Raw genomic sequence first — 72,089 nt, 5'->3', positions numbered from 1 at the left:
TTAAAAAATTACATAAAGGGCTTGAGAGGGGTGCAATTGGGATCCACTTTGCTAACCCAGCACTGACTGGTCTATAACGTCCTCCTGGGAGTACAAACTCACAGCAGGTTTTATTCTTCTGCTCCCATTTTAATACCAGACATAGGTGTAAAAGCTGTAGGACAAATGGTATGAGATCTGTCCTTAATCATGGTGGAAATAGCTAATAATACTACTCAGGCCATACAAGATCAACAAAACCCAATAAACTCACTAGTCAAGGTGGTAATGGACAATTGAATAGGCCTCATTGTCTGCTAGCAGAACAGTTGGCATTTGTGCTTTTATCAACACCCTTTGCTATGTAAACATCAATCGTTTAGAGAAGGTAGAAACTGAGCTGGAGGAGATCCATGCTCAGACTGGAGATCATCAGCTGTACACTCCTCCTACCTGTGAAGCTCATTTTGTGATCTATTTAATTGCTTTAATTCAGGCACTTGGGGTTCCTGGTTAAGAATTATCTGCCAGGGAGGTCTCATCATCCTCCTGGGTCTGGTTCTCCTAGTGACCCTGATGTCTCAAAATGACAGAGGGTCTGTGAGCAAACTACCTCTATAAAGTGTTGTTCAGGGGTTCCACTGGACACAACTCTCCTTACGAATTTGGGGATGAGAGGTGGCCCTACCAAATTTTGTGTACTTTATCTGCTATTTCAGTAGCCAATCCAGGGCCAAAAGTATTTCTTGGGGATTGACAGTCACACATTGCCTGACAACCCTTACAATGTTGCATAGAAGTGAACCTTACATGGAGATTACATTACATTTACATCTTACATTTACATCTTACGTTTCCTTACATGGAGATAAAGAGGACTCACAGGCTATACTGAATGTATCATCTTTTGGGAGCATGCCTTTCCATGATCTGGGCTTGATGTACACTTTTTTGTTCTGGTAAAACGTGTGCATGATACGGCACCTGGTCCATCCCACTGCTATACCTGTTTCTTATGAGGAGAGAAATAGATATTTTACCTGCAGCACATGAGGTTTGTGGACAATAGGCACTAGCCATGGGAGGCCACGACTTACTGTGAAAGCTAAACCTGCATTGTCCCTTGCTATATGAGTAAAACATTCCATCCAGTGCCTGGGTAATTTGTGTCTCTCTTCACAACTCTGACACCTGCAAACAACGTAGTGAGTTTACATGCTGGGAAGCACTGGCCCTGGTGGTAGACATTGTTGTGTTCTTTACTTTTTAGCTATCTTTCACACAATAACATTCCTCCCCTGCAGATGACAACAGGTGCCACTAGCTCAGCAGAAATGATTGAGGGGAAATGGTGGATGATGGTTTCTAAGATGTAAGAGAAGGTAGATCCTTTAGTGTTTCGTTAACCATGTAGGTATGATATATGATTCTGAGTTTGATGGAAAGTAAAGGGAAATTTTGATCACCGTGTAGGATGATCTTCAGATTTAACATTTAAAATTATTCTAATAGCTATTTGGAAAATAGAATGCAGTAGATCAGATGCAAACTTAGAGACAAGTTGATATGCTGTTGCAAAAGATGTAAGAGATAATATGGCTAGGAACTGAGGAGGTGAAAATAAACTTTTGAATAACACACATAAATTGGAGATAGTGGCAATAAGATTGAAGATGGGATAGTGTGAAAAAGATGGATGATAGATTTGCAAATAAATGAGACAGAAAAGTCAGAATGGGAGCAAGCATGGGAGAATAAACCAAAGTTTGGTTTGGAACATGTGTAGTTCGAAATGCCAGTTAAGTATCTTGGTGGAAACATTGTGTTTTCAGTAGATTATATTGAACTGGAATTCATGAAAAAGTCGATAGGGACTGGTGATACATATTTTGGAGTCATCAGTATATAGATGTTTTTTAAGCCATAAGGGAATTGAATGACATCTCTTAGGAGATTATCTGTAGAAGAGAAGAGAAGTTTAATATTAGCCTGAAGTGGGGAATTAGGGGTTACTTAAGCAAGATTATTAAAGTTTTGGAGATTGAGTGAAGTTTAATGGATCTGATATATTTCCAAGAGCTTTTGAGGGGTCATAGTGAGGAAACACTGAGTTCAATCATAGGTTTGTAGAACTTAAGGTTGGTACAAGGTTTAATAATTGAAGTGTTAATTTCACTGGTGTTACTTCCTACATCAATTTTCAAGATGACCATAGAGGTAAAAGATATCAGGGACATGGAATAGAGGGACTATTATGTTTCACTTACATTAAAATTTTCTCCACATTATTTTTTTCTAAAACTTCATAGCAAAACTTAATTTAAAAGTTTTCCCCATTTTAAAATTTTGTTATCTAACATATTATTTCTAGAAACAATAGTAGTCATAAAATTACATACGCAACACTTTTTAACAAGCCTTTGATTTTATGTTTCATATCTGAATTTCACTCCCAACTAATTAAGCACAACTTTGGATAAAGACATTTCAAGGAATCATGTTCTTCAGATGTTTTCCCAAAAGTAAATGAATACAGTTTATTAATATGGATTTTATTTAATCTACATATTACATGGCAGTCTTATTATTAAGCTAATCAAGACAGCAATGAATGAGAATCTAAGTGACTAAAATATTTTTAAATGAATATGTTATTAAGGTTACCAATAGTCTTATTTCTGAGATATAACAGAGTTTATATCATAAAACATAAAGTAGTATAAAAATACATATGTATTACATAAAAGTGTGATATATATAAGTATATATGTGTACATGTATACATGGTATACATGTATGTATCTACAAATAAATACATGAAAGTATAATACATACATACTTATAGGTAGTTGAATACCCAGCTGATTTCTCAGACTTGAACTAAATTGTGAAACATTGAAGACCTACCCTGGGGTACTCAGCGGCTAGTGCTGTGCTTAATTGTGCATAAAATCAAGTGCAGTTCTTCTATGACCATCAGGCTTCTTGGTACGACAGTGCTCCTGCAGTGTTCATTATGTTTTCTAATCTGATTCAGTGACTAGTCATTCTATGCCTCAGACTATGAAATAAAGACCAATGGGGAAGAACTGGGCAAAATAATTTCAGTATCATAATGAGGCTGGAACCTCTGCTTGGAGTCAAACAATTCTGAGTGTTATTCAGCTAATTATCTTAATATTTCAAATTTTAGAAATTGGGGGCATTACACTGATACAGACCTAGCTTCCTACTCTGTCACCATATGCATAGGCACCATTGCAAAATGAATACTTGTCTTTACTTTCCCTTATGTCATTAGTGTTTTCTTTCCTAATAGTTAGTGTTAATTACATCATTAAAAACCATAGATGTTTATTAAGAATTCACTATTGCTTTGTACAGATAAACAAGAAGATTTGTTGAAAATATATAGTTTTCATTGTAAATTCTGATTACTGAAATTGCATTGGTTTTATGCAAAGTATTGTTTTCAAAACTGGAAAATATATAATTGGATCAAAAAATAGACATGTATATCATCTACCTTTAGAACAATACTTTGAGATTAAAAGAAATTGTTCTTTGTGTGGATATTTATGCATATGTGTATGAGGTATATGAATATATATCTATTTATAAAAATATATGTGTTTTTAAAGGAGAAGATATCAGAAAGCAGTTGTATCAAAAAAAAGATACTTTGAGTTGAAACAAATTTACATAGTCTCTATAGAGGCTAAAGTGGTATTTAAAGTATAAAATTTATTTCCTAAAAGTAGAAATTTAGTTGTAGGCAATCTTGTAATGGTTGTTCACAGTAATTTTTAGATGAGCTTGTATCAATGATAAATTAGACCTCATTTTCTATACCCACAGTGAACTTGCATTCTACAATTAAATGTGAATCTATAATTATATTTAATACCTTCACATACAGAGTATCACTCCTCAAATCTGAAGCCACTTTTGATTACACATTATTATCATGACATATACCTGAATGGATGAGGGCTGAAAATGATAAATGGAAATAAAAGCTCAAGATTTTATTTGCGTCAACATTTTTATTCAATTTTACTGAGTTAAAATTTAGATACAGGAATATTCATGTATTTTAAATGTACTGGTCATTGACTTTTTAATAAGTTTGTTAACGTATTAATGGCAAATAAACTACATATACTCAAAGTACACAATTTGATAGGCTTTAGCATATGCATATATATATCAAACCATAACCATAACTATCATTAATATGTGCATTATGTTCTCAAGTTTCCTTGTGCACCTTTTGTAACCTGAAATTTTGTAGTTATTATGATCAAAAATAAATGCTAATATTTCATATATTTAGACATATTTAAATCATCATCCTTGAAAGAATGCTCATATGGAAAAAATGTGTTAATACATCATTAATTATTTACTTTTATTTATATTTTCTCATTTAGAAAAGGCTGTTATAAAATATTTACTTGTGGCATGACAGCTTGTTCAAAAAAAGCTATCTCCCTAAATTTGACAAAATTAAATCATAAAATTTAAAAATTTTATAAATAATGTTTCAAAAATGTAATGATAAAATACTATCTTAAATAAACATATGGAGAGCCAATCGTTAACTATTTTTTAGACAAAAATTAGGTGAATACGCACAGACACAGTGATAAAGAAGCTAGAAATTTAAGAAATGTGCTTAAAACTTGGGTGGCACATGAATGCATTTTAGTGATATTATAAGAAGTCTTTAAAGATGAGGAGAATTGTTACTATATATAGAGAAAATGCATTTAAAAGTTAAAGTTGACAAAAGATATATCTGATAAAGGACTGTTATTCCAAATATATGAAGAACTATTAAAACTCAACAATAAGAAAAAAACTGATTAAAAAGTGGGCTACGAACTTAGACACATCACTAAAGAAGATATACAGATGACAAATAAGCATATGAAAATATGCTCAACATCATAAATAATCAGAGAAATGCAAATGAAAGCAGCAATGCGTTACCACTCCACCCCTTCTAGAATGGCCAAGATGCAAAACTTTAACATCACAAAATGCTGACAAGAATGCGGAATACAGAAACTCAATAATTGCTAGTGGGAATGAAAAATGGTACAACCCCCTTTGGAAAATAGTTTGTCAGTTTCCTACAAAACTAAACATATTTTTACCATATGATCCTGCAACTGCACCCCTTGATCTTTACCCAAAGGAGTCTAAAACTTCTGTCCACAGAAAAACTCACACAATGATGTTTATATAAAAGCAGCTTTATTCATAATTGCCCAAACCAGGAAGTAGTGAAGATGTCCTTCATTAGATTAATGAATAAACTGTGGTACATATACATAATGGAATACTATTCAGCACTAAAGGAAATGAGCTATCAAGCCATAAAAATACATGGAGGAAGCATAAATACATGTTGGTAACTGAAAGAAGCCAATCTGAAAGAGCTGCATCATGTATCAGCTTTTTCAGATTGGCTTCTTTCACTTCCTAATGATTGTCTGATTGTCCCCATAGTGTTACCTTTTCCAAGATATCGTATTGTTGGCATATAACGTCTTGGAAAAGGTAACACTATGGAGACGATAAAATGTTCAGTGGTGGCCATGGGCTAGGAGTGGGGAAGAGATGAATAGGATACAGGATTTTTAGGACAGTGGAAATCCTCTGTGTGTTACCGTAATGGTAGGTACATGTAATTATACGTTTATCCAAATCTATATAATGCACCTAATGTAAAGTATGGACTTGGGGTGGTGATGATGTGTCAAGGTAGGTTCATCCATGTAATAAATGTACAACTCTGGTAGTGGGAACTGAAAATGGAAAGGTTATGCATGTCAGGGAAAGGTAGGGGGCTTAGAAGAACTCTATACCTTCTGCTCAATTTTGTCATGAACCTAAAACTAGTTTTAAAAATAAAGTCTAGGGCTGGGTGCAGTGACTCACACCTGTAATTCCAGCACTTTGGGAGGCCGAGGCGGGTGGATCACCTGAGGTCAGGAGTTTGAGACCAGCCTGGCCAACATGGTGAAACCCCATCTCTACCAAAAATACAAAAAATTAGCCGGGTATGGTGGCAGGCACCTGTAATCCCAGCTACTCAGGAGGCTGAGGCAGGAGAATTGCTTGAACCCCGATAGCAGAGGTTGCAGTGAGCTGAAATCATGCCACTGTACTCCTCCAGCCTGGGCAACAAGAGTGAAACTCTGTCTCAAAACAATAACAAAAAAGTAAAGTCTAGAGTTTTATTTAAAGTTAGTCACCTATTACGTCTACTAAAGTACTACATTTTATGATCATTTTTCTGGCTATTTATTACTGTGTGAAAACAATATTGTGGAAAAAATACACTCCATAGTTAACAATACACTTTTATTGAGATTATTCTCATGCTTAATTAAGTAATCTGGAACTGGTAAAAGGAAATTATAGTCTTTGATGCCATGGAAGTAAATGTAGGTTTGAAAGACATATACCTGATGATACTGGTGTGTGGCTGACTCTGAGGTTCCATTTGAATTCTTCATTAAGTTATCTATCACCCAGAAGAGACAATCTTTCTTTAAAACAATAGATATATCAGTTTGGTTTGTTAAATTTGTATTGTACTGTATCAAATTTTACTTCCTTGATCAATCAAAATGTTTAAACTTCCACTAAAACTATTAAAAAGTTTGCCAAAAAATAATTTCTGCACTAGATAATATTTTAATATGTGTTTCCTTAAGAAAGAATGGCCCAGATAAAAATAAATGAATGAATGAATGAATGAGTAAATAGCACTGTGCAATACTGAAGGAACATATTAGCCACATCTCATTTTAGAAGTAGTGTTTCTTACCATATACTATCAAAAGAACTGAACTAATCCTTGACATAATTTCCCTGACTGTATTTCAATATTTTAAATTTATATTATTATTAATAACATCAATAAAATGTGCATAGTGACATTTCCTGCTTTGAGATTTAAATTACTTTGCATACAGTTTCATCATCTCAAATACTTTTCTCAATCTATTATCAATGAAGTAAAAACAATTGAGCTAGTTCATTACTAAAAAAACTTTTAAGTGACCTCAGCATTTATCCTTGCTATAATTTCTATTGTATATATATTCGGGTGTATTCATTTTTATGTCTAAAATCAAATGTCCTCTCATTTGCAATTTGGTTTTGGACACCAGTTTATATATTCTTACAGGTTTCTGCTTTTTTTTTCCTGTAATTTTACAATATCCTAAATCATGCAAACATATGCCTTAAATTTAAAAGTAGATAAATTTTGGTACATTTAATCTAATTTCTTGACTCTGTCAATTTACTTTTGCTTACAAGTAAACTTATATTATTGTTATAATTCTAGTTTGAAATTAATTTTAGTAAGTTTTTCATGAAGGATAATTATTTTAAAATATATTTCATTGATGTCTTCATTCAGTTATAGCATATTATTAAGAAGCTACTTGATAGCAGGGTTATTCCATTTCACCTTGCAATTCAATAATTGCTTAAAGTGGCCACTTGTCAGCATAGCTCCATATTACCGCAGGACAGAGTTTAGTATCTAACTACGTAAAAAAAAAAAAAAAAAAAAAAAAATCAGAGGTATCTAAAAAAATAAGAATATTCTGGCAATATAGGAATTCTTTATGATAGAAAAAAACAATGACAGAGGTTTTATTAAATTGCAAACTTTTTCGATTACCAAGCTACTTTAGAGCCTTGTGTATGAGATGGAGGAATCTTTGGTGTAACTTGTATTTGAAGTGGGTTAAGTGCTGAGACAGAATTTTTGTTGATAAAATTCTTATCATATGCAAACTCTAAAGTAAAATAAATCCTTGGTTTTCAAACAATTTTCACTCTTAAATGTTAGTGATCAAAGAAGAAAAAAGAGGTTTTTATGAAATAATGTTTAAACCTTCAATGTCCCATGTCATTTAAAAATTCTATAGGAATTTCCATTACAAACACACTTTGAAGGCTTTAGATCTTTGTAGCTGAAATTTGCAACAGAGATCCTCAGTCTCCAACAGTTGTTATTTCCTTAAACAAGAAAGCAAGAAGACTATATTATTTTTCAGTGGCAACAACTACAAAAAATGTAAATATAAATGAGATTCCAAATGGAAGTAGAAAAGTCTAAAAAACATGATTCGGTTTGAATGCTGGGAAACATGAAATGACATGAATTTCAGTTTCTTATGACATTCAAGTATAATATAGAATTCTCAATATCATTGTTTATCTCCCATTTTTGTTCATATCTTACTTTATCTGTGAATATTTGCCTATTTATTAAAATCCTGAAATGCACTGTAGATGCCAGAATATGCCACAGGTATATTTGTAATGATATATTTAAGTCACATTAAAATCTGAGAGTATTATCTGAGATTTGAAATCTTACAGGGCCTGAATAATTTATTACAAAACCTATTTCTATATCTATTTGTGTAGTTTCATGATTTGGAGTGAATAGATGAATAGTGATGGCTGAATAGTATTTATGAGTTTGTTGAAATTAGATGACAATCTGTAAAGCTCTAAGAAATAAACTATTAAGCTGAAAATATTTGTTCCTTAACTCCTCTTTGGAAATGAATTTCCTATGCATAGGGACTTCCAATCTTCCCCAGGTACCCTAAATTCAGACAAACTCCAGCTTTGCCTGTGGCTTTTAATAATGGAAAATGAACCATTTTTTTTTAAGAGGACAGACAAACATTGAGCTATTTATGAAAGACTAATCACTTGGTTGGAGTGCTTGACAGCAGATCAATGGTTCAGGACATTCTCATAAAAGGATTTTACTTTTTAAGGCTAGTGTTAGTGAATCTACTTTTTTTTTTCCCCAATAAAAATAATTTGGCCGGATTTGGCCTAAGATTTCTCTCCACTATATATTTGTTATAATTAAACATTTGTTTTTGTGCTCATTTAAAAATAATGTAACTAAGAAAGAAATTTATTGTTAGTCCAGAAATTTTATTTATTCATTAACTCATTTGAAAACAATTTTTGAGAATCTATTGCTAAATCCTATTTCAGATCCTGAACATTAAGAGATGTAAAGTGTAGGGATTTGCTTTCATTACCTTATAAAGAATGAAGCAACACAAAATAATTTGTGTTATATTAGTTCATTTAATATAAACTATAACACAAGACAATTTGTGCTATATTAGTTCATTTAATCATTTTATTAATGCAATAGGTATCTATGGAATGGTTTCTATGTCTGGTACTGGGCCTAGTGTCAGACATACAAAAGCATAAATCATGTATAGCTTACAGTCTAGTAAAGAAGACATCTATGTAGACAACTAATAATTACAACACAAGGTGTTCAATGCCTTCATGGAGCTCTCAAGTCTGCAGCATGTTGCAGACCCAAGAATGTGCGAGGTACCTCAAGTGAAGTAAGTTGATGACTACCTTGGTTCTTACTGAATGAATAGAATCTTGAGAAGCAGATGACAAGGGGAAAGGAAGAATTCTAGCTGGGAAATATATATGAAATTGTATTGAACATTACAAGGATTTTTGATTAATCTGGTACAGTTGTAACATAGAGTGTTATGAGCTGACCAGATGTGAGGCAGGAGATGTAGGTCCACTTTATGAAAGACCTTGATGGGGTTCAGGGCATGTAATCCCAAAATATGGCATCTTGGCATATGAAGTATTTTAAGCTAAAAGAAATTGAGAAAACCACAGAAACAAAAGGATAACTCACTTTCCCCATGCCTTTCTTCCCTGAAGCATGCTATGAAGAATTCTCTGACCTGACCTTCCTCTAAAGAAAATCATGAGACCCTCATTCATGAGTATCCTTCTCCATACCTACAGGCGATCAATGAAGACACAGGAATGCCAAGAAGAAACTGAAGAAACAGGCTGTGCTAAGTCTCTCCCTCTGGAGTTTATTACCATCAGATAGTTAGTGGTGGCAAACAACAGAGTTATGGTTGTGAATCCCTACGGGTCTGCAGCGACCTCAATTCTTGTCTCCTTAGAAAGAATTTGACTGAGGGGCATGAGGCAGAAAAAGACACAGAGGCAAGTTTCAGAGCAGTAGTAGAAGTTTATTAAAAAACTCTGGAGCAGGAAACAAAGAAAAGTGCACTTGAAAGCAGGCACTTTGGAGGTCAAGTGAGGCATTTGACTTGGGGTTTTATATGTTGGCATACTTCCAGGACCCTGCATCCCTTTCCCTATGATTCTTCCCTTAGAGTGGGCCGCCCACATGCAAGGTGGCCTGCTAACACTTGAGAGGTGAACATGCACAGCGTTTGCTGGAGTTGTGTGCATGATCGCCTGAGGCATTTTTCCCTTTTCTGGTGGAATGCTTCTGGAAGGTTATACTCTGCCATTTTGTCTCCTAATGCACACGCTGGAGTTCACTCACCCAGTTCCTGAGATTTTATTGGAAGCTGCTGATTACCAATTTCAAATGTTTTTATCTCATGGGAAATTCTCTCTCCCTGGTGCCTGAGACCAATTATCATTTTAGTGTGACAAAGGCTGGATCATCAGGAAATTGCCTCTCCCTGGCACCAGCCCAACCAATGATCACTTTTAGGCAGGCAGTGTAATAACTGCCAGACCATCACCTGATTGTCACCTGACATTTCCTTGTGGGTGGGGGATCCCTCTCCTGCCCTGTGCATCCCTAACTACCTACTGTAACAAGAGTGTACTCTCTTTGTCCAATTACACTTATGCACAACTGTCTGCTCTCCATCAAATTTAAGCATGAAAATACACAGTTTATCTTGTTTCTTTTAGGTCTTTGTTTCTGAAGGCTACCACGTCACATAAAACTTGTAAGAAATAGATGTATGTGTTTTTTTCTTGTTAATCTGTCTTTTGTTATAGGGTCTCAGTCATAAACTTTTTAATTGGTAAGAAAAAGATATTATTTTCCCCCCTGCAGCCTTGTAATTCCATATTTTATCTTACAGGTGGTAAAAAATTATTTTAAGAAAGTCATAATGAATACATATATATATGTATACACACACACGTGTGTGTGTGAGTGTATGTGTAGAGAGAGAGAGAGAATAAAATGCTTAGAAGAATAACTAGAACAAGCATAGGTAGAAGGCAGAAAATATCTCAATGTCATTGACATTATTTGACCAAATTCCAATTATTCTTTCTTCTAAACACACAGTAAAATTCTACCTTTTGATTCTTTGTGATTTATTGGAGCTTTTAACTAATTCTCATCAGTCAGTCATAAGTGAAAGTCACATGCCATTTGTAGCTGATTGCATTTAATTCCTGATGAGAAACTATTCATATTATCTTTTCTCTTTCCCACAATAGTACTCTTTCCTTCTTTCCAGGTCTCGGAGAGAGGAGAACAAGACGAAACCAAGTGGCCAAGCAGCCCATGTGGATATATACAATGAGCAAGAAATAAACCTTTGTTGTTTGATGTCGGTGAGATTTTTTTTTTTCTTGTGTTTGTGGTGATTGGCATTGTTACTGCAGTATAACCTATGCTATCCCAGTTCACACAGGTATCACTATGTCCACAAACTGAAGCAAATGTGTCCCATAACTAAAGCAAAACAAACTTCTAGGTGTCAGTAGATTTTATCAAATAATTCTTAAATATTTGCTAAGTATGAAACACCATCATATTGCTTCTGAGTTGTCAAAGCAAATTTGTGACGTGTCTTGATGACAAAGAAGCATTTTGATTGGCAGGGTATTATCAAAGTTCAGGATGGCTCTGAGGAGTCTTATCTGGAGTTAGAGACAAACTTTCCCCATCTCTTGGACTTTGCTTGTTAGAGGTACTCTTGGGAGGTTAGGACATACCCACCTCAATTCTGCTTCTTTAGCACTCTTCTGATAACGGCATTTGTTTGCCTATAAGTTTGCCAAAACTGGATCATGTCAGTGAGATAATCTAACTACAATTCCACGTTCCTTCACTCCATCTCTGGCAAAAGGATGTGCCTATTTTCTTGGTGATAACTCTTGCATTTATTACTAGTTCCAAAGACAATTCATGCCTTGACTCACCATGGTTAACAAAATACCACTGGATCTATTACAGTCTTGTTTGACATTCACCACTCTCTTTTCTTTTTTGAAATTCTATAGTGTTTTTCAACATCAACAACCAGTTCTCTGGTTCTCTGGATACTAACCAAGTGTTCAACAATTTTATTCAATTCTGACACTAACTACCCTGAGTTAATGCAGAGCTTACAGGTTATGGACTCGATCCCATGAGATTGCCAGATACCATTTCAGGTGCCAGTCATAAGTCCTGGGTCTCTTATACCTGGCTATAAATTAGGGGCTCCAAGACAATCTCCTCAGGTTCAATAATTTGCTAGAATAACTCACAGAACTCAGAAATACTCAGAAATAGTTTATTTTAAAGGATACAAATGAACAGGCAGATGAAGAGGCACATAGGTTCCCAAGCACGGTAGTTTCAATCTCTGTGGGAAGATAGTAGTATTCACCATCTGGAAGTTCTCTGAACTCCATTATTTAGGGATTTTCATGAAGATTTCATCACATTGAAATAATCAATTAATTTAATCTCCAGCTCCTTTTCTCTCCCCAGTGGTTGGAGGGGAAAGTTTCAGGCTTCTAATCAAGGCTTGAGGTTTCCGGCGTCCAACCCCCAATCCTGAAGCTATCTAGAGGCTGGCAAGAGCCATCAGATTAGAATAAAATCTCCTCCTATCACCCCAATAACACAGGAAACTACAAAGGTTTTAGCTCTGTGACAGGAATCAGTGACAAGAGCAAATATATATTTCCTCCTGAAAAAAAATGTACTTATAAAAATGTTTAAAGATAGCTTCCAACTGTTGCAGAACTTTCTCCAGGGTTGAGCTAAAACTGGGTTTTTGTCACAGACCAGGAAAGATTAGGTTTGTGGACATAGAAAGGTGAGGAGTGGAATTAATTGGCAAAAAGGAGAGGAAAAATAACTCTCGGCAAAGCCAGAGAAAGTCCTGCTAGCAGGTCTCCTGCCTCGCAAATTGAATCCTAGGCCACCACACAGGAACTGAAGAGGCCAGGCTCCTCCCCCATGCAAACTGCGTGAACTACCAGAGGCTCCCCTTCGTCCTTCCAGTGTGTAGGTGGGCATTGTTCTGAGAGGATCAGTCCGGAAAGGTGGGCTTCTTCCGGGACCAGCAGTCCAGGTTTTCAGACTTCAGGCCAATTTAGGCTTGAAGGCAGGGTTTCCCTGGGGACCCTTGGCTGTCTCCCGTCTCTATCATAACTAGCCAATATTAGACATCCTCTGGTGAGCTCATGAAATTCTATGTACAAATAGTTCTTTGTGTTAAATACATCTAGCCTCCACTTATATATTCTCCCCGAACTATAAAGCTCACATCAGAATAGTGTTATTTCCCTTAATTTGTAGACTTATTCCAAGGTTCATCATGGCTCACGTCCAGTTGACTTTAGTCACTGCATGGATGAATTGTTACAGCAAATAATACACCTTTGTTTCTTTCTATTGTGATGACATTTTCCAAGTGCACTTTAGGTCCAATATCCTGAGAAGTAGGCTCAAAATTGAGACTCAGAAATAGACTTTTTATATTTGATTTTCCCTCTGAGAGGCATTTCTTTCTAACTTACTGTTTCTCGAAATATGTGATTTCCCAAAGTGGATAATTTTGCAGCCTCATTCCCCATACTGGAGACGCAATTTCCTTGCCACTGACAGGAGTGGTTATCAATAACCTGTAGGTAATTCATCACATTTATCCTCAGTCCTTCTAGTTTTGAATAAACTGAATTGCAGACAAAGGAATCAAACAGAAATAAAGTTAAGAACTGTGCATGCCTTCAAATTAGGTGGGAAAAGCTGTATATCACTGAGTTAAGCAACAACATAGTGTGAGAACTAAAAAACGTTAATTACTCTCACTGCATGACTTTGACTTTTCCCTGTGTAGATCTTCCTGACTTCCTTACTAGTTTAGGCCTAGGAATGTTGACAATTTGCAGAGCAGACGTACTTTCTCTGAATTTCTCTAATTTGTACCATACTAAGCTACTGCCCATGATAGCAGGGTAGAGAAAGAGCATACAGGATAAAAGTTTTTACTTATTTATTTATCTATTTTTTTTAATTACTTAATTTATTTATTTGATTGAGAGGTAGTCTTGCTCTGTCTCACAGGCTGGAGTGCAGTGGCACGATCTTGGCTCACTGCAACCTCGGCCTCCTGGGTTCAAGTAATCTCCTGCCTCAGCCTCCTGAGTAGCTGGGATTACAGGCATGCATCACCACACCTGGCTAATTTTTATATTTTTAGTAGAGACGGGTTTTTGCCATGTTGGCCAGGCTGGTCTCGAACTCCTAACCTCAGGTAATCCACCTGCCTCGGCCGCCCAAGAGTGCTAGGATTATAGGCATTAGCCACTGCACCTGGCCAGGAGAAAAGTTTTTAACACATTAACTCCATCCACGTGTAAATGAGTACCAATGGATGACAATTTATTAATATTTACCAATTGCATAAGTTATTTTTTCTCACACTAGAAGGAATTTATAAAGCCACAAATTACTGTATTCCAATGGAAGAAACTTCTTGAAAACATAATATGTCAAAAAGTATTATCCTCTCCAATTATTTGCAGCCATCCCATTTAGTGTAAGCATTGTGTGCATTTTCATCTATCATCCTGTGATTTGCATTCCCTTCTCTCCCACTGTGGGAGAAGTACACATCCTCCCCCATTCCATGTGGAGTTGGGGGCAAACATCCTGTGGTTTGAATTCTTATTCCTGAACTTACTCTTCGTGTGAATGTTGGCAGGTTCTCAACCTCAGTTTCTAACATATAAAATAAAGAAAGTAACAGTAACTTTTCATAAGGTTCAAATGCTAAGGTAAATATACAGCTTTTGTAATCTTTTTTACATCTATTTTTTAAATTAAGCATTTGATTTTACAAATTTTATAAAACATAATATGAGTTGTCTTGGATAAGTGGCCCACTATTGTATCATCTCATAGAGTAATTAAAATAGAATAAGTTGTTAATTTAAGTGCTTTAGCCAGGCGTGATATAATGTTTGCTATTGTTAAATCAAGCGTAGCCTAGAGCTGCCTCCTTACATATTTTAAGTCTCTGTGCATCGTGAACTATAACCTAAAGGGAGTTGTAAATAGGCTGTAGCCTACTCTTATGCCAATCACTGAGTTTTGGCCAATCAGAGGTGGCCAACTGTTCAAATCATGTTCAAAAATAAGGCAAACACAGAGCTTAACCAATCTGGTTCTTTCTGTACCTCACTTCCATTTCTTGTACATCACTTTCCATTTTCTTAAATCTTTTTCCTTAAATCCCCTCCCACCATGTGGCTGCACTGGAGTCTTTGAACTTCCTCTGACTCCAGAGGCTGCGCAATTTGTAAAGTGTTCTTTGCTCAATTAAACTCAGAGAAATTTATTTTGGCTAAGGTTTTTCTTTTAACACATTGATGTTAAGGATAATGATGAAAAAAAGACATTTATTTCTTAACCCACATGGGTTATATTTATATTTATTGCACAATCCTTTTCATTACCTCATAACCACAAATAATAAGGCCCTAACCCACCTTTTAGTTTCCATCTTTATCAGAAGAATTAGAGGTAGGGGTGTAAGTTCAGATGAGTTGGGAAGCTCTAGTAGCATTTTACACAGGTTAAGCCATCTTAGCCATTTATCTTGTATGAAGCTTCTTTTTTTTCTGAAAATAATAGAGAATGTTTCATACGAAACCTAGAAGTTCATCTAGTGTCAAAGTGAAAAAGCAGTGATGACACTGAAAGGCAGGAAGATCCTAGGATTTGTATGTAGAGGTGTCACTTTTCGCTGGATCTGACTCTCCTTGCTAGGAAAAAATACTAGTTTAGTTTTCATTAGATTTCAGTATCTTAGTACAAGCAATAAGCATACTAATATAAATACAAAATAATATATTTCAGTCTGGGGAGATATGAATCATATCTGCATAGTCAGATTGCAGAATGATTTATCTGCATAGTCACATTGAGCTTAACACACTTGATTTTTTAAAAGGTTAACATTATCTGCCAAATGAGTTTTCTCTTCCCCTTGAAAAAGCCTTGTAATAAAAGAACTGTTTGCATTCGTAGAGAACAGGAAGAACAGGATCCTATGGGAAACAAAGAGCTCACTGAACTCCTTTACATTATAGTAATTTGAAGAGAAACACAAGTCAATATTTTTAAGGCATAATATATGGGCTGGAAACTGCTATTTCCCTTTGGATAAAACATTCACTACTACTAAAATCTAGGCTCAACTGCAACTTGATGCAAACAACCAAAACTATTCTAAAAATTACTCCGAGGGATTTATTTATAAATCAGAATGGACAATAGATTTACTTGTCACTTTTACTGAAGACAGAACTGTAAAATGTAGCTTCTAGAATCGTGAGATTTGGTAATAATTTTTACCTGCAAGCTTGTTGATATATCCTTTGGCAGTTGCCAGTCTCCTTCTAGAAATTGGATGACAAAGAATAATTTATTTTTTCTATCATTAACTTTGAATAAGTTTGTCAAGGTAAAAGTGAGGTACACATTTAAGAAGCTTGTATCTAGATTTAACGAACACAAGAGTCACTTTGAATGAGGCAAATACCTTTTCAGAAATCTTTAATGGAAACTTTCGTCTCTGAATTCTGTTTATGCTTAGCTCCAACATGCCACAACTTTTGATTAGCACACAACGTTCTCTATATACATGTGATCTTTTAAATTAAACTCTGCTTGGGTCATATTTTTTTCTAGAAATAAAATGTATTTTATATCTCCCAGAAATAAGGTAAGAATAAATTTGAATAAACCAAGTGGATGCAAAATATGAAGTTTGAAAGTGGGGTAATAAGTATGCTTCTTGTTAAATTTAAACTGTCTTAATTTCATCACCGTCAGCACCTATTATTTTTGCATATTTGAATATTTTCTAAGCTACTACGCACTTTCCCAATCTCTAGCTGCATCTTTTGAACATTTTGCCTCCATGTTTTTTTCCAAAAATTTGACTAAGCTTCTGACTGATCAACTTACTCTAGCATCAATTATACTATAGTGCTGAATATTCATTTGTTTGACACTTTTTTGATACACAGATTTCGAATGTGTTTATTCTTCTAAATTATGTGTTAGTTATCGAAAATCAAAACTTGCCCTTACTTGACTTTCTACTAAGTAATGTGATATTGGCTTTGTGCATATAATAATCAATAATTACTTATAATTAATTTAGTACTAATTTTGATAGCAATACTCTGGCAGTCAAATTACAACAGAAGAATAACACGACAATTTTGGTTATATTTCCTTCCTTTCAGAAAAGCATTTCCCTTTCTCTGTTGGCAGTAAAACATTTTAAATTGACTGCAAATTTGTGCAAAATCATTGGGAATTGTTATGCTTCTATGCATTTTTAAAGAGTGTATTTTTGTTGTGATTCTTTGGATCAGTAATTTTATATGTTTATTTCCCACTTGTTATTTTCAGGCTAATTTAGAGCATCATTCCTAACATCGGTAATGGCGTTTGACATCCCTGGAGTTGTTTTGTAAATAGAAACTTAATTTGGAGACAGTTTTATATTTAGAGAACACTTTCTAATTTATAGACTATAAAATGGAAGACAAACTTAATTCTTTTCTGTTTACACATTCTTAACAAGGATCACAGTTATTATTGTGGACAATCTGAATAGGTATAAATGTAAGTCCTATTAAGAATTTCTCAGAAAAAAAGATTAACCTGAAGAGTAGCTTAATTATTTTGCTGTTTTTATTCAAAGTTCTACCCCTTGGGTATTTTAATGTGAAGGAGGTGTGCATACATTTATAGATAAAAACTTTTGAAAAGGTACTTTAAAATTAGGCTCACTTACTAGAAGGTATTTTCCTTTAGATTAAAATTTCCATTGGTGAAATAAGTATGAATTTGGAGACAACAATTTTGCCTTGCCGGATAGACTATGTATGTAATATCATTCAATGAAATGGCTTCAAGTTACTAATTTAAAACATTATGTTGTGCAAAAGAGCATAGGCGACAGTTAGAAAGTAAGTGAAAAATGTATTACGCTACTTTCAAATCAATTCCAGCAATATGCACCTAAATAAATTATATGATGCATTTAGAAAACTAAAGTGTATGGTAATAGCCGTTACTCAATACACCTCATAGGTGATCTTCCTAGACAGATGGTCATAATCAACTTCAGATATGATTTATTTGGATTTAAGTATTATCATTAAGGAATATAGTATATGTAATAAATGTATATTATCAGGAGTAAAGCGAGATGGTGCTTTAAAGTCAAATATTTAATAAAGATAATGCATTAGAAAAGAATGCAATCACTTGCCCTCATTTTGGAAAATATTCACTAATATTACTGGAAAATTATATGGTTCTATTAAAATAAAATACTCTTTCTATAAATATACACACAATTCTAAGTAGCTATTACTTTGTCACTGAAGCAATGGATACAAATCTCTGGAAATAGTTTCTGACACGGTAAATAATTTCCTAAAATAAAACTTACACTCAATAATTTAAGATGGAGTATGTTATTCTGTTACTTACATTGAAGGTGCTGTGCTATGGTTTGAATGTCCCCTCTAAAACGCATGTTGAAATTTAATTGCTATTGTGATGTTGTTAAAAGTCGGGACTATTGGCCGGGCACGGTAAATCACGCCTGTACTCCCAGCACTTTGGGAGGCCGAAGCGGGCGGATCACGAGGTCAGGAGATCAAGACCATCCTGGCCAACGTGGTGAAACCCTGTCTTTACTAAAAACACAAAAATTAGCTGGGCGAAGTGACGTGTGCCTGTAGTCCCAGCTACTTAGGAGGCTGAGGCAGGAGAATTGCTTGAACCCAGGAGGCAGAGGTTGCAGCGAATCGAGATGGCGCCACTGCACTACAGCCCTACAGCCTGGGCGACGGAGCCAGACTCTGTCTCAAAAAAAAAAAAAGGGGGGGGGACTATTAAGAGGTGATTAGGCTATGAGGGCTCTGCCCTCACGAATGGATTAATGTCGTTGTCACAGAAGGGGCCTGACCCTCATCATGAGAGCGGGTGGTTACACAAGTGAGTTAGGCCCTCTCTTGCTCTCTCCTGCCTTCTTACCCTCTGCCTTTCCTCATGGGATGACACAGCAGGAAAGCCCTTAGCACATGTGGGCCCCTGGATCTTGGACCTTCCGATGGTATTCTGTTATATACAAAACAATGTCAAATAGACGGAAATAATGCAAACGCCAGTCACATTTATTTGATGATTTTAAACATAGAAAAAGACCTATTTGGTTTAATTATCAGTTCTTATTAATATTCTGTTTATAATTCCTGCCTATAATGTTCATTAACTTTGAAAGTTCTACTTTTTAAAGTCAGAACAAATTTCAAACAAATCAGTAGGGAATAATAGGCTATTATGCCCTCATAAACTTACTAATTATAAAAGAACTAAAAAGTGTGCAGCTACCATGAAAATCTTTGACATGAATTCTAAAAGATGTCTAAGGGTGACGGGAAAGTCAGTATCATTCAAGGAGAAATATAAGAATGACTAACCAATATTGATAAGTTGTTTAAAGAAATATATATTTAAATGCACATAAAATATCCTAAATATAATACATGTCTGTCATCAATTATGTTGGACATAATACAGTGACCAGGTTTTTCAAATTAATCACAATTAAGGACAGACATAGATTAAAGATACGTTGTAGAATGTTATACTTACTGCTACCAGTGTGTGGCAGATGTGGTGCTTGTAAAACTGCTAGTGGGAAGGCCTTCTTCATCATTTAAGAATAAGAAATGTGGCCTGTCAAAATTATGGTGAAAACTATTTGCATTCTATTGAATTATATACTTAGAAAGCCTCATGTATTAGTCCATTTTCATATTGCTTTAAAGAACTGCCTGAGACTGGGTAATTTATAAAAGGATTAGGTTTAATTGGCACACAGTTCAGCATGGCCTCAGGAAACTTAATATCATGATGGAAGGCAAAGGGGAAGCAAGGCACCTTCTTCACAAGGAGGCAAGAAGTGCTGAGCAAAGGGGGAAAAGCCCCTTACAAAACCATCTGATCTTGTGAGAAGTCACTCATTATCACCAGAACAGCATGGGGAAGACTGATTCCATGATTCAGTTACCTATACCGGGTCTCTCCCTTGACAAGTGGGGTTAGGGGGGTTATGGGGATTACAATTCAAGATGAGATCTAGGTGGGGACACAAAGCCTAACCATATCACCACATAAGAAGAGTATAGTGAGAGGCCCATAAATGTGTTATTTGCATTTGGTTCGAAGAGTAATATTCTGTTGTTTATCCCTTCAAAGTTGGACATTTTATCCAATTAAAGAGAAAATAGAAATTATCTTCCTGATCACCATTGACATCATTATAAATATCGTCATGTTCAATACCATCACCCACAGTATCATCACTATAATGATCATCTTCATTATTAACTTCATCACTATTATCAACATGAATTGAGTTTTTGCCAGGTAAAATGCACTTTGCTAAATTCTTCAAGTGCACTTTTTTTCTTTTAATCTCTATGATAATTCTGTGGTATATGCTCTATTGTTCCTGTTAAAAGATGAGGGAAATGAAGCTCAGGAAAGTAATTTTTACATGACCAGCTAAAGAATTCGACTCTCTAATGTCGTCTGTGTTCCTAAACACTACAGCAGGTCATAGCTCACATATTGAATTGACTGCTGAACATTATAAAAGTAATTGCATTTATCATAATGATTTCCAAACATCTCTTTTCAACCATCAGCTGGTAAACGTAGTAATAAAGCCCAGTATACAACTCTCTGATTTACTTCTTATCAGAACACAGAAATCCTTGTATCTTTCTGTTTCACAGAGCCACCAAAGGGAACTTGCAGCCTACTTCCACCAATTATTCTGGGTTAAGATCTGTTAAAGGGTTGACTAATTGCAAACTTTACCCCATAGGTGGGAATTTTGTGATTTTGTTTGTTTGTTTGTTTCTTCAATACTTCATGTTTATTCCTACTGTCATTAACTTGGTTTTAGAAAACATTTTATCTTACATATGCTATTTTAAAGTATCAAAATTATTTTCCAATCTTAACTCATGTTTCCAAATAGGCTTAGTTTTCAGCCTATTATGTCTAAACTACTCGTCATGACTGTTCTACTCCAAAATTTCTAAGGCTTTTTTGTCTCTAATAAGCTAAGTCCAAATTACTTACCATTGCATTTGAGGATTTCCGTGATTTATTCTCAGCTTCATATATTGAACCACAGCTAATGTGGTTCATTCAACACTTTGACATGTATGACATGATTTTCTAAATCTGCACTTCCTGGGTTTTTTGCTTTTGCTTTCTCTGACATCCTCCAATTTCTGTTTGTAAGAATAAAGTTACATTAGCTTTCCCTCAAAGACTCCCAGTGAATTTTTTACAATTTTAGAAAAATTTAAGGAAAATGAAATTCTATGGAGCTACACAGAACTAGGAAAGATTAGTGCTTGCATTTCATAAGTTGTAAAGAGTGTATATTAGGCATAATGCACACAGGACAAGTTTGCAGGAAGGTTCTCCGAACTTAATTATAACTTTCTCCTAAAAGAAAGTAATATGTCCACAAGGAATGCCAAATAAACATCATTATTATCACCTAATTGGAGGTAGCAAAGGCAGGAAATAGAGATGACACATGGAGTACGTTGGGAGCACGTATTTTTACTGCTGTAGTTAGTAGCCATTTAAAATAGTGAAACAAAAAGCTGCAAGGTCCTTGGTATCTACACAAGATAGAATAATGTAAGGTTGTCTCTAACTTGACAGTATGTTTGTGGGGAATAAGCAAACTGGGCTTTCCTACAGCTGGATATGCCAAATAAGTCAATCAGGATATCGACTGAGTGACAGTGACTTCACACACACACACACACACACACACACACACATATACCCCATAGCTCAAAGATAAATTATAGATTGTCCACAGGTCCATTTCTCTATCTAAGCCTTTCAGGTGGTAGTATTGCTGACCTGTTAAATTAATTCACCATATTCATTTATACCCTTAAAATCAAGGGCAAATATTATAATAGTATTCAGAAAAAATATCAAGAGAAAGTACCTACTCTAAGAATAGACCCTAAGACAAGGATGCTAGCTCAGGTATTTTATTTGAGAGGTACAGCAAAGGCTGATAGAGGAGTGAGGAAATGTAAGGGGTAAGTGTGTTGTCAAGTTAATTACAGTGGCAAGTGACTAAAGCCTAATTCTGCCTAGGAAACTGTTTAAAACACCTAGCTCAATGTTATATGACCATGCTAGCCAAGAAATTGAAGAAATCACACATCAACTCTTGTCATTCTTGGTTTAGGGATGGGGGTGTTAAATGTTAATTTCTTGGCCTCTCTCTTTTGAGGCTCAAACACTAATGTTTGGGAAAAGCCCTGAGACTGAGACGAAGAGAAGCAGTTCTGGCAGTTTGAATTCTACACACACTGAGGTATAAGCCTGGAAACCTGTAGATGGGAGTATCCACTGTCTCTCCTATGGACAGGGGACTTGTAGAAATATTCTGCAACGTAAAGGAAAACGGGTTACTCATGAAATTAAAAAAAAAAAATGCATTTGAAATATTAGCTAAAGGAAAGCAAAACAAAATTTGTGCCTAATTTAATTTTTTTCAATAAATTATCAAAAAGCAGGATTTTTTTTTATCAAAAACTTAAAAGGAATCACACTGAAAGTCTTTCACCAAAAAATGGAAATATTGAAAAGAGAGAATGGATCAATAGTTTCCTACTTTACTTTCTTGCATCAGAAATTTCTCTCTCCACTGTTTCCTGTCCTTCAACTTTTAAATGTACCAAGAATCTCTTTTTTTATATAAAAACAAATAAATAAGTAAGAAATGCTCTGACTCCCTGGCTTTCTCCAGGCAACATGGCTTCTCTATTCTCCCTGTGCTTGGAGGCTTCAGGGAGGGCCTCAAACCAGTCACCGTATTCATTTCCTCAATCGAGTTCACTTTTAAAATTACCTCAAGGTAAATTCTACTTTGATCTCACTGAAAAACTGCTGGTTACAAAGAGCCAACATTAAATAAACCCAGAGGACACTTTTCAGTCCTTAACTTGTTTGACCTCTGCATAGCATATGACGTTGTTCAACACTCCTTTCTTCTAGAAACAATCCTTCTAAGCTTCTTTAGTGTAACACCATTTTTTTTTTTTTTTGGTTTTTTTTCAATTGTTTTTCTCCTATTCCTCCCATCATTGTCAATTCCTTTGGTTAAAGCTACTAAATCTACTGCCAGGTGGTCAAGGAGGATCTGACTTATTATTTGGGATAGTGACAGAGATCTAGAAATCTGATTGTTTTTCTTACAGACTTTCCATGGAACTTTTGCTTTTCAGCTTCATCTATTATTAATATGTTTTCATGCTTCTTAAAAAGTTGATTATTTTCTCACTGATTCTTTTTGCATATGTAGGTATAGACTTTCATTTTTATTCCTTACCACCATTTTTATAGTATATCAGAAAAACATAGAAGTGGAGGTGTATCAGTCAACATTCCTTGAGTAACAATCACACAATGGAAACTGTATATATATAATATTATATTATGTAATAATATATAATTGTTATAATAATAATAGAATAGAATAGAATAGAATATATATATTTCTCGTGCACACAACTGCAGGTCAGTTGATGGGCTCATCTATAGTCTGAGAGCTGTTTCTACTCTGTGAAACTCAAAGCATCCCTTGTAATGAAGAAGTAATGACAGATACACATGAAAACAAGTCAAAACTCTGTTCTTGCCAAGTATATTAATATCCCATTGTGACAGCAAGTTGCACGACTATGAGCCGTCTGTAAGGGGTGCTGTTCACTAATACAGGGAAATGAAAAATCTTTTTTTTTTTTTTTTTTTGAGATGGAGTCTCGCTCTGTCGCCCAGGCTGGAGTGCAGTGGCCGGATCTCAGCTCACTGCAAGCTCCGCCTCCCGGGTTTACGCCATTCTCCTGCCTCAGCCTCCTGAGTAGCTGGGACTACAGGCGCCCGCCACCTCGCCCGACTAGTTTTTTGTATTTTTTTAGTAGAGACGGGATTTCACCGGATTCGCCAGGATGGTCTCGATCTGCTGACCTAGTGATCCGCCCGTCTCGGCCTCCCAAAGTGCTGGGATTACAGGCTTGAGCCACCGCGCCCGGCCGGGAAATGAAAATTCTAAACCAACAATCCTAGCTGCTATAAGAATTACCTACTTGTGGCCGGGCGCGGTGGCTCAAGCCTGTAATCCCAGCACTTTGGGAGGCCGAGACGGGCGGATCACGAGGTCAGAAGATCGAGACCATCCTGGCTAACCCGGTGAAACCCTGTCTCTACTAAAAAAATACAAAAAACTAGCCGGGCGAGGTGGCGGGCGCCTGTAGTCCCAGCTACTCGGGAGGCTGAGGCAGGAGAATGGCGTAAACCCGGGAGGCAGAGCTTGCAGTGAGCTGAGATCCGGCCACTGCACTCCAGCCTGGGCGACAGAGCGAGACTCCGTCTCAAAAAAAAAAAAAAGAATTACCTACTTGTGTTCAATATGCCATGTCTAGCTAAACATCCAAATAATATTATATATGCATGTATTTATTTTGTTTTTAGCACTAAATAAATCACTTGAATGCTCAATTGTAAACACTCTATATACTTCACTCTCTTAAGTATAAGACCTACTTCTCAGTAACCCCAAAAAGGCATTATTCAAGGCTTCTGACAACTTTTCCAGTTCATTCTCCTTTTCTTTATTTCTTTCAACACATATATCATGCACTCAGCACCGTTCTTAACTCAGCCATTCTTAACTATCAGAATTCCTAGAATATAATATGATCTACATCAACTTATGGAATTTAAAGGGAATTCCCTTTCATAGATTCTGAGAAAACCATTTTTAAGTCAATTTTGCTTAATCAGCCAAAAGTATTAATAGAAAAAGGACTTAAAGCTTCAATGGCTCAAAAGAATTTTCAACAAGCAGTATTATTGAGCCTTTGAAAGCTTCCTGACTAAGCAATCTCTTTCTGCCCTTGCTGATATATGTTTATCTGAGCATCTTTTACTTAACCCAAAATAGGCTAATGTAATTTACATTGAAAATCCATTGATAAAGCTAATGACCTTTCCCTTGTTTCCACTTCCTCCACATGATGATACGCCTCAGAGTTTCAGAAAACACCTCACCAACCGATATATCTTCATTTTATCAGAGTCACATCAGTATGTCACAAATGCAAGTTTCCCTGAGACTATGGCATTCTTCTAGTCTTTTTTAAATCAACAGCAACACTATCACTTCAGTTTTTAAAGAAATCTGGCAGGTAATAGATATAACATTACTAATTTTTTTCTGACAGCTGAAAAAACAATCAAGTACTATTCTGAGTACTGACAATCTAGAAGCAGCTAATGTTAAAAATAAGTAATGCAAAAAATATTATCCGTTACAAAAATAGATGAGCAAACAGATAAATGATAAGCCATTTGAAACCAAAATGCCACCACCTTCCCAAGCAAAAATAGCAAAACAAATCAAAATAAAACCTATTTACAAAGAGTTTATATTACAAGGAATAAAGTGCCCCTTGGAGTGTATCATCACTTTCAGATACTGGCAAAAAGTCTGTTAACTGTGTTATTTATTTGCTGTAGTCTCATAATCAAGTTATGTCAATGTAGAGAAGGGAAAACAGTTATAGAGTAGGCAGTTCACATTATCTAAATATGAATCTAAAACACCCAACAAATTTGAGAGAATTATGTGATCATATGTTTTGGTGTCTATGTTATCAGGTGTAATGGATATATGCTGTTTCTGTCTGCTTGGCGTATCTTTGGGGTTGACAATACTTTAATTATTTTTCTATTTCTGAACCACATTTAATCATTCTAAGTTAAAGAATCCAGCTCCATTGATGAGGATGAGACACAAGTTATTCAGGAAAAGTCCACCTGTTGCCTATGCAAAGAGTTTTACTTGGATGACAGAAAGGGAGGAGAATTTTTATTTCCTGAATAACTGAGAAGTAAGATTTCCTAGGCCACTTTCCATTCTTTGGTAGTAAATATTTCTGGTTTTTCCTGCTACCTTGAATTTAACTGTGTCCTTGGCAAGCTTAGACTTATCTTGGCCAGTAAAATATAAGTTAAATTGATGTAAGAAGATTGTGAATGCAAGTGCCGTAGTCACCGTGCTCTTTGGCCCTGCCATAGGGACTGGTGATGTGCTTTATGTTGGTGGCCCATTGGCCTGTGACCTCAGGTAAAGAACGCTGTTGACTACTGAGGGACATTAAGTATGAATACATTGTTCTATACCACTGAGATTTTGAGATTATCTCACAGCACTGTCTAGCCCATAATGACTGATACAAATGCTAACTTCTGACAGTTTTCACTTCTACTGACAAAACTTATGTGGTAACCGTTACCAGGATGTGGGACGTAACATATGAAATCTGTAAATTGTGGTAATGGATGAGCTGAAATATGTTAGGGTCAGGGATGACATTCAGTTTAAATGCAATGAATGCATAGAATGTGAAATATTACATATCAGTGCTAGTTAATAACTATCTCTTGATCAAAACTTCCTCTATACTATCCTGATCTGGCTTCCTTGGTTCCTTCCTCTGGGATCCCTGAGCCTCCTCCATAAGCCACCTTATTAATCCAATAATGCCTAGAGTTACAGGCATCCTCTGGAACTCTGTTTCAATGTTGTGGTCAGTATCTGTACTCAGGTTTTGAATATCAACCCTATGGAAGTATGGTTTGACACCTCTATCCAAAGCTGGCAGGTTGTAAAATATAGTGAATTATTGCTATGGTAAAATGTAAAAATTAATCAACCAATATAACTAAATAAGACTAAATGTTACACTGTCTAAATTATGCCCATGAATGTTTGAACTCTAGGATGTGAGGAAGAATTTTGCTAGAATGATAGTTTTCGTTACATAACCCTTAAATTCTGGAATAAATTCCTACAAGGAAATGACAAGCTTAATTTGGAAGACTCGCTTCATAAAACAAAATACCTGTGAAGTTACTAAGATTTATGGTGCTCACAGGATGGGAGACTTTAACTTTGGTGATGCTTTTCAGTATTTTTCACATCTATAGAACAGCTCACAGTGGTTCATCTATAGCAAAGTCTCTTTTTATAGAAGCAGCACTGTGCAGAGGCTGAGTGACTTGCTGAATGGTCTGCATGCCTAAAGCCTACAGCAAAGGCAAGAAGCCCTCAATAAAGCAACATGAATGATTGGACTTTAACAAAGTATCAAAGCCAGCATAAACTGAAATGAAACACTGACCAAGTAGATCTCAGCAGGTAAGTAAAAATGCTACCTACATGACCATGTCAGCCAAGCAAACATATAGAGTTGACGGAGCCTCAAGCAATCATAGACTCTGAAGATTGCTAGCTTATTCAATTGGCCCAAAGGTGTCAGTTGTGTGATTCAACCTTAAATTATACTTGTTCGGATTCTCAGAAATAAAGGGTATCAAGAGAGACTGGAACAACAGAGATATTAATAGGCAGATTTAGTTGAGGAAATGATTTAATTGGGGATAAGAGAGTGCACTTATATTATACCTTAAAACTTTAAAAGGCTGACAGATAATGTTAGCTGCCTACTCTGTAACTGTTTTCCCTTCTCTTCATTGACATAACTTGATTATTACCTTAAAAGCTGGTGCACGCATCCTGGCTAACATGGTGAAACCCCTTCTCTACTAAAAATACAAAAAAAAAAAATTAGCCGAGCACTGTGATGGGCACCTGTAGTTCCAGATACTCAGGAGGCTGAGGCAGGAGAATGATGTGAACCAGGAGGTGGAGCTTGCAATGAGTTGAGGTCGCGCCACTGCACTCCAGCCTGGGCGATGGAGTGAGACTCCATCTCAAAAAAAAAAAAAAAAAAAAGGAAAAAAGCTGGTGCACGGTGGCTCATGCCTGTAATCCCAGCACTTTGGTAGGCCAAAGAGGGTGGATCATGAGTCAGGAGTTCAAGACCGGCCTGGCCAACATGGTGAAACCCGTCTCTACTAAAAATACAAAAATTAGCTGGGCATGGGGTAGGTGCCTGTAATCCGAGCTACCTGGGAGGCTGAGGCAGGAGAAATGCTTAAACTGGGACATGGGAGGCAGAGTTTCCAGTGAGCTGAGATTGTGCCACTTCACTTTAGCCTGGGGTACAGAGCGAGACTCCGTTTCAACAAACAAAAAAACAAACAAACAAAAACAAAAACATAAACAAAAAAAAGGAAAGCTGGTGCATAGAATAAAATACAAAATGGTTCAGCTTGATTAGTCAGCATGGAAATTAAAGTAAAACATTTAGTATGATAACATCACACCACCAGAAACATGAACTTAAAAAAAAAAAATCAAATGTTGTAGAGGAAAGGGAACTCTCACACATTACTGACGGGAAAGTAACCCTGTACATAAAAGTGAGAAAGTATTTGGCAATATCAATTAAATGTGGGCCAATATATAACTTTGACCACTCACAGTTATATACCCTACAGAAATGAATATACATGTTCACTGAGAGAAAAGTGTCAGAATAGACACAAAAAGAAAACAATAACACTTGTTTAACATTAAAATGGGTAAGTTGTGTTAAATTCATGTGTGGAATGTAATAAAAATGAGCAAACTACGATTACATGCAAAAACATTGATGAATATTATAAATAAAACACTTTGTGAAAGAAGACAAACACAAAATATTCCATTAATAACCTTACCAAACAAAAATAATCTATAATAACCTAAGTCAAAAGGGTGATTACTTTCAGAGAAGAGGGAGTGGTAATTACTGAGAAAGAACATAGAGCTGGGAGGTACTGGATGCCATGGGTATCCTGATTTTTAACAAAAAGGGTGGACATATGGATGTTCACTTTACCCAAATACTTCAAATTTTACACACATGACTTGTGTACTATTCTCTGTGTTTGTAATTGTTACATATTTATAAGTAAGATCTTGAGATCTATGTTATTATGCCAGTGAAAGTTTTGAGGAACTGACTGAATAAATTATACCATTCCAATAAAAGATAGCCCAGTCTGTAACTCCAGAAAACCAAGCTCCTTACCAAGGATAAATACCTTCTGTATAAGTAGTAAATACAATAAGACATTAAAGAAGACTTTAAATTCTCGGGACTTTTAATTTTGAAAGGTGAGGTAATTGATTTAGGACTTAAACTCTTTGAGTTTTAATGTACTGAGACTTGGATTGCAAAGAAATTAAATCTTTGGACCATAATGTCTCAGTGAGAATTTGATAGTGGAAGAGGGTTTGAATTTAAATTTGGATTATTTCTATGTTGATGGAATTTTATTTCTGACGTATCTTTATGCATTTATCATTTGATTTTTAATATTTTATTCCATATCACTTCAAAAATACTGATAAACTCTATTGTAAAACTTAGAGGAACATTATTTGGAAACAAAAATGGAATAAAGAGTGACTTTTCAGCTGTTAATATACTCATAGGGTTGATCTATTGAATATCATACCCTTACTCATTTCAGAAATTGCAGCAAACACATAATATTGTAATTCCTTTTCAAAAAGGATTTACCAAGAGTGATAGTGGAGCAGAACTGGCCATTATAGACTACTCATCTTCTCCAGTATCTTCTCGTCATACTATGCCAACATGGACTTGTAGCTTAACCAAATGGGTTAAACCCAATGGGGTATAAGAAAAACAAAACAAAACTTCAGTAATTTCATTGTCAGTGCTTTTTTCCACTCTTAGTGTTTCTTTTCATGAGGTGGAAGTTTCATTAGTGTAAGCCTCTGTTTTTTCCTTCAACTTCTCATTCACACCTAACCTGAGAGGAACGACTTAATTTAACTGATGAGTTTAGAAATAGGAACTGCAGGTGTAGCTGTTTTATACTCTTTTCTTCCACTCTTCGGAGCCAAGTGCACATAAGAAGTATGCATTTTTATGTGCTTATTCATGTACACAAAGCATCTTTGTAGAGCAAAGACCCTAAATTATGGGTCTCTGTGCAAGATGAAAATGGTGGGAAAATGTGTTGTAAAGGTACTAAAGTATAAAGTTTTTCATTTGTTCTATGAGCTCTTTCTCCACTTGTCTCGGTGTTATTTTTTTCTTTGTTGTGTAATGTTCTAAGTAAAGAAAAAGTAAAATTTTAAATTATTAACAGAAATGTTACCATTCATCTTTATATTGTGTAATGTTCTTTTTTAATAGAAAAACGCAGTCAGTATCCTGTAGCTCATATTTGTACATGCATTTCATTCTTACTAAAACAGTAGAAATGATACACAGAACTAATTAAAAACTTTTATTTCACATCTTGATGCCTACATTCTACACTCAACCTTCCGTTTCTGAAGAATAGGAACTAGTGAACAAAATAACGTTCACTTCTTATATGTTATCACTTTCAGTGTAAATTGTTGGCTTATTCAAGGAAATCACATGAATAAGAAAAGCTATAACAGGGTTCTTCAGTTGTTTATATTTTCTAGAACACCACTGCCTCCTTTCTACATTAAAAACAGCTTAGTTTAAATAAGAAATGTGGCTTCCGGGAACTGTCAATTTCCCTCTTACTCAGACACAGAAGTAAGATGCTTACCTTATACTCTTATGTCTTCCCAAATGTCCATGTATTGTGGGTTCGCTGGAATTCTCTATTCAGGAACATCACCTATGCTATATGCAAATAGAGAAGCCAAGGATGGGGGACAGGAGCATTGTATATCTCTCCTCTGCTCATACTCATGATTCTTTGCCCCATCAGGCTTTATTACCAAGCACAAATTCAAAGAAAAAAATTTTTTAAAATTTCAAGATGGATACATGAAAACAATCAACTAAGTCTGAGGCACTGTGAGACTGCCTAGGTCAGGTGTTCCTGAAGCCATGTCTCCATGAGTGTTAAATGGACAGGGACTTATACAGGAAGTCCTGTCTTTGTCTAATAATACTGTGGTTGTGTAAACAGCTTGTGAAGCTAATTTGGGGTGCCAAGAGTCTACTTGGCACTAAATATTTGCTTGGCAGCAGATATTAACCATATTCATCAGTTTTTAAAATGGTATTTTGGTTCTTTTTTTTTTTTGAGACGGAGTCTGGCTCTGTCGCCCAGGCTGGAGTGCAGTGGCCGGATCTCAGCTCACTGCAAGCTCCGCCTCCCGGGTTCACGCCATCCTCCTGCCTCAGCCTCCCGAGTAGCTGGGACTACAGGCGCCCGCCACCACGCCCGGCTAATTTTTTTTGTATTTTAGTAGAGACGGGATTTCACCGTGTTCGCCAGGATGGTCTCGATCTCCTGAACTCGTGATCCACCCGTCTCGGCCTCCCAAAGTGCTGGGATTACAGGCTTGAGCCACCACGCCCGGCCGATATTTTGGTTCTTATCTGCCTTGATTTGGGGCTTATTGCTCAATTTCTGAGCCCTAAGACAAAGAAAAGAGGTATTTATTGGAGCTTATCTTAAACATAAACAGTATTAATTACCATACAGAAGACACTGTAGCTAAAGATGAAGCTTAAACAGAATACTGGGAGACCTACAATATTTTTCTCAGAATATTTTCAAAGATGTCATGGTTATGGTTTGGTATCATGGATTCTAATTTCTAAAATTCAGTTTATCTATTTTTTTTACAGGTAATCATAATAATATGTGGTTAACAAAGCAATGTTTCTTAGTCTCCAAAATATTATTTTATGCAACAAATAGCTACTCATTAAAGTCTACCTTGGCATAAAGCCAATTAGTGCTTTCCTTGGCTACATGTTGTTGTTAATAAATCAGGGAACATAAAAAACAATGTCACACTTTGTTAAACATACATTCTTAAAGTAGTTTAAGTTACAATAAAAGATATCATCATGATAGTCTGGAGTAAGTAAGAAGATGGAAATTTTAGTAAATAATGTGCCTATGGGGAAAAATCAGTAAAAAGGACTTACAAGTTGACTTCAAGTTACGAGAATTGCTAGATGAGTACACTATAATGCAACCTAACAAAAGATGATGTGAGGAGAAAAAGGACAAAGAGTTCAATAAAGCGGAATAGATAGCTGAGAAACAGACTTGCAAAAATAGCCAAATGGTCTTTGACAAAGGAGCAAATGAAATATAATGGAGAAAAGATTTCCTTTTCAAAAAATGGTGCTGGAACAATGGATATCCATGTGCAAAAAGAAAAAAAAAAAAGAAAGAATCAAGACACAAATCTTATACTCTTCAAGAAATAAAACTTATAAAACTTATAAAAGATAACATGAGAGATTATCTAGATGCCCTTGGCTAAAGTGTTGACTTTCACCAAAAGCACCCATGAAAGAAATAATTGATGTCAGACTTCATTAAAATTAAAAACTTCTGCTCTATGAATGTCATTCTCAAGAGGAGAATAAAATCACACACTGGGAGAAAATATATGCGAATAACATACTTGATAAAAGATTTTAATCAAAATATACAAAGAACTCTTAAAACCGAAGAATAAGAAAATGTCATGCCTGTGATCCCAGCACTTCAGGACGCCAAGGCAAGGGGACTGATTAAGTCCAGGAGTTTGAGACTGACCTGGGCAACATGGCAAAACCCTATCTCTACCCAAAATACAAACACAATTAGCCAGGCATGGTGGCATGCATCTGTAGTCCCAACTACTCTGGAGGTTGAGATGGGAGAATGGTTTGAGCCTGGGAGGCAGAGGTTGCAGTAAGCCCAGATCACACCATCACAGTCCAGCCTAGGCAACAGAGCCAGACCTTGTCTTAAAAAAGAAAATTAAGAAAATAAAAACTTAATAGGAAAAAAAACCCTGAACAATCATGCCACCAAGGAAGATATACAGTTGACAAGCAAGCATATGAAATGGTGCTCAACATCATATGTCATTAGAGAATTGAAAATGAAAACAAAGAGATACCACTATACACCTATTAAAATGGCCAAAATGCAACACATTGACAGCACCAAATGCTGGTGAGTATGTGCAGCAACAGGAACTCTTATTCATTGCTGGTGGGAATGCAAAATGATACAGACTGTGATGGTTAATACTGAGTGTCAACTTGACTGGATTGAAGGATACAAAGTACTGATTCTGGATGTGTCTGTGAGGGTGTTGCCAAAAGAGATTAACATTTGTCAGTGGGCCAGGGAAGGCAGATCCACCCTTAATCTGGTGGGTGTAATCTAATCAGCTGCCAACAAATATAAAGCAGGTGGAAAAACATAAAAAGGAGAGACAGGCCTAGGCACCCAGGCTACATCTTTCTCCAGTGCTGGATGCTTCCTGCCCTTGAACATTGGACCCCAGCTTCTTCAGTTTTGGGACTCAGACTGGCTCTTCTTGCTCCTCAGCATGCAGACAGCCTATTGCAGGATCTTTCATCTTGTAAATTAACACTTAATAAACTCCCCAATATATATATATATATATATAAAATAAGTAAAAAATGACTTCCCCTATATATAATAAATAACAAAAATATAATATAAAATATAATAAATAATATATAATATATCACATATTATAATATATATTATATATTATGTTTAATATATAACAATATATAATATAAAATATAATAAATATATAATAAAAATATATAGGGGAATTTATTAAGTATGTGTGTGTATATATAGCCTATATATATCCTGTGTGTGTGTGTATATATATATATGTCTTATCTGTTTTGTCCCTCTAAGAGAACCCTAAAACACAAACATTTTGGAAGACAGTTTGGCAGTTTCTTACGAAACTAAACATAATCTTAACATGTGATCCAGCAATCATGATCCTTAGTATTTACCCAAAGGAGTTGAAAACTTATGTCTGCACAAAATCCTGCTCACAGCTGTTTATAGCAGTTTTATTTGTAACTGGCAAAATGGGAAAACAGCCAAGATATCCTTCTATAGGTGAATGGATAAGCAGACTCTACTATATCCAGACAGCAGGATTGTTTTCAGTGTGAAAAAGAAACGAGCTATCAATCCATGTAAAGACATGGATAAATCTTAAAGGCATTTTACTAAATGAATGAAGAAAATGTGAAACTCTACATGTTGTGTGAACACAAGGATATGACATTCTGGAAAAGAAAAACTATGGAGACAGTAAAAAGATCAGTGATTGCCAGGGGTAAAAGAGGAACAGGGATAAAGAGAACATAGAGGATTTTACAGTAGTAAAAATAATCTGTATGTTACTATTATGGTGGATATATGTTATTATCCATATAAAGTACAACACCAGAAGTGATCACTAATACAAACTATGGACATTGAGTGATATTGATGTGTCAATGCAGGTTTATAGATTGCAACAAATTTACCACTCTGGTGATGGATATTAAAAGTGGGACCGCCTGTGTATGTGTGGTGGTAAGGGGTATATGAGAACTCTGAATACTTTTTGATAATTTTGCTATAAGCTTGAAACTGCTGCAAAACGCCTTTATATATAGGAAGACACTAAGTTTATAAAGCAGAACTAGAAAATTTTTGCTTTATTGTATTTTTTAAAAGTATTAACATAATATTTTTCTTTATAGAAAAACAAAACAAATCATTTTTTAGTTTATACTTTTACATTTAAAATTCCAGGTGTTCCTACAACATTAGCATTTTGATCCCTGTACTCAGAGTATGTCCTTACTCTGTCCATATATATTAGGCATTCTCCTGCCCTCTGTCTTTTCCTAATTATTATCCCTAGCTTTAATACTTTTAACTTCTTGTTTGTCCTTCTTTTCCTTAAATTTCAGCCTCATAGCTATCTTGCTATAAATTTGTCTCAATAGTAAAGCAACCCATTATCTCTTCCTTATCCAAATTATTTTTTGTATTGATTGAATATAACAATCATTTGATACTGACGCAGGATTTTTTTCTGCTCCTTAGCTCAACTAGGTCCAAATTCTTGTCTCACAACAAGGAAGAATTAGGTGTGTGGATACCAGAGAGTGAGTGGAGTAGAATTTATTAAGCAAAAGGAAAATTCTCAGCAAAGAAAGAATGCAGGGGATGGATCCCCTACCTGAAAGCAGAAAAAATTCCCTGATATGACTGACCATTGGGCTTTTATGGGCTCAGAATAAGGAGTGTGTGCTGATTGGTTTGTAAGTGTGCAAAAAAAGGTGAAAGCAAAGATACTACTCAAAGGTGAACATGACAGAGTAGAAAACAAATTAGGAAAGGGTAAGTATATGTCAAATACATGACAGGTGTGGATCAATCAGACGAAAGCACACCAAACAGAAAGACAGGTTCTTAATCTGGTCCAAGGATTTAACTTGTAGCTTGGCTTTCAGGCTTTAAACTGTTTCTGGCTTGTAGGTGGGGTTTCATTGGGGACCTGGATCTATCTGTCTAGCCTTTTGACTGCCTCCTGCTGCTTTCAATACTTACCACATCTCTATTTTCATTCTTAGTGAGCTTTCATCTTTCATGTTAATTATGAAGCCATGAACCTTTTGTAGTTTTTACCTATGGGCATTATTTGTGCTTGGCACATTTGCTTATAAAATATTGATGTTTGAAATATGAATTCTGATTGACAAGATTCTTTACAATGTCTTTGGAGATCTGCTGGGTTTTTGGTGATTTTCCTTAGTAGTAAAATTAATTGTAAGTATACACTTTTTAAAAACTACAGTTAAGAAAACACTGCATGTACAAATTCAAATATGAACCAATACAAGAGGCAGCATAATTTAATATAAAAACAACTAAATTTATTTTTCCATATTCATGGTCCTTTGGACTTAAATTCTCTCCAGAGAATTTCACCAAGCATGACTTGTCAGGGTGTTATTTTAAATGAAGCGCATGCAGCGAAGCCTCCACTCTATTTGTACTGTGATTTTTAAAAAAAATATGCTAATAAAACTCATTTGAGTACCATGATGAGCTAACTGAAAATACTAACCTCTGGCCCTTTACCCTCTCCAATCATGCAGAGAGTTTGCAGCTTAACTAAAGAAATTGACAGTGGAAACAATGCTGTTGTACTGTCCATCTTTGATAGGTGCTCAATCAAATCGCGTTTTATGAAGACAAAACATATTTTAAACTTTCATTTGGCACAAAGTTGCTGAGTGATGACAAATGCTAGATCTATCAGTCATAATTGGTTCTGGATCATTACCAATACCATGAAGAAAACTTCATAATCACCACATTGAAAGATCAGTTCATTTGCTGTGATGTGCACTCATATTTGTCTGACAAAGAAACACCCAAATACTGTGCTGTGAATGCTTGAGATTAATATTCAAAACTGCTACAGTGTGTATATTTACATATGTATGTTTACATATGTAATGCACACATATATTCCATTCACTAGATTAAAAAACTCTTCTACAAAATAATCTTTTTAAAATTAATTATATGACATTTGTTTTTTGGTTGTTGAGTACGTGTGAAAAGGGATGTTTTTCAACCATACCTGTTCTATGATTGTTCTTAGATGATTGTAAGTAAAATCATAAATGTTTTATTAATATTTTCATTCAAATAATGTATCTGTATACGACTGTATTACACCAAAATATAGTAAAGAAGTAACAATGAAGAAATACTGTAAACGTTTTCTAAATTCTTCATTCTCTGGAGCCATGTGGAAGAATAAAGTACCACTGGTGAAATTACAGTTGTCATTTTTGGTAGCTGGTCAAATTTTTCCATCCCAGTTTGATGGTTTAAGAACACGAGGTTTGCCACCAGACATGACGAAGCTGAAGTTCTAGTCTGTCACTGACTAGCTGGGTTGTTTAGAGGAGTCGCTTCTCTCTAACCATGTTTTGTGAACTATATGAGGTGATAGAAGCTAGTCAAAATCACAGGTTGTTCTGAGCATTAAGTGAGATGATACATATTGTCTTTAGCATAGGTCTGAATCATATGAAGTATACAAAAATGTATATTACCTTTATATATCATTTTACGAATTTGAGATATATCTCTGTGCTTTGAGATTTTCTGTAAAATAATCCTATTGTCAGAGGATGAACGGTCTTTGTGGGCTCTGACTTCCAAGTGAGAGACTCAACTGATTTTCCGAACACCCCTAGGTAACCAAGCTCAGATCTGACCTTAAAAAAAAAAAAAATCTTCTGGCTTGGTGTAGTGGCTCATGCCTGTAATCCCAGCACTTTGGGAGGCTGAGGCAGGTGTTCAAGGTCAGAAGTTCAAGGTGCCTTGAAGTCAGAAGTTCAAGGTCAGGCACCAGAAGCAGGTGCCTGAGGTCAGAAGTTCAAGACCAGCCTGGCCAACATGGTGAAACCCCATCTCTACTAAAAATACAAAAACTTAGCTGGGCATGGTGGTGGGCAACTGTAATCCAAGCTACTTGAGAGGCTGAGGCAACAGAATGGCTTAAACCTGAGGCGGAGGTTGCAGTGAACTGAGACCATGCCTTTGCACTCCAGCCTGTGCAACAAGAATGAAACTGTCTCAAAAAAGAAAAAAATCTTCTTAGGGATAACCACACTGCTCTCTAACTTCTTTTTTACCTATCATAACAAGGGAAAGAAATTGAAATTCCCACTTTAGAGATTCCTTTATATAATCCAAATAAAAATGTTTGAATTTGGACAAAAACAAATCTATTATAAATAGTTTCAAGTAGAAACAGTGCTGGATGTCAGGCTGCAGAACCTCTCTTGGCTGTTTCCCCTGATTTTATATAGGAAAGGTCATTACTACCCAGTATTTTCAACAAAGCAAAGCAAGTGGCATTCATTTTGAGAAAGTTTTCTCCTTTTCAAAAACTCTCTCATACCATCCTTTTCTGTTATGTGGCACAATTTTGGTAAATTAGAGATTGCAGAAATTGAGTTTAAAATAGATTAAGTAGTATAATAATTATTGATCAGATACAAAAAGTGTTGGACCATATCCAGAAATGAAATCATCCAGTGGTTCAATGCCACTAGTACCCGTACATTACATTCTCAACCTTTCTCCCTCCCTCCTTTCCTCCCTCTCCTCCTACTCCTTCCCTTTCTTTATTCTTCTTTCCCTCTCTCCCTCTCTCCCTTCCTCTCCTTCACTCCCTTCCTCCCTCACTCCCACTTTTTATCCCTCTCTCTATCTCTCCTGGTTTCATCTTTCCCCTTCTTCCTTTATTTCCATTTTAGTTTACATGTTCCAGCCACACTTTTAGGAACAAAATTCAGTATAAATAATAATTCTTATACCTTATAACAATCCTGTAAGATAAGGAACGTTACCATACCTATTTTACAGATAAAGAAATTAAGGCAAAGAGAGGTTATATACTTCGCTGAAGGTCACATAAGTGGTGTCTAAACCTAGATGATCTGAATACAGAGGGCTTTTTCTGTTTTTAAAAATAAATGATATCTTTGAGTGTATTTGTTGCACAGGATACAATGGAAATCTCATATAGTTTTCTATAGCTATTCCAAGACTCACTGATGTTTCTAAGATCCCATGAGTTGAGCAATATTTACCTTTCTTTTCTGCACACAGATCCAAACATTTAGTAAGCATTGTAAAGGGGTGCTGTTTGATGTGTTTTATAGTGAGAAAATCTGAGTACAGGTGAGGGTTGAATTTTAGTTTCCATAGAAAAATCAAATCTCTGTCATCATATGTGATTTGGTAGCCATCCTGCCATCCTTTATCCCTGAATTTCACTTCTGTTTGAGCCTATATTTATCCAAACATGAAAGTCAGCATTTCTACCTGATACTACAGAAAATCCAGTCACACCAAACATCTGGAATTGTTCATGGACAATTGAAACTCACAGGGAAATTCGTGAAGGGTAATGCCATTCATTGAACACTCTTTACCGTTTAACAAATCCCTGCTGTTCTCTCGAATCCTTATAGTCCCCTACCCATTGCCTCTATCTACAATTCATTTTCTCTCTGTTGTACATAGTTTTCTCCCACTTACTTCTTTAGCTTTAGTATCAGATAGTCTCCGCTCTTGAGGTCAGAGTTTCCACAGGAAATTTTATTTTCTACATACTTATATTCCTTTAAAATGAACAGTTTATCCATCTACACAGAGAATACGTTCTATCTTCATCTCATAAATTAGGATGTATATGAAGAAATGAATAGCTTGCATATTTGGGTATACAGTAGACCCTTGAACAATGTGGGGGTAAAGGTCACAGAACCACCATGCTATTGAAAATTTCCATATAATTTTCTGCTCCCCCAAAACTTAACTACCAATAGCCTGCTGTTGACCAGAAGTCCTACTGAAAGCATACTCAAGTAACACATATTTTGTATGTTATACATATTATATAATTATTCTTACAATAAACTAGAGAAAGTAAAATGTTATTAAGAAAAAGAGAAAACATATTTACTATTCATTTAGTAGAAGTGGCTCATCATAAATGTCTTCATTCGCATTATCTTCATGTTGAGTAGGTTGAAGAGGAAGAAGAAAAGGAGAGGTTGGTCTTCTGTCTCAGGGGTGTCAAAGGTGAAAGAGGTGAAAGTGGAGACAGGAGAGATTGATTGAAAAAAGTCTGTGTATAATTGGACCCATGCAGTTGAAACCGGTGTTGTTCAAGTGTCAACTGCATATGCGTCTGTGTGGCGAGGGCTGGAGGGGGAGAGCAAGCACACAGGATGATGCAAATACACAAAAAAAGAACAGTAAACTCCAGTAAAGATAGAGAGTGGCATAACTCTAATAATAGGTGCCCAATAATTTTAGTCCACATTTTCAAGAAAATGGAGTCCAAAGCAAGGTTTAAAAGTGCTCGTAGTTAATTAAGAAAATTTTAAAAACCCACAGTAGCAAAGGTGAAAAAATGAAGTGAGGCAAGGAAGGATGTGAAGCAATGCAACAGAATGCATTGCTGTGCTAGACACTGCATATGGTGAGTGACAAAAAGTCACTTACGAAACTGGTTTGGACTAGACAACATGGAAATTAGGCTTTGCAGTGCTGCCTGCAAACATGTATCTGCCTGGGTATTTCCTGTCTCTTGCTCTCCATTGTCCTATATTTACCCCAGGTGGACTCAATGCCTCTGAAATGTCTAGCTGCTTTTGTGGCTGCTTATGCCAGATTCTTAACCCTGGAGAGGTCACTGGGGCAGGATAATTCATGCCCTGCAGTGTGATATTTCATTTAAGTCAGGAATATCTCCTGATTATGAGATTCAGGAATATGGCATTTATCTAGCTCTGGCAGTCAAGGGACAGGCCTGCACTTTAAAGCTGTGACCTGGGAGGACACTGTTGTCTGAGGGGCTGACCATACACTGGGAATCTTCAGAACAAAAGACAGTATCATGTCCCTATGCATACTCCATGCTCTAAGAGAAACACAATTAAGAAATGGAAATCACCCAGCTATGTGATAAGTCTTATTATAAACAGTTAACCATCCTCAGTTTTCTCCCTTGAAGGAGAGAAAAAAACAAGAAACAACACTGCCTTCCAATGAGAAGGGCTTCAACAGTTATCTTCCTAAATATAGAACCAAACATTTTCAGAGGGCAAATTGCTTAGTGTGTGGGGCTGTCCAGCTCAATTTTGGCATCCTTGGGCCTTGCTTGTTGATGCAAGTAGTACTCCCTGGTATTGAGACACCTAAAAATGACCTCACATATTTCTCAGAGTGGGAAAAGTATGACCCTTGTTTGTGACCCATTGTTAATAATCCACGTTAACTGTATTTCAGTCGCTGACCAGTTCTGATTCAATCTCGAGATTACTTACAACTTTACCTCTAATATATAATTGATTATGCATCCTTTTTCAAATACAGTATTCCCATACCAATATTGTCTGGGTAACTTGAGAAACAAACCTCTTTTTCATCCTTTGTCTGGTCCCTAAAAATGTTAATTTACTTCAAGATTCTATCTCCAGCTTTGCTCTTATTCTCTCTACTGTATTAAATTGATGTCATTTATTCCCCTGGTTTCACTTTCCATCTATATGATAAGGACTCCTAGAAATAAATTTCCAACTGAGCCTTCTCCATTGAGCTTTAAAAATGAATGCCTAACGTGGTTTGGACACCTGAACTTCGATGTTTCCATGGCACCTGAAACTCATTATTGCAAAAGGTGAATTCATATTTCTTCCTCCAAACTGGCTTGTATTCCTGTACTTTCCATCTCATTTGGTGAAATATAATTTACTCTCTTACCAACATTAGAATATTAAAAAATTCTTGACTTTTATTTTGATCTTTTCTTTACCTTCCACATCTAATCATTTGGTGAAAATCTTGGAAATCTTACTTTTGAATAAGCAAAGTCTTCTTCATACTAGCTATTAGTCACTGTGTAAAGGTTTAAGTATAATAAAATTGATAAATGTTCATTTATAACTGGATATTTATTATATAAACAGTATTGAGTTGTTGTTCTCTGATTTAATATTATATCTGGAAAACTTGTTATTTTGTCTAGGTTTGCCTTGTTGGTTTCTAGGAGCACATAGATTATAGGGTAACACTTTACTACAACGATGAGGAAATACAACATAAAACCAACATGAGAAGCATTTTCAGTTCCTTTATTGTCCTGGTATCTACATGTGGATTTGTGAGATGGGTTTGGAATGGAAAGCTTTAACCTTCACAATTTTTACCATATGTGCTTTGCTTATTTTGTTTTTAATGCACTTTTCCTGAGCAATGAAGCCATATGTATTTTAATTTATTTAAACAGACTATCCTTCTTGAATAGCTAGCCTATAATCACTATTTACTTAATATCGTGTGGTTACTAAAGCCAGGTTTTCAATTTGAATCTGAAAGTCCTTCATGCTGGACACAGTAAAAAGATTAGTTGTTAAATAGACAAATAGACAGATTGGTTGATCTTATCCCGTTGGCTTGTTCCTCATCCCCACATCCAAGTTCTCGCGCTATTAGGAAGGTGTGTTGCTGTTATTAATGCCTGGTATGGTCTCTCTTCATGTGAATTGGCAGCCTTTATAGTATATAGTGTTAAATCAGGTGAAAGCTTCAGTATTGCATTCCACAATGGAGTTACCTTTCAAGTATAGGAAAGGACATTAGTTGACCAGATTTTGCTAAGTAAATGAAGTTCCTGGGCAGGCAATAGCAGATATATTTATAGTTTTAGAGATTAAAGAGAAATGTGGGTAGGCATAGCCTGTCTGAATGCCCTTTTGTGAGCACTAGTTAATATCAGAGTAAGTCAGAATAGTCTGTCGTTGGATGAAAGGTGAGTGTTGCTATTCTAATTTATATCATAGGATTCAAAATTTAAGAAAAGTTGCCCCTTCATCAAAATGCTTTACTAGTACTGGAGTAATGTAGGATTCAGCAACTGAGAGAACCACGACTGTGTATGCAAGGGGGTTTCTAAATTCCAGAGTTTACTGTTCACTTATCAGTATTCTTTTGGAATGCTTTTTGATTAAAACAACAGAATTAAAAATTGTAAGAATTTAGGTTATGACAGAATTACTTTGGAGTTTTTTTTTTGAAAATACTGATTTGGTTTTTTATTTCGTTTTTTTTTTTTTAGGTGTGGAATTTGTATCCAGGAAAATGTAACATCTGATGATAATTACATTTTTATAATAAAACAAGATAATCTAACTAGATACATTTTAGTTCATTAGAAGAGAAACAACATTAGAAGAGTACACTTTTTGGAGTTAAATTTGACTTGTACTTCTTCGATACTTACTTACAGATCTTCAGGGATTATAGCTATAGTTTGTTTCCAAGGATTGGTTTATCCAGAATGAAAGATCACATACTTATTTTCTCAGATCTCAGTTTCTCAAGAAGATGAATGAGAGTGTTGTCTTGCTGGAACACCTTCAAGCTGTCTGAGCATGTAGTGGTATTGGTAGGAGCATTTGGTGTTCTCAAGGATATTGAAAGCGTTATAATGCTCACATGACAATTGGAAGAAGTTTACGGGTCCCTTTGTGTAAGAATATTTCAACATTGAAGTATGTACAGCTGAGGCTTAATTATTTGCCTGGGAATTATGATGAGTCCAGCTCCACAGAGGTCTGATACGATTTGTGTTTCATAATCTTCGATGGGGGAATACAGAGAGTTCTCGGAGTATTTTAGATTTCCGCAAATTATACTTTCATTTCTTAGACAAAGAAGAAATATTCATATGTTCTTGAATATGATTATTGGTTCATAGCCTTTATAGTTTTCATATTCTATAAATATTTGTCGCCTTATTTGATTTTTAAACTGGAATAACTTTAATTAGACAAAATATGGACAGTTTATAATGATATAGTTTTTTTTTAAACACAAAGCCATTTTAATATATCATTGTTAAATTTCATATCCAATCATGAATAAAAGTATTTAAAGAAAACATTTTAAATGCATTTTTTCAGTAAAAGGCATATTAATATAGTTATTTCTAAAAATATTATAATATAATTTGTATATTTAATATATTGATTTTCAGACACAGAATCAACATCATTAATTTTCTAAATATTTGACACTTGCAATAAGATGTCACTCTTAAGGAAACATTTGGATATTGCAGCTGCTTTAAAAAAATACCCAGGAAATTCAGAGCTCACTATGAAGGTTTCTAAAAACACTTTTAAAGTCAGTCAGATTAATAGTGATTATAGAAAAGAGCTACCAAAGATTTTAACATTATTCAATATAAGGATTATTTCTGTTAAAAATAGCGTTATGTTATTTGTTGATTTTTAAACTTAGTAACACTTATTTCTGAAGTCAAATTTATCTTTAAAAATTGAAAGTACCTTTTATGACAAGTTTGTTTGGGTTCTAAAATAAACGCAGTTCAAGACGAATCTTTCTTTCTCCAGTTTAATTGAATAATTGACAAACAGGAATTACATATATTAAAGGTGTAAACTTAATATTTTGATATATGCATGCATTGAGAAATTATCACCACACTCAAGCTAATTAACTTATCCATCACCTTACATAGTTACTTTTTTGTGTGGTGACAGTACTTAAGATCCACTCTCTTCAAAAACCACAAATATACAATACAATTTTGCTAACTATTTTTGCCACACTGTACATTAAAACTCAATAACTCATTCATCTTACATAACTGAAACATTGTGCCATTTTATTAACATTTCTTCATTTCCTCCTCCCTCTCTACCCCCACCCGTGACAACCACCATTCTACTCTCTACTTCTAGTTTTACTATTTTGTATTCCACATAGTAGTGATATCAAGCAGTATTTATCTTTGTGTATCTGGCTAATTTCACTTAGCATGATATCCTCTAGGTTCATTCATTTTGTTGCAAATTACAGGATTTCCTTCTTTTTAAAGCCTAAATAGCATTCCATTATATATAAAAATATATATGATATATTTATATAATATAAACTATATACATTATACATGCATATTTATATATTATATACATATATTTACATGTTACTACATTATATATAACTGTATAATGCATATAATATAAAATTTTCTTCATTCATTCATTCATTCATTAGTATTTAGGTTATTTCCATGTCTTTTCTACTTTAAATGATGATGCAATTAAAATGGGACAGCAGATATTACTTCAAGATCTAGATGTGATTTTCTTTGGATATATACATAGAAGTGGGATTGCTGGATGATGTGGTAGTTTGATGTTTTAATAGCTGAGGAATCCCTATACTGTTTTTCATAGTGGCTGCACCAATATACATTCCTACCAACAGCGCACAGGAGTTCCCTTTTCTCCACATCCTCGCCACCACTTATTATCTATATTTATCTTTGTTATAATAGCCATTTTAGCGTGAGAGGTGATATCTTATTGTGATTTTGATTTGCATTTGCATTTCCATGATGATTGGTGATGCTGAGCATCTTGTCATATACTTTTGAGCCATTTGTATGTCTTCTTTTGGAAAATGTCTATTCAGTTTCTTTGCCCAGTTCTCAATTGGGTCATTGATTCTGTTGTTGTTGCTCTTGCTTTTTGTTTGTTTGTTTGTTTCATTTATTTATGTTTTGCTATTGAGTTGTATGAGTTCCTTTTGTATCTTGAATATTAACTCCTTATCAGATACTTCATTTGTAAATATTTTCTCTAATTCTATAGGCTTCATTTTTATGTGTTGATTGTTTCTTTTGCTGTGTTAAAGACTTTTTAGTTTGATGCAATCCACTTGTCTATTTTTGCTTTTGCTGCCTGTACTTCTGGTGTTATGACCAAAAATCTGTTGCCAAGACCAATGTCAATAAGGTTATTGTCTACGTTTTTTCCAGCAATTTTACATTTTCATGTGTTATGTTTAAGCCTTAATAAATTTTAAATTGGCTTTTGAATATGATGCAAGATAAGGTTTCACTTTTACTCTTTCACATTTAGATATTCAGTTTTTCCAACACCACTTATTAAAGAGACTATCCTTTTCCTTATGGATAAGGGTGTCTTGGCACCCTTATCCAAGATCAGTTGACAGTAAACATATGGATGTGTTTCTGGGCTCTCTGTTATGCTCCTTTGGTCTACAAGTTTCTTTTGTGACTGACAATACTGTTTTGATTACCATAGCTTTCTAATATATTTTGAAATCAGAATATGTCATGTATCCCGCTTTATTTTTCTTGCTCAGAATTGCTTTTGAATTCTTGGTATTTTGTTCTTTTACATGAATTTTAGAGTTGTTTTTCTATTTCTGTTAAGAATGCCATTGGGATTTTGACAGGGATTGCGTTGAAACTAGATCAATGGGTAGTACGGACATTTGAACAATATTAACTCTTTTTTTAGGGCCACTAACTTTAATAACAATACATATACCATGTTATCACCATGAAATGTAAATATGTCAATTCAGGTTAGACAAGAGCTTTTCACAAGTGCAATAAAGCATTCTATATTATATCAAAGTTAGCGTATAATGTGTGATCAAATCAACTTGCTCACAAATCATTAAGCAATTCCATTATGGGTAATTCGTTTAATGTTTACAACTAAACATTAAACATTCTTATGCAGAAAATAAACAGTGCACACATTTTAAAAGTGTTCTTCATGTACCTTTGCATGAACACTTAAAATGCATATTTCTATTTCAATATGACATTTAAAAATTATTCCAACAGAAGCAAATATGTAATTCTGCAATTACAAAAGAACTAAAATAGAACCCATAATTAAATTATTCTTATGTTTGCAATTGTGATTCTTCAATAAATACTGCTACTGTGCAGCTCTCCTGTAAACTTTCTAGATTTGCTTTAAACACACACACACACACATATATATACTTGCAACTGTGGGAGGCTTTACAAGTTATATTCCATGCACTTTTTTGATAGAGTTTTAAAAGAGCCAGCCAGTCCACAACACAGACAGAAGAAAAGGTAGATTAACTGAGGCAAATAGGACTCTTATATAACATCCAAAACAAGATTCTTCAGCAAACTGGGGTTTAGAGTTGGTCTGCTATGTTTTTTAGAATGAATTTCATCTTAACAGTTTAAGGAGATGGACACTTTAACACCATCAATTGCATTTAGGTGATGTGTTTCTTTTGTGTTAACTTGACTCCCCTGAATGACCTCGCGAGTAAACTAGTCACTAGTAATTTGGTCACCAGGCAAGTTTAGCCTGCAAGAAAGGAATTCAGTATTCAAAATACCATGTTATAATCTGAACACACTCAAATAGTTTATTTTCAACATTAACATGTAACTTCAACAATGAGATAGATGTCTAACTACAGCAAGCTCCTCCAACAAGATCAAGACAGCATCTCTTCATCTAAGGCTTATGTTTCTCCCAGAATTCTTGATATGTGGAATAGCTCATACCAACAGTCATTGCTCCCACAACAAAGCCTTGAGCTGCCACCAACATGTGGATCAGATGAAGGGATACTTTAGTCCTGCTTTTCAGTTTGTATAACACATATGCAACAATTGCTGGGAAATCAGCTAATCCAGTGGGGACAAATGGTGCCTCATTAGCTTTTCTAACTTTTCGGTCCCTGATCTTCATCATATGAAGAAAGGGAAACATCTGTGTCTGTTGACATAGTAATTGCTTGAAGAATCTCCCTAAAGTGAGAAAACAACAATATTAACTCTTTTAATTCATGAACACTCCATGTCTTTCCTTTTATCTGTGTCTCTTTTAATTTCTTCCATTAGTGTTTTATAGTTTTCAGTGTAACAGTCCTTCACCTCTTTGGATAAGTTTATTCCTAAGTATTTTTGTTGTTGTTAATATTGCAAATGGGACTGTTTTTTGAATTTCTTTTCTGAAAGGTTTGTTGTCAGTGTACATAAATTTCACTAAATTGATGTGTTGATTTTGATCATGTAAGTTTACAGAATTTGATTTTTATTTCTAACAGTTTTTTGTTGTTGTTGTTGAGTCCCTAGGGTTCTCTACATATATGATCGTGTCATCTCCAAAAAGAGAGAATTTTACTCTCCTTTCCAATTTGAACGTCTTTTTTTTTTTTTTTTTCTTATCTAACTCCCCTGGTTAGGACTTTCAGTACTATGGTGACTAGAAATGGCAAGAGAGAGGCATCTTTGCCTTGTATCTGATCTTAGAGAATAAGTTTTCAGCCTTTCCTCTTTGATTATGACTTTAGCTGTAGGTTTTTCATACATAGCCTCAATTATGCTGAGATAAATGCTTTCTATATGTATTTTGTGAAAATTGTGTTAATGTTTCCTTTTTTTAAAGAGGCATAGGTCTGAGAGGAATTTGTATGTGTGTAAAAACACTTTTATTAAGATTTTTTCAGAAACTAAAATGAAATTAATTTAATATGCATACACTTCAGTAAAATACATATCAATATATAAATTACATATTATTCATAATACATATTATTATATTAGTTTTAAGGAATATCTATCTAACCATCTATTCCCCATTCTTCTATCCATCTATAAATGTGAGGCAATATTATCTTGCACTTAACTGTAAGAAGTTAAATGAGGCCGGGCCCGGTGGCTCACGCCTGTAATCCCAGCACTTTGGGAGGCTAAGGCGGGCGGATCACGAGGTCAGGAATTCAAGACCAGCCTGGCCAAGATGGTGAAATCCCATCTCTACTAAAAATACAAAAATTAGCTGGGTTTGGTGGCGAGCATCTGTAATCCCAGCTACTCAGGAGGCTGAGGCAGGAGAATCTCTTTGAACCCAGGAGGTGGAGGTTGCACTGAGCCGAGATCAGGCCACGGCACTCCAGCCTGGGTGAGAAAGCAAAACTCTTGTCTCAAAAAAATAAATAAACAAATAAAATCGGGAGGTTAAGGCAGGAGAATCGTTTGAACCCTAGAGGCAGAGATTGCGTGAGCCGAGATTGCGCCACTGTACTCCAACCTGGGTAACAGGGCGAGACTCCGTATCAAAAAAAAAAAAAAAAAAAAAAGTTAAATGAAATTAGACTCTCTAGAGTCAAAACCCATAAATAACTTCTCATATCATCCAGAGTGAAATCCAAAATGTGCCACACATGATTTGCCTTCCTCCTACTTCGCTGTCTTCACCTTCTTTTATTTTTAGTGCTTTTACCGCTTTTGCTCTTCCACCCTGACAATTTGCTGATTCTCGAATTCAGTTGCAGAGTTCTTGCCAATGGGCCTTTACAGTTGTTATTTTTGTCGGGAATGCTTTTCTCCAGTATATCTGCAAGGCTCATTTTCTCACCTTCTTTAGGCTCTAAAATCCCATTCTCACTCAAGCCTTTTTTTATAATCCTATTTCAGATTGCGGTCTCCACCTCAGCATTCCCTCTTCTCCTTTGTCTAAGCGGTGATCACCACCAAGGATGCTGTATATTTTATGTCTAATATGTTATAATGCTCACCTGTTGTCTGTCTTCTTCCAGTAGAATGCACATTTTAGAAAGGCCACAATTTTGTCTGTTTTTTTTCACTACTGTGTCTCCTGACATAAATTAGTTATTCAAAGAATACTTCTTGAATTGATGAATAAGTGAATAAAAACACAAGGTTGAGTGATAGGCAGGATTTAATTGTTAATTGTCTTAATAGGTCTGTCATACAGCATAACTAAGAAGAGCATATGAGTCATGAGCTTTATTTTTAGTAATTGTTAATTATTTCGTCAATATTAGTCATATAAAATTGGGATAAATTAATTGGATTACAGTTTTTAGATAGTATGCCAATTGATTTATGGAATTAATTACACATGAATGATGATAATTTAAGATTTTATTGATCAGATTTCAATTTTTGTTTCTATTATATTTCCATTTGCTTTTTAAATGTTAGCAGATAAGAAATATGGGAGAACTGGGTTGGTGGACAGGTAGTTAGCTATCACTAGAATGCCATGAGCAATTGAAGTACAATAAATATCTGATCTTTTTCCCTTGGTTCAGGGTGTGTGTGTGTGTGTGTGTGTGTGTGTGTGAACTTGAATGGGCGAATAGGTTACGTTTCCTTTAAAAACACATTTGATCATTAAAACCTAGAAAAGCTTAATCATAATTAAAGAGAAAAGCTTCACCCTAGGTTGTATAAATAGTACAAATACATGAAATTTCCAAAGGACTTAATGAGAACAAGTTCTTTGGATTCAAATTAATTTAATTAAATAATTATCAAAAGCAGGTATGCAATGGTATTATAATATAATTTCTAAAAGTTTAATTTTAAATCACTTTTCTGAAATTTAACTTTTAATGTTTAAAATATCAGTAAGGAAGACGACTGCTTCCTATCATAGATTTTAGTTCAATGGCTGATAAAGGTCCTCCAGAGTTTGTGGCTAAATGAAAGGAGCCAGCCTATGAGCTAGATATGCCATGATATAGAAAATTTTATTTATTTCAAATTTAAAGTATTTTTAATTTATTTCATCTTTTTAAAAATTGATTCACCCAAATGTTGTCATTTTTAAAGAAAATAAAAGTCCCTTTATAGTATCTATTATTCAGAATTTCAGAGCCCTTCTAGCTATTATTTTAGTTTACAGACTTCTTTTCTAATGGCCTAGAAATTTTCTGTACTAGGACTTATTTAAGGGTATTTGATGTCCTCAGTGACCCGATAGAAACTTGACTAGAACTTGACTTAGGTTACTTCTAGCATGCAGGAACTCCAACCCTTGAGTTTTCTGTCTCCCTAAATAGCTTTGGCTCATTTCTGGTATCACTCATGAGAGACCTGAGAGCTCATCCTTCCATAACAATCTACCTTGAGTTCATCACCTGCCAGTTGCCTTACTGTTATGCTTGATTTCCAAACTCAATTTACTTCTGGACTTCTGGTTTGTTGACCTTCTGCACTTATTCGCAATAGACAACTTCTTGTCAGTACACTTCTACAACTCGAGCCTGTATCATTGCTGCTCCTAGCTACCAACCTAACCTGAAAAGTCAGAACAAAAAACACAGAAAACCAGAATGAACTGTCACTTGAGGGATGACAGTCCGGCTGTCCATCAAATGACACTCTAGGATAAAGCCATTGTATATGTCTGAGATCACAAGGAGGGAATTTGTGAAATGGACATCCTTTTTATTTCCAGGTGCACAGCGATATCAGGTATCTCAGATAACAGAGTGTCCAACTTCTGATATCTCTTACCTATTGAATTCCTTTTTTTCCCCCACATTTTTATCAAGCTTTCTTTAAACATTGTTGACAATACAGTTGTAATTTAGTTGTTAAACATATTATTTTTTTAAAGTGAGGTGTGTACTCTAATCATCATATTCTGATGTTCCTTGACTTGATAAATATTTGCTATATGAATCATTTTTGTGATTAATTGACTAAATTAATCTGGGTTTACATTACCTGAAATTTGTTACTTTAAAAAATCGTATCTGTTCAAAGTTGCCAGATGAATCATCTTCATAGAAATAACTGATCAACTCATTTTAAAAGCCACATTTTCAAATATTCATAAGCCACAACAAATCTCATTGTTCATGCCATGTGTCAAGTATTTTATTTAGTCTGACCTACTCACTGAAATCATGTATCAAAATGGATTGTAAGTATTTTCAAGATTCATCCTTGAAAATGTCATATTTTAAAATGATTAAGTTTCCTGAAGCTTTATGGAAAAATTTGAGTCTAATTCAGAGAATTTTAGGATATCCATATAAGCACATAGAGTACGTTTGATAAACGACTATATTCACAAGGAAAGATATACCTCCCATAAGGCTTTAATAAAAGACATAAAGTGTAGCATTTTGGTGTAGTTTTATTTAAAATATGGCATATGAATCATGTATATTATAAATATAGCTTGCAGAAAAAGCTATGGTATACTTACACTAGTAATCAATGTGGTTGAATTGATTTTAATGGTCTCTGCACATTCAGTTAGACATGAAACATGCAAGTTTAAATTAATAAGTTCAGAAAAAAATTTGTCTCATATATGCTTCTTTTCTTTAGATATTACTATATTTCAGAAAGATGAGTACTTTATTTCACTCAGTAGAGAGGTTAATTAAGTAAACTTAATGAATAATAAATGAACTGCTTTCATTTAGAAGTCTGATTTTATATGTTTAGAAACTTAAAGAAATATTTTAATATTATATTTTATTTGTTCTTTCTGTGCCCAGATGAATACCTTTGCTGTGCATGTACCATAAAAAGCATGATAAGGCAGAATTCTCTGTCCACAAGGCAGACATTATTTAACTAGAATAGCAGCATAAACAATGGGGATGGAGGAGAAGCTGGTTTAGTGGCAGAGAAATCTGGTAGTACTATTGGTAATGTCCTGGATTAAAATTGTGAAGATTTGTCTCATTCTGAGGAAATGGTCACTTTTAAAACTTGGTAATTGTTTTAAATCTACATGGAAAATCCAGTTGTAAGATAGAATATTCTAACCACCAGATAGAAAGTTATGTAGATAGGGCATCCTTGCCCATTATCACAGAAAATCATATATAGAATGTGTAGCAATTGCTCATCATCAAACAAATTATGAAAATACTAATTTTTAAAATTGATCTTTCAAAAAGAAACAGTCATTTTAGATGTCTTTCGTTAACAGGGCTTAAACATTTGTAATAATTTTGTGGCATCTTTTCTTAGTAATACATTAATGTTGCATTTGTTTTCAGAAAGTACAAAGAATTTATTTTTTATTAAAAATTTTAAACAGACAATTTTGTTATCATGAAACTGCAAACAAAAAGGCAACATTTTACTAAGATGACTGAATAATATATCACATTAGATATGAAAAAGTTGTTATGATATAAGTAAATTAAATAGGACACAATATAGCTGTAATTTATACTCACTTTAATTTAGAATTCTCATGGTTCCCAGGAAGCAAACTGAGTGATCCATAATTGCATCTTAAATTAAACTTTTTGCAGTGATTAACCTCTCTAGCACTGCTTGTTTCATGAATATACAATTTTTATATTATCAAAAGTGTTTTCTTTCAGAAATGTTAAAGACTAGTTATTATTTCTCTGTTTTATAGAAGTGTTTAAAAACAATTTGTGAATGCACTTAGAAAAAGGCTAATAGATATTTTCTTCAAGTTGTATCCAAATGAGCAGAGCTTACTACAGAAGTAGATGCTTTAGCTACAGAGTAGGGAACCTGTGGTTTAAATCTAAAGGATTATAACGTGGCACATTTATTTGAAGAAATCTTCTTTGATCCTCTAACACAGAAAGACAATGTGAGAATTAAAGAGCAAAGAACAAAAGCTGAACTGTGAATTTGATGACTCCCCATGTTTGCATCCAAAAAGCTATGAAAAGCATTGATTGAAAATTAACTTTAGACCACATTTGCTTCTTAGAAAAATAAAAGTTTTAATGTTAAGTTGTAGACCATTGACATGTGAATAAATTATAAAGAGATAAAAGGATGATGATTTGCTTCATTGCTGTAATTATAAATAATCAAGGTTTTGCTTTAAGAAAATGATATCAAGTTCTGTAATGTTAGCGTTTCTATGAATCTTTTTTTTTTCTTTCTTACTTTCAATGAGTCTCATCATATTAAGTAGAACTTTTGCTATAGATGAAAAATGAAGCCAGTGTTGACACAGTTGGGAGTAAAAATTATCTCCTTAAATATCCTCTTTCCAGCAGTCAAGATATCCAGTTTTCTCACAATTCTGTAGATGGCTGAAAATTAAATTTTTATAAATACCAATTGCAAACTGCATAAGAACGAATGAAATTAATGCAATGGTTTAAAATTATAGATATACGATAAGACATTTTTGAAGTGTGTTCGCATGGTTCAAAATTAAATTTAAAAAGAGGAAAAATAGGCAAAAGCAGTGGTATTTAAGGGGGAAAGAGATATAAAAATCAATGAGGAACAGCCAAACATGAGGTGTGGGAGGAGCTACCTAAGTCGGATCTAACTTTCCAAATAAGTAATGTCTTCCTTTTGATAGTATTGAATGCAAATAAAGCATTGAATCAGGAGATATCAGTACTGTCCACTTACATCTAGAAATTCATATCTGTGGAGCTCTATTTTTCAAAAATCATTGAACGGTTGCAGATCAGAAAATGTTGGTTTGTGTCTTTAAACAATTGGATATACAGTTACCTAAATTATGAATGCAAATGAAAAGTTCTTAGGGAAATTAAAAGTGCTACTCCAGTGAACACAAGAATTATAAGAAAATAAGATGGCCTTATTGCTGATATAGAGAAAGGTTTGAGTTGTCTGGGTAGATCAAACCAGCCACAGTATTTCCTTAAGCCAAAGCCTCATCCAGAGAAACATCTTATGTCTCTGCAATTCTATGAAGGCTGAAAGAGGTGAGCTGCAGAAGAAAAGTTTGAAGCTAGCAGAGGTTAGTTCATGAAGTTTAAGGAAGGAGCCATCTTCATAACATAAAAGTGCAAGGTGAAGCAACAGTGCTGATATGGAAGGTACAGCAAATTACTTAGATCCAGCTAACATAATTGATGAAAGCGGCTACACTAAAAGACAAATTTTCAAGGTAGACAAATAGCCTTGTATTGAAAGAAGATGCCACATAGGACTTTCACGAGTGTATATACAAAAGGTAGCATGCTGTAGATACTATTTTACACATTTCTTTTTTCTATTTAACCGTATATCCTGAGAATCCCTCCATATCAATTCATAGACATCATTGTGATCATTTTTCATCTTTGTTATTAATGTATAGTGGTATGTATCCCAATCAAAAAATTTGGCTATATAATTCTGTAATTTCGTGAAGTTACCACTGGTTTGTACTAGTTGATCTTCTTTTTTTTAATTTTCATTTTTAGCTTTTTGGGCAGGGGCCATGCTAATCTTCTCTGCATCCTTCCAATTTTAGTATATGTGCTACAGAGGCAAGCACATTGATCTTATTGAAACAAATCTTCTATTAATGCTGTGGAAACAAAAAGTATAGATCAGTACATTTTGATTGTTATCAGAAACTCAATGTTATGTTTATATTTGAGAGCTGGACCTATCAATTTATGAGATGTGTGCTAAACTGGACTCAATATTAATGCCTTTCTAAGGTTTTCTCTTAAAACTTTTAACACTTTTTGTTGTATCTGCTAGAGTTCTATTTAATCCATAGTGTGTTTTCATCATAATCACTATGGTTCACACTCTAAAAAAATACAAGATCTTCTTTGACTAAGTTAATATTTTTGTTCTAACTTTAACATTATCTAGCATTTATTATCTAAGTATACTTTTGCTTTGCAATTATTGGGCACATTTTTTTCTCCATATTATTGCCTTAAACTTTCAAAGCAGATATGTTCTACATTTATTTTCTGTAAATAGCGTACACGTAGATATTAATTTTTGACCCAGGGTAATGGTTTTCTCAGTGTAGTAGTATCAAAATAATCTACTTGGTCTTAGTTCTGTTGTTTTATGCTTTTCATTTGCTGTTGTTCCTTTTTGTTACTGATTGTTTTTCTCTAAGTTTCTCATAAGCATATGTTTTTATATTACTGTATTTGTGGCAAATGTACAGTTTCATACTATTTTAAAAATGTATTAACTTAAAATCTAAGTTCAAAAATGTCCATATTTCTTAAATAACCCAGTTAAGGAAATAAAGTATATACTGACACATACAAAGATAGATTAACAAAATTCAATTTTATTATTTCTGTGTACTGATTTTCTAAGAATTGTCTACATTATGTCAACATATCACAATTAAGGAACGTTACACTAGTATTGCTATTACTATTACTATTTTATAGCTTTTGTTTTAGTTATATTTATATTTTACTTATTTCATAACTATTTTTATAATTGTCTACATGTGATTTTACATGAACTGATTTCATAATTCATTGAAAAAATGTATTGTATGACTATCACTTTCTAAAGTTCTTATTGTGATCCAGCTCTTATATTGTAATGTAAATGTAAAACTTTTACATTACATTAAATGTAAATGTCTTTACAATGTAAAACTGCCTTTTACATTGGGGCATATGCCTGCAGCCACTCCTGTAGACACACACTTAATATTTTGTTTGTTTGGCTTCTTCCCATATTAGTTAGTTTTCTTGCATAGATGTGCTTGGTTACCAATCCAATCCTTCACGAAACATAGTGATTTACCATTTTATCTTCCAAAGTTTAATATTATCAATAAAAATTCAGAGGCCTCCATGGTTTTTCATTCTATGTAGAAGGAGTTTTTATTTTTCTGCCTTTTTTTCTTTACTTCTTGAAATTCAAAAAAGTTAACCACACTATACCTCTTCCTTATATTGCCTGATCCGTACCAAACCTTTGAAAGTCACAGACTGTTTCAAGATAGTTTTGTCATATTTTAAATGTGATTATTGCCTCTGTTACTACTTCTGATTCACATGATGTAGGCCATTTCTCATAATGTCTACTTGAGGATGTATGACTTTATATATTATTTTTCATCTGTTTTGTTCTTTATCATTATACTATTATCAGAGCAAATTGAAATGTCTTGTCCCACATTTATCATCTGATACTTTACATAATTGATTCCGAACCTTAATATTTCTAATAAAATTCTGATATTTGTATTTCTTTAAAATTTTCATGGATCTCAATAAACTCTTTTTATACTACCCGTATACTTTTAGAATCCAAATTTACGTAAAATTTTAAAGTATACATAGATGCTTGCTAAAGTTTATACACCACATTCCTGTGATCTTTGTTTCAAAAGTGCATTGTACTTCATACCTCGAGTTCTATATTCTTCTTTGTTTATGTTGCTAAATTTTCATATCTCTTTTCTTTCTCCTTTCATGTACGTATTTGTTTAAAGACCAGTGACAGGTTTAGTATTGGCATTTGCCACAACCTAGGTAGAGCCTTCTTCCTTAGCACTTCTTTCTCAATATGAAATAGGCTGTTAGGATCCTCTGCTCACACATTACACAGAAGAGTTGATTGAGGAAAATACATGTTATTACTTCAGAGGTTTGAGAATCTAACTGATAATAGGAGTTTCTAAGATCTAATGGAAACCCCAGCATGAAAAATACTTTCAATGGTTATTTGTCTATGCCTGAATAATCCTTGACTCACTCTCTATTTTTCTGAATTGGGATTTCTGTTTCTTTTGTTACATATCTGATGTGTCAGTGATTGGGTTCAAGGTCTTTTAGCTATCTTCTACACAGTTAATAAAAATATTGAAAGAGTCACTTTTTTATTGAGTCTGAAATTGGTACATGTAGTCTAAAAATTGTAGCCTGACCTGTCCCTTCTGAACTCAGATAACAGATTGGGACTGAAGTCTTGCCAGATAATCAGAAGGCACTGTGCTGTTCTAAAGTACCTAACAGTGCTAAGGACACAACAATCAGTCAATAATTTGGGGTAAATTGAATAATTTATTGTGCTACAAGCACAGTAAATTTGCAACTAAAGCAGTAGGCAATCTCTTAATTTGCCTTCTGTTTAGTTTCAGCTTCTATAGACATAACAGTTCTTCCAACTCTTTACCTAGTTTCTAAGAATATTTGTTTATCGACAGTTTAAGCTCTGTTCACTTACTCCATTTTCATTAAAAATGTAGAAAATTTTATTACATTCTTATTAGAGAATATATGTCTGATAGGATCATCTTGATTTGGCAGTTTAATGAAAAATGAGTTGGTAAGTTTTCTATTGTTTTCATATAAAGGGATATTGGCTGGTATTAAGTAGATGGAATGTTTTTATTGAAACAAATATTCATGTTTGTTACTGCATGTAAGTTTGCAAACCTTACTGTAAAACTTAATGTTTATTTTAAAACACATGTATACACCCTTATAGCGACCACACTGGTCAAGATATAGAATGATATGGAACATCTACGAAACTTCTTTCATGCCAACTCCATTCCAGAGTTAACCATAATTCAGTTTTCTAACATAATAAAGTAAAATTTGCGGTCGGGCGCGGTGGCTCAAGCCTGTAATCCCAGTACTTTGGGAGGCCAAGACGGGCGGGTCACGAGGTCAGGAGATCGAGACCATCCTGGCTAACCCGGTGAAACCCCATCTCTACAAAAAAATCCAAAAAACTAGCCAGGCGAGGTGGCGGGCGCCTGTAGTCCCAGCTACTCAGGAAGCTGAGGCAGGAAAATGGCGTAAACCCGGGAGGCAGAGCTTGCAGTGAGCTGAGATCTGGCCACTGCACTCCAGCCTGGGCGACGAAGCGAGACTCCGTCTCAAAAAAAAAAAAAAAAAGTCTGCTTTTGAATTTTACATAACATAAATCATAAAGTTTCTTGTGTGTCTAGCTCATTTTGCCAATTTATCAATAAAACTTTTTTAAATTCAAATAATGGTTTCCATTATCAAGCTAATTTTCATTATATGAATATAATAGGATTTATTTATACATTCAGCTATGATGGACTATTTTTTTCTAGTTTAGATATATAATGAATTAAGCATCAACACTCTGGTCAATGTCCTTTGTTGAACACATGTAAGCATTTCTATTTAAGACTAAAAGGTCTGGGTCATAGAAAATGCATAGTTCAAATTTAGGAGATTTAGGAGATACTGCAAAACATTTTTCTAATTTTTTTTTTCTAACTTCCCCTTTCATCAATAGGACTTGAAGAGTTCAAGTTGCTCCATATGTTTTTGATGCTTGATTATTATAGTACTTTAAAAAGAAAAAGAAAGTAATAGTAGATATGCTGCTGGCATATGTCTCATTGTGTTTAGATTTGCACTTTGATGACTGATAACTTTGAACATCTTTTGGTAAGCTTAGGACCCATTGGGAAGACACTTAGATGAACACCTGTTCAAACCCTTTGCCCATTTTTTATTGAGCTCTTTGTCTTCTTTTACTTATTATTTTGAAAAAGTTTTTAAATACTTTCTGAGAAAAATTAAATATCAAATATTACGTTGTCTATATTTTTTTAATCTTCTGACTTGACTCTTCGCAGTCTTAATATGCCCTTTGATGACTAGACCTACTCACTTTAGGTCCAATTTACTGGTAATTGTTTTTTTGTATAGTGCTTTTTTTTCTGTTCAAGTAAAAAGGGTGCCACTGGCAAGTTCCTTATAATATTACCCTATGTTATCTTCTAAAAGCTTTATTGATCTAATTTTATATTTAGATGTAAATCCAAGGTCAGGCGCAGTGGCTTACATCTGTAATCCCAGTACTTTGGGAAGCAGAGGTGGGCAGATAACCTGATATCGGGAGTTCAAGACCAACCTGACCAACATGGAGAAACCCCGTCTCTACTAAAAAACAATTTTAGCCGGGCTTGGTGGCGCATGACTGTAATCCCAGCTACTCAGGAGACTGTGGCAGGATCGCTTGAACCCGGGAGGCAGAGGTTGCAGTGAGCCGAGATCACACCATTGCACTACAGTCTGGCCAACAAGAGTGAAACTCTGTCTCAAAAAAAAAAAAAAAAAAGATGTAAGTCCATCTGGAAACACTTTTCTGTGTACCATGTTAATTAGGGAAATATATATTTTTTGGTCTTTTGTTTGTTTACCTTAAGTATACCAAATTGATCCAATATCCTCATATATATTTGTAACATTAAATCTATTGGAAATAAAAAGAAAGTTAAGGATGTCTTAGTAGAATAAGATTTTTAAATATGAAAAATAATTAGCTGGGCATGGTGGCCCAAGCCTGTAATCCCAGCACTTTGGGAGGTCAATGCAGACGGATCACCTGAGGTCAGGAGTTCAAGACCAGCCTGGCCAACATGGTGAAATCACGTCTCTACTAAAAATACAAAAATTAGCCGAGTGTGGCTGTGCCGTACCTATAATCCCAGCTACTCGGGAGGCTGAGGCAGGAGAATCGCTTGAGTATGGGAGGTGGAGGATGCAGTGAGCCTAGATCAATCGCACCACTGCGCTCCAGCCTGGGCAACAGATTGAGACTTTGAGAAAGAAGGAAAGGAAAGGAAAGGAAAGGAAAGGAAGGAAGGAAGGAAGGAAGGAAGGAAGGAAGGAAGGAAGGAAGGAAGGAAGGAAGGAAGGAAGAAAGAGAAAAAGAAAGAAAGAAAGAAGGGAGGGAGGGAGGGAGGGAGGGAAAATTTAAATAGTAAAAATATTCAGCAGCAAGTCTGATAGCTAATTTAACTTTTCAAATACCATAAGTTGAAATGGCATTTCAAGATTTCTTCAAGAACTGAAAAATCTGTGATTTTTATTGGTGACAATTTCCAAGTACTGCTAGTAATAAATCTATTTGCTGCCTATATTCATATGTGAAAGGAATAATAAACCTTGCTTAGAGATTAGCAGAGGTTAAGTTGTAATTTTTTCCCACTCAAGTCCATGAGTCCCTTTAATTTGATATCCTAGAATTCAAGTTAAAAATCACAGATTTATTGAAAATAACACTTCTGCTTCAAGCCATGGCGGTGTCATTGCCGTACTTTGTTATACAATTGGTGATCACATATATATTAGGTTGTTTTTTCCATCTTGTTACCTACCTGTATCTATGTATTCTTTCACTAGTAAGACAGTTCTTTAATTACTGCATCTTAACCAAAGGACTTGAAATTTGGCAGTGTAAATATTAAGCTTTGTTTGTCTTCAAAAGTATTTTGGCAATCTTAGCCATTTTGACTTTTATGTACATTTAAAATGATTTTGAAAAAACTGCCACTGTTTTCATTAGGTTTTGTTCAACAGATCATTTCAGGAAGCCTTGACAATATAGAGTTTTTGGTCTATAAGTGTAAAATTTTCATCTTGTTATTTATAATTTTAAAGTCACTCAATTATGTTTTACAGTTTTCCATATAAAGGCAATGTAAATTTTTATGCTTCTAATGATATGATCAATGGCTTATCTGATTTTTCTAAAATGTGAAAATACAATTAATTTTTTGTATATTAACTTTTAATCAAACAACTAATACAATTATTTTAAATTTTTATAGATTGTCTTCATTTTCCTTTGGAGATTTTAACTGAATGTGGATAGTTTAATTTATTCCATTTCAATATTTATATGTGTCTTTTATTTGCTATCCTAACTGCATTGTTGACTAGAATTGTGGTAGTTGTGGTAGTGGACATGTTTATGTAATTTATCTAAGAGCAAAGATTTGCAGGTTTTAATCACTGATGCTAGTTTTGCCTTATTAGCTATTGGTTATACTTCATCAGATTTAAAAAGTTCAATTTTATTTTCAGTTTTCTGAGATATTTAATCATGAGTAAACCAATTTTTGATTTATCATGATTTTTGTCAAATGTCTTTGCATTTATTGATAGATTTCCCTTTATTTTGTGGGTATACTAAAATTTATTGACTTTTTGAAAATTAAATGAAAAATGAATTGGGATAAACTCACCTTAATCATGATATATAATCTTTTTATGTTCTACTTTATTTAATTTGCTAAAACTTCTATAGACATTTGTGCATCTGATTTCAAGTAAAATGCTAAGATATAATTTTTCTTTTCTTACAGTGTTTTTATTGTTTTGGTCATTATTACACTTACCTCTTAAAAAAATTAAGAGATGCTTTATTTTTTAATTTGTCTTCTCTAGAGAGTTTAAGATGGGTGTTAATTCTTTCTTAAAGTGTTGGTAAATATAACTGATTAAACTATCTGTGTTTGGAGTTTTCTTCTGGAAAAATATAGAAGTTCACTTTGTTTATTTCTTTATTTTTTAATTTTTACCTCTGTGAATTTTAGTAGGTTAGCCTCACTCTGTAGTTCAGGATCTTTCTGAACAACTCCTGGTGTCCGTGGAACTCCAAAATGCCAGTCTCTGTCTTCTAGTTAGAACAAATATTTCGTGTTTCTAGACTACCATGTTCCTCTTAAAGCAAGGTAAAAGGGCAATTGCCCTATTTGATGTGCAAATAAGAAAAAAAAGGAACTTACCCAACGGAAGAGTCAAAGAGACTAATTTGAAAATCTCAACATACTGCATTTCCGTTTTCTCTGTTCTTTTGACCACTAAAGTTCAGGTTGCCTGGATTATATAATGAAGAATTCAAGCAGTTGTTTTATGTTCTTTATCCAGCTTTCATAGTTGCTTTCAGTAGGAGGTTAGCAAAGTAAAAGTTACCCAAACGGGGCTGGAATTTGAAGTCCCAAAATTGGTTTTCATGCATTGTTATTCTGATGAAGGCTTCTATTCTCATTATCTCATTTTCTATTCTTATAACTCATTAATATTTATGGCTATCAACATGAAAGATTTTCTTTGCAAAAGCAATTAAATGCTATGCTTATTTTTAAAGCCCTTATCCAAGATCTTATTTTTTCAGAGCCCAAGGAAGTAGAAACAATATATTAAACTTAGTCCGCTCTTACTTTATCCTCTTGCCAACAACAACAAATGGCTTCAGAACTAGCTCTATCAATATATATACACATCCCATTAAAATTCTTTCTTTCTTTCCCGTATTTTTCAACATGTCTGAAAACTCTATGTACCATGAATCTTTATGTACAAGTAAAACAGCAGTATTTATTGAGTTTAGTGCACAAGAGAAAAAAGGAGAAAGGATTGGCAGCAAATTGATATCTCCCTGAAGCCGTATCACTGCTCAGCGGATTGTGCTCCTAGGACCTGTAAATCACATCTCAAGATGTGCGTCTGGTCACATCTGAGATTTTAATAAATCTGTTTAATCATGGCTTGTCAATATTGGGCCCAGTCTTTTCCTATTAGTTGGTTTTTTTAATGAAAGCTAATTTTAGAGTCAATTTGGGCTGAAAGCATCATTAAAACATGCAAGATGCAAACTGCAAGAAACTTCCCTCTCCACTGGGCATTCATATCCTTATAATATGGAGAGGCCATTACTCCCCTAACTGCTAGTCATTAGAAGGTTATACACTCATGACTGGGAAATTGTATGTAATGCTGGCCTTTTCTCTAATGCACTGAATGTTGATATAATGAATGGAAACATTTCTTTATACAGAGTTTGTGACCAAGTGCTAAGTTATGTATAGTCTATAAAATATTTGAAAACAAATGGTATATGCACTTATCTTTGAAATCCAAGTTTAAAAAGTCATCATACCACCTTTCTGAGGATTTTCCTCTTGCCATCTCAGAGAGAGACTACAGTAAACTTTAATTTTCAATACGTCATAGTGAAACACATTTTACTGTAGTCAGTTGTTAATATGTAGTTTTCTCCATTATGTGTATTCCTATCCTGAAAAATGATAATGTCTTCTTTTTGGTGACAGTGTCTTGTTTTGTTGCCCAGGCTGGAGTGTAGTGATGTGATCATGGCTCATTGCAACCTTGAACACCTGGGCTCAAGCAATCCTCCTGCCTCAGTCTCTCAATAACTGAAACTACATTTGCACGACACCATACCTGGCTGGTTTTTTTTTTTTTTTCCTTTTAGAGGGAGAGTCTCACAATTTTTACCAGGCTGGCTTTGAACTCCTGGCCTCGAGTAATCCTCCTGCCTCAGCCTCCCAAAGTGATGGGATTACAGGCAGGAGCCACTGTCTCAGAAAGAAAAAAAAAAATGACAGTTTCTCATTCATCTTTCTGTTCATCTAATGTCAAACAAAGAAGAGCTTCACAATCAAAATGGTAGTTATATCATTTGGATATCTGTCTCCTCCAAATTTCTTGTTGAAATGTAATTGCCTATGTTGGAGGTGGGCCCTGGTGGGAGGTGTTGGGACATGGTGGCAAATCCCTCATGAATGGCTTGGTGCTGTCCTCAAGATAGTGAGTGAGTTCTCACAAGATCTGGTTATTTAGAAGAATGTGGCATCTCCCCTGACTCTTTCTTGCCCCTCCTTTGACCACGTGAGATTCTGGCTCCCTACCACCTTTAACCATGATTGTAAGCTTCCTGAGGCCTCACCAGAAACAGATACCAACATCATACTTCTTTTAAAGCCTGAAAAATCATGTGCCCATTTAACCTCTTTTATTTGTAAATTACCTAGCCTTGGATGTTTCTTTGTAGCAATGCAAGAGCATAATAACACAAGTAAAAATCAGTTAATGAAAGTTCTTGGTATAAGGTTATTAATTTATTCATGAAATGTCTGTTTTACTTTCTTCAAAGGCATATTTTGCTCAAAATAATTGATCATCTGAATAAAAACTATATAAACACAACTTTAGGCTAAAACTATGGCATGCCAATTCTCTATTGTGTCTGAAATTTTTAACATAGAAATTAGACTGTCAACAGTAATCTTATTCACCTTGGAATGTAAGCTTAGATACACTTAAAAATGTTACTGGAGAGTTGAACTCAGGGAAATAGAATCAGCCTAGCCAGAAAACGCAATTCAAATCACAAACTTAAATAGAAGAAAAAAAGGCCAGACAACATTTCAAAGAAACCTGAAATTACTGTGTTAGAAATACAGAAGAGGATAATTGCAAGGAGATGATCACTGACTGCTTAAAAGTATTCTAGACAAAATATATTTAAAACCCAAATGTGTTTGTTCTGTAACAGGCAAAACTGAGCAGAACTGAACAAGAAAGTAGACTCATTTGCTGAACCAAACTTTTTAACGGAAAAGCATTATTTTCAGATATCCAATTTTACTTACTCCTTAATAAGTATTAAGAAGCTCATTAATACTCTAAGAAAAAAATAATGTTCTCTTTGAAGTAGTATGGAAAGAATGGCACACTCACTATGAATGCATATATAAATAGAATCAATATGTTTCTTCAGAGTTATTTCCAAATATTAATGAGGGATTCACACATGTTATGACCATTTAACAAAACCCATGTTGTAAGTCTTGGGGATTTAAGTGGTTTTACATAAAAGACAAGATTTGTATTAAAGAGCACTCTGCCATTTCTACTTTCTATCGACTTTTGTGTTTTCTATAGTTAATTATTTTGTCCAAGTAATAAAATGATTTGGAGTCCACGAAGCTTCATTACAATTTTAAACTAAAATATTTGTTTCCATTAGCAACACCATTTATATATTTTGCTTGAGTATTTCATTTGAAATTTAATTGATAAAAATGCAGTCATTCACTTAGTAAACAAGGCATTTACTAATTACCTGCTATGTGCCAGGCATTGTTCTCAAAACTATGAATATCAAGTCAAACAAAAAAGGATTCATTACTTCAAATAACTTCCATTTAATTGGGAAGGATAGGCATTATTTAATGTAATAGCTATTTTCATCCTTTATCTTTCTTCCTATGTTTAGAATACATTGGGCATAATTAAAATTTGACATCTTTGAGGAAGAAAAACTAGCAGTTGAAATAATAAAACACTGAAGTTGATTATTACATGGCTAAATCATCTTTTGATTTTTAAAATATGGTTCAAATATTAATATAATTCAATGTAAAAACAAATATTTTAATAAAAGAATCTACTCATAAAACCAGAGACATCTATAATCTCTGTAAAATTCTGCTATTTGGATGGATATATTTATATTCCAGGCTTAGTTTGCTTATTAACTACAATATTATGTGTTTCTGAATTTTGGTGAATCTTACCTTGAAGGTTTGCCAAAAATGTCTATGTGAGCAGTGAGATCATTAGAATGGTTAGTAAATAACTCATTCTTCTCATCAGAGGATTATAAACTTGATAAAGCAATTTGTAATTATAGTTTTAATCTAAATAGCTCAATCATGTTCTGCACAAAAGACATCCCTTTGCAAATATTATATAATGAAAGTGGGGCTATTATAATGATTGTTAGGAAAGTGCATAAATGCTGACTGAATTGCAGACTAAGTTTTGGAAATTGGTTCCATTCTGTTGTTTATATTTGGGTAATTACACTGAATACACATTCTGGTCTACACTGTAAAAAGTATTTTGGTTTCATTGATCATTTTTATTTACACAGAAGTCTCATATTGTCTTTTATGAAATTCTGCTTTATAAAAATATTATCTACCTGAAACTCCTAGAAATGACTATAGTTCTCTAATTAAATGTACTACTTTCTGCCTTCTTGCTGAACTTCCTGAAATACCTGAATATATAAACTGATTCTAATCTTTAAAGGATGTTTTCTATCCCTAAGAGCACAATTGCATAATAAGTTGTTAGGAAGATGGAACATGTATAAGATTCTGGTAGGTATTTCTGAAACAGAAAAATAACTTCTTTAAATTACAAAATGTTTCTCAAAATTATATATTCCGAAAAGCGTAGACATTTCTCCCCTCAAAATACGTGGAATGTGTCTGCTTGTCTAAACACGTATTAAAAACAATCTTATTACCAAACTGTTTCTTTAGCAAACATCATCCAACAATAGTTATCATTTAGCCAGTATTTCCATCTACTAGTAGCATTGAATGACTAACTTCTTGTGCCAGAAACACTTTTGACGTTTCAGCAAACACACCTTAATAAAACATAGTGTTCTGCCTTTATGTAGCCCCCAACACATTGAAATGCTGTTAAAAATTTACAACCATGAAATAAGTATTATAACAATGATTTGTAAAGAAAATGGAAGCAAATAGGTAAGTGTAATTTTCTTTCTCTAGAAACAAAATAAATAAAACATGTGAAGATGAGTAGGAAAACATCAGTTAGAGAATGGAAGTGAGGATGGCACTACCAACAAAGGAATGTGTGTGTTCAACAGCAGTGACTTTAAAAAAAAAAAAAATAGGCATATCCACGAACCAGGAAGGATTTTCTGGGTCTGGGTTTCATATCCATGCTAGTTGTAATGCAAAGTGTGTACTAATAATTTATCATGAATTGGAAAATTCTACAGCAAATAGAATGCATATTGTATTTTAGTAATGCTAAAGTTTTACCTCTAAAGAAAGCTTGAGGTGCTTTGTCAGTAATATGGTCAAATATTTTCTAAAATCAACAGTAAATTTATATTTAAGGCTATCTACTTCATATCTGACACACAATGGCCCCTTCCCTTACTTAATGTAATTTATTAACAACTTGTAGCACGTGTAGGATTATCTTAATTACTGTGTAAAAGATATTGAACCTTCCACAAGTTTTACTCATTAAAACTACAACATAAAGAGGAAAGAAAGAAAGAGGTACAGTTAGGAACTGGGATAGTACCACAACAGGAGGCCCAATACATAACACAAATCAGCTTTGAGTATTTGCAACTATCATTAGCAATTATAGAAACCTGCTATGGACTGAATGTTGAACTGGAGGCCATTATCTTCAGTGAAACAACTCAAAGACAGAAAGTCAAAAACTGCATGTTGTCACTTACAGGTGGGAGCTAACAGGGACATGGAGTGTGGGAGGGTCGGGGAGGGGATGTGAGGGATGAGAAATTACTTCATGGGTACAATATACATTATTCGATTGGTGGTAACAATAGAAACCCAGACATCACCAACACACCAGATGTTCATGTAACAAAAACTGGGCTGGGCACAGTGGCTCAGGCCTGTAATCCCAGCACTTCGGGAGGCCAAAGCGGGTGGGCCAGCTGAGGTCAGGAGTTCAAGATCAGCCTGACCAACATGGTGAAACCTCATCTCTACTAAAAATACAAAATTAGCTGGGTGTTGTGGTGCGCGCGTGTAATCTCAGCTACTTGGAAGACTGAGGGAGGAGAATTGCTTGAAGCCGGGAGGCAGAGGTTGCAGTGAGCCCAGGTTGCATCATTGCACTCCAGCCTAGGCAACAAGAGCAAAACTCCATCTCAAAACAAACAAACAACAAAAAGAAAAACAAAACAAAACAAAAAAACAAAAAAACTGCACTTGTACCCCTTAAGTTTATAAAAATAAAAAACACTCAAATGTTGAAGTCTAACCCCCTAGTGTGATGGTGGTCAGAGATGTGACCTTCAGGAGGTCACTAAGTTTAGATGAGATCATGAGAGTGAGGCCCCGTGATGGGATTCAAGACCCCAGATCTTTCTCTCCCCACCACCTTCTAATGTGATAATACAGAAAATCGTATGTAGTCCCACTGCAAACCAGGAAGAGGCCTTCATGAGGAATTGAACTTGATTCCCCAGCTCCAGTATTGTGAGAAGCAAATTGTTGTTTAAGCCACCCAATCTATGACATTTGTTACAGCGGCCTAAACTGGCTAAAACACTGAAGAATGAAATATTAATTTAAAGAGACTTATAACCATTTTATGCATGCAAAATACTAATACTACTTTATGCAGCTGCAAAATATTATCTTTTATTTTTTTAAATTTCACCATATATGGACTATTTCTATGCTGTACGACCTATGAGCCACTCATGAATAAAATCAATAAATGCAATTCAATTTAATCCTCTGCTCATCTAGATAGTCACAAAACTCAGCAATAATATACATGATGGCACTACAATTTACATAAAGAATAAATAGTTCCCAGGGTTTACCAGATAATCAATACATTGTTTTTTTTTCTATCCATTTGAATAAAAGGAAGTGTAATCTTTTCCAAAAATTTCCATCCCCAAAGACGACTGATAAACTTTTTATTTATTCAAGTTTTTATTTAATTAACGATACACCATTGTGTGCAAAGAGTTTGTTTCCTTTTTTTTTTTCATGTATAATCATAGTCACTTCCCTGAGCTGTGCAGTGTTATCTCTGTTACATTATCAGCTCCGTAAGGCCAAGATTATCACTGTTTTGTCTACTGCTGTCCAGGCAGAACCTAATATTCGTTTTTAGTATTTTAGTTTCTTTGGAGAAGATATTCCCCTTGCAAAATTCTATAACACATCCTTATCCTTTTTATCACAGCTCTTTTCTTTCCAGACAATATTTTTCTAACTTTATGCCAATTACTTAATATTTTCTTGATTGTTTTAGTTTTCTATTAGGTCTTGAAATCAGGTAGTGTTTCTCCTTAAAGTTTATTCTGCCTTTTCAAGTTGTTTAGGCATTTTAATTCCTTTGAATTTTCACATGCATTTTAGATTCAGTTTGTCAATTTCCACACCAAAAAAAAAAAGGTCTACTGAGCTTTTGATTGGGATGGTATTAAATCTACAGATATATTTGGGGACACTTGATATCCTAACAATAAAGAGTTTTTTTCATTAATCTTTAATATGGTTTACCTCTCCATTCATTAATGTTTTCTTTATGTACCTTAAATTGTTTTGTATTTTTCAATATGCAGGTTTATCATATTATTTATTGTATTTATCCTGAAGTGTTTCATGTTTTATACTTTCGTAAATGCTACTTTTTTCCCAAGTAGCATTAAAAGTGCCTAGAAATACCACTGACTTTTATGTATTGATTTTTTTTATCTCTCATCTTGCTAAACTCATTTCTAGCAGCTTTTTTGTAAACTCTGTTGAATTTTGTACAGAGATAATCATGTTGTCTGCAAATAAGGACAATTTATCTCACATACTGTAATTTTGCTCCCTGTAAGTATGATTTGAGTTTTCTAAAAAATATCTTGTGTCAGTGCTTGACTTTTTAAACCTGTGGAGTATAATTACAATAACCTTTAATATCCTATCTAATTCTAACATCTATGTCAGTCCTGAGTTAGTTTACAATGAACGGTTTTTCTTCTTATGGGTGATATTTTCCTGCTTCTTTGCATGCCTGATAATTTTGTATAGGACGCCAGACATTGTGAATCTTACCTTTTTAGATCTTCAGTACTTCTGTACTCCCATACATTTTCTTCATCTTTATGAGATAGTTATGTGAAACAATTTGACCATGTTGGTTATTTCTTTTAAGATTTGTTAGATGGTAGTGGTCAGTCTAGGACCAATTATTCTCACTGCTGAAGTCAAGTTCTTCTGATACACTACCCAGTGCCCCATGAGTCTTGGGGATTTCCTGCTTGAATGATAAGACCAGGCTTTACTGGCCCTATGTGAATATGAAGCACTGTTGACTTTAATCCTTCAGGTGGTTCTTTCCCTGGCCTCAGGGAAAGATCAAATGCATGCACTGATCTCTCCTCAGCTAAGTAATTAAGAGAAACCCTCTGATACCTCCAAAGATTTTTATCTGCACAATTCTCTCTTCTTCAATATTTTCTTCTGTGAATGCTAGCTGCCTTGGATTCCTAAGACTCTGAGCTCCGTCTCTCCTCTTCTGTGATGTGGACTACCTAAATTTACCATCACTGAGCCATGGCCAGAAAATACCCCAACACAGTAGTAGACATTGGCAGATTGAAGGACCCCCTCATTGGTTTCTCTTCTCTCAAGAATCATTGTCTTTCATTGCCTCATACCCAGTGTTTTGAAAACTGTTGCTTTATATTTTGTCCCTTTTTTATTTATTTTAAATAGGAGAGTGAACCAGGTTCCTTTTAGTTCATCTAACTGAAAAGAATATTAACCTTTGTTTCTATTTTAACTATTTTAAAATTGCATACCTTACAATTGATACTTACAAGTACAGTGTTTCTTTTTCATTGTATAATAAAACTGTTTTATTCAATGTAACATTCTTCCTAATCAATTTCATGTTAAAATGGAAGAAAAAATAAATCACACCAGAGCCAGGCTTTATATGTGTATTAGTCAGAGTTTTCCAGAGAAATAAAACCATAAATTGAGATCCACAGTGTATAGGTCATCTATTTAAGGGATATAATATATATTTATAACTATATGCATATATGAAAAGATTTATTATGAAAATTGACTCACATGATTCTGGAGGCTGAGAAGTCTCATTATCTGCCACCTGCAAGCTGGAAAACCAAGAAAGCTGGTAGAGTAATTCAGTCTGAGTTAAAAGGTCTGAGAATCAGAGGAGCCAATGATGTAATACCCAGATCAAGGCTGAAGATTCTAGAACCAGCAGGGGGTGGGGGTGAGGATGGGAGGCTGCTAGTATAAACCCTGAGCCCAAAGGCCCAAGACCCAGTAGCTCTTAATGTCCAAGGGCAGGAGAAGATAGATCTTCCAGCTCAAGAAGAAAAAGAAAGAATGAGCCCTAACTCTGCCGTACTGTGCTATTTAATCTTGGATGATGTCCACCCACCTTGGTTGAAGGCAGGTCTTTCAGATACAGCCTAATAACTCAAATGCTAATTTCCTCCAGAAATTCCCTCATAGACAAACCCAGAAATAATGTCTTACAGGCTACCTGGACATCCCTTAGCACAGTCAAGTTGGCACATAAAATTAACCACCAAGATATTCTAGAAGTCTGATTTTCTTATTTAAAAGAAAAATAACTACATACATATCCTGAGGGAGCCTGACTGGTCATTCTCTAAGTTTAGCTGCCTGGCACGTACGCTTAAACAGATGGACACATTTCATGTGGATGTTGGCCTCCAATACCCTTGGAAACAACCAAAAGAGCTTGTAAGAAAATGGAAATTTAAATCTACTTAATCATTGTTAAATGTACTACAATCATTGCCAGGATTGTCTCCCATAAATCATGAAAGAGACAGTTTCGGCCTAAACAAATGTAAAAATAATTGAACTTCCTTCCATAATTTAGCAGTGATTTGTTGAACCTGTACAACTTTCCCCAATAAAGAATCTTCTTTCATTCTTCTTTTGTGTCAGTAATAGGTTTTCTACATTTATGTCAAGTTATCCAAAGGAGAAAACTAACCAACGATGTTAGAAGTTAGGAGAGTGGTATCTTGGGTGGAGTCAGAAAGCAGTGATTACAAGGGGACAGAGGGACATTCTGAGATGCTTTTTATGCTACAGCTCTCACTCTTGATGGTAACATTGAAGTGTTATATATGTGCTAATTTTTGAGCCCACTTATGGCTTGCACATCATAGAAAGGTATTAATTTATTGAGGCCACTCATTGCTGTTGTTCTTTCCTGTATCTGGTGTTAAGTTAAACTACAGTAATGGGCAGCATAAGGACGTGTTGATCAGTGAATGACCCTTTTTCTAACAGTGACCCCATTAATCCATTAATATTATAATGGAGATGAAATATTCCCTTTGCCTAGTGACTTCATAGCCATAGTCATGTCACAGCACAATGCATTACCCATGTGTTTGCGATGACGCTGGTGTAAACAAAACTATGAGCTGTCAGTTGCATAAAAGTATCACACATTTACAATTATGTGTAGTAAATAATAATAGGCCGGGCGCGGTGGCTCATGCCTGTAATCCCAGCACTTTACGAGGCCGAAGAGGGCAGATCACGAGGTCGGGAGATCGAGACCATCTTGGCTAACACAGTGAAACCCCGTCTCTACTAAAAATACAAAAAAGCCGGGTGAGGTGGCGGGTGTCTGTAATCCCAGCTACTCTGCAGGCTGAGGCAGAAGAATGGCGTGAACCCGGGAGGCGGAGCTTGCAGTGAGCCGAGATCGCACCTCTGCACTCCAGCCTGGGAGACAGAGGGAGACTCCGTCTCCAAAATAATAATAATAATAATAATAATAATAATAATAATAAATGACTGTTACTGATGTATAAAGTTAACTGTAAAAAGGTCTCAGGCAGGTCCTTCAGTAGGAATTCCAGAAGAAGACGTTGTTATTACAGGAGATGACAGCTCCGTGGGTTTTATTACCCTTGAAGACTTTTCAGTGGGACAAGATGTGGAGATGGAAG

General features: G+C 34.7%; 1 non-coding gene and 1 pseudogene across 1 annotated transcript; both read right to left on the bottom strand.

Annotated features, from left to right (window-relative positions):
- Positions 1 to 45,769: 45,769 nt before the first annotated feature.
- On the bottom strand, positions 45,770 to 48,199 carry LOC110741657 (annotated as a pseudogene).
- A 6,172-nt stretch (positions 48,200 to 54,371) lies between these two features.
- LOC116270660 lies at positions 54,372 to 54,480 on the bottom strand. Its single transcript, XR_004178808.1, has one exon. It is a non-coding gene; the product is annotated as a U6 spliceosomal RNA (small nuclear RNA).
- Positions 54,481 to 72,089: the final 17,609 nt, after the last annotated feature.

Source organism: Papio anubis, chromosome 15 (assembly GCF_008728515.1).
Source record: "Papio anubis isolate 15944 chromosome 15, Panubis1.0, whole genome shotgun sequence".
NCBI lineage: Eukaryota > Metazoa > Chordata > Mammalia > Primates > Cercopithecidae > Papio > Papio anubis.
This window is presented reverse-complemented; position numbering and strand designations above follow the sequence as displayed.